The 72,089-nt window shown below is 38.9% G+C and overlaps 1 protein-coding gene and 1 long non-coding RNA gene across 2 annotated transcripts; both read right to left on the minus strand.

Moving 5' to 3' along the window:
* Positions 1 to 40,903: 40,903 nt before the first annotated feature.
* On the minus strand, positions 40,904 to 43,612 carry LOC107814499 (uncharacterized). Its single transcript, XR_001654563.2, has 2 exons — positions 41,228 to 43,612; positions 40,904 to 41,091 (listed from the first exon to the last, which is right to left on the minus strand). It is a non-coding gene; the product is annotated as an uncharacterized LOC107814499 (long non-coding RNA).
* An 11,424-nt stretch (positions 43,613 to 55,036) lies between these two features.
* Positions 55,037 to 58,421, minus strand: LOC107814492 (WAT1-related protein At1g09380-like). The gene is made up of 7 exons (XM_016639925.2): positions 58,075 to 58,421; positions 56,676 to 56,738; positions 56,436 to 56,552; positions 56,110 to 56,359; positions 55,862 to 56,017; positions 55,546 to 55,697; positions 55,037 to 55,435 (listed from the first exon to the last, which is right to left on the minus strand). Exons 1-7 carry the CDS (start codon positions 58,248 to 58,250, stop codon positions 55,225 to 55,227), a joined length of 1,125 nt encoding a protein of 374 aa, XP_016495411.1. The 5' UTR covers positions 58,251 to 58,421; the 3' UTR covers positions 55,037 to 55,224.
* Between the last annotated feature and the right edge of the window lie 13,668 nt (positions 58,422 to 72,089).

The following is a 72,089-nucleotide window of genomic DNA, read 5'->3' on the forward strand; positions in this document are numbered from 1 at the left end:
CTCTTAATGTGACTGCATGAGAGTTGGTTTGGGATACATTTATCCCGGACCTAGTACCATAGATTTGTCAATTCAGTGGTCTGGACAAAATACATACAGGTGCTTGCCATGACTCTATGTTATACTGCCATAACTAAATTAAACAGAATGTTATACTGAACTGAACGTATACTAAATCAAACATACTGTCTATGTCATACTGTCATTACTATTAAACAATGCTATCTAATAGTTCATCTCAAACAGAATGTATGTTAGTTTATACAGAATGTTTGCAGTTTGCAGTTAAACAAATACAGGCTAAACTAGCATTTAGCCTATTTTGACCACCAGTATTATAACATAAACAGATGTTCATTTCCTTATTTCTGCTTCAACTTCAAACTTTCAACAGTACATGGTTTCAGAGGTTGTGTACCTGGAAATATTTGACAATTGAAGAAGAGGGCAGTCAGCAAAGTAACAATGACAACAAGTGCAGCAACAGTAACAACAGGTAACAAAATCCCAATGCAAGATGCAGTTATAGCCAACGGGAAGAGGTAACAAAATGACAGCAACAAGCAGGGGAGTGGGCTCAGAACTCAAACAGTCTAACTCCAAAAGAAAACAACCAATAAGAACCAAATAGCAGAATCCTAGCTGATACTTGAGAGGAAATCAGCACTTATTTGAAACAGGGTAAACAAACTTGGAATCGAACAAACAACAGGAAGAAAACAGCTTCTGATTTTTGTGATATCCCTCTCCCTGTCTCCTTTCTTTTCAAAATCCAATGTCAATCTTCAGCTTTGAAAATATGCTTGAGTTATCAGGAAGAAATCTTTTCCAGTTTTTCTGGTTTTTTCAGAATTTTCAGTTCTCAAATATTCAATCTGAGTTCTCTTTCTTTTGTGTGTCGTGTGTGTGTATATATCCCTCAATGTGTATCACCCTCTCTTTCTTTCAAAAAATATTCCTCACAGTGTGCCTCCCTCTATTATGTGTGTGTGTTTTTTCCTCTAATCTTAGGGTCCGTGTGTATATCCTGCCCTATCAGATGTCCTCCCCCCATTTATAAGCCTTAACACTACCCCTTTTAACAGCCTGTTTAGAATATCACCATACCCCTCCCATGTGCCTTCCATTTTCAGTTCCACTTTAGCTAATTAAGTATTAAACCCCATCAACATTCCCTGGCAGACTTATCTTTCCCATTTTATTAACTAAAAGCAAGCATGGGCAGCAGGATGTAGTCTGACAGCACATGCTGTCAAACTATTTAATTCAAAAGGGCCTTTATGCCCATGTTGTGCACATGCCCTCCAGTTCAGATTACCATTACAGACTAAACATTAGGTTTCTGAAATCACATTAACAACTATAAGTAAATGAACTTAGTTCTTAATTGATTCAGGCAATGTTCAACAGAAGCAAATCGATTTATTTTGTTCAGACAGTTGAAACTAATTGACGACACATGTCGACTCGACTATATTAGCATTAACATACACAATCGTAGCCAAAAATCAGACATTTAAACAGTATCGATACATGGTTCAAATTATACTGACTAAGCAGAAATGCACTCGAGGAGTCAACTAGTCAGTCCAAACTTGAAAATCAGCTACTTGCACAACACTTACATACACATTATCAGGACAAATGGAAGGGCTTAATCAAACAACAGAGGTTCAGGCAAAGTGGTTAAGGCAAGGACACAAACAGAACATGAACAGACCCTTACAACAATCAAATGAACCAAAACAACTAAGAAAATAAAGAAACTCACCTTAAACCGCAAAAGATCAAAGCCTTAACTCGGACTCGGACAGACCTTTCTTAAAGCTGAATGGACTTTAATCGAAGTGTTTCTCAGATGAGAAACACTTCGATTAAGGTCCATTAGACCTTAATCTCTTCGGCTCGGACGGACACGGACCAGTGATGAGGAATCAACCAGTTCCAAAACTCAGATCTGGGATTCATGCTTCCCTGATCAGATTCGGACCAAACCAAGTATGGTTTGGTCACGGGGGGGGGGGGGGGGGTCTGGGGAGTGTCTGGTGTGAAGCTGGGGTTAAACGGTGTAGATCGAGTTTTGACTCGAATCTTCAAATGAAGATTCGAGGACCTAGAGGATGATTCGAACTAAACGGTCAACAGGTCTATGTTCAGGGTGGTGAGGGGGTTCTATGGTGTTCAGGTGGAGGTCACCGGCGTCCGTGTCGTCGGTTTTCATGGTGAAGAGTACAGGGGCGGCTCTAGGGTTTGGGGGTTCTGGTAAAGACGACGAGGCTGGGGTATTGGATAGGGGGTAGGGTACGATTAGAGACTTATATAGTTAGTGAGTGGGCGGATCTCAACCGTTGGATCTACCGAAATCGATGGCTTGGATCTAAGGGTTTAGGGGAAACGGTGTCGTTTCAACTAATGGGGGTTTGGGTTGGTCCGGGTGGAAACGGGTCGGGGCCATTAGTGGGTTATGGGGAGGTGATCTTGGTCGTTGATCAATCTGAGATCAACGGCCCAGATCAACCTGTATCAATACGACGTCGTTTGGACTCTCTGGGCATCAGCTGGACTGGACCGGGCAGGCCTGGTTTGGGTATTGCTTGTTTGGGCCAATTTTAATAAATTGGCCCAATCCGGAAGAAGAAGGGACCTTTTCTTATTTTTTTTCCTTATTTATTTTAAAAACAAAACTAAGCAAAAAAAATCAAATTAAAATTAAATACACACTCAATACAATTATTTGCAAACACACTAAAAATATTTCAAAACAGGTAAAATCAAACAAAACAAAATCACGGACAAAGATGCCCGTTTTATGCCTTTCTATTTAACAACCACGTTACGGTTCAGATTATGCATGACACACACATTTTGTATTTTGTTTTAAATAAATAAATAAATAAGAAAAAATAAAAATGGGCAAAAGTCACAAATAAATCAACAAAGTGCCGCACAGAAATCCGAAAATTGTACAGCAGGGCCAATTATTATTACTTTTTATTTCTTTTGGAGCGATTGTCGTGCGAAACAAAAATCACGTGCTCACAACTTCGACTAAGGTCTGTTCGATCTCAAAGTGTCCGAATCAGAGTTTCGAAGACTGGGTCCGTATAATTTTGTTATTATGAGGTATTTCCTTTTCTTTCCTTCGTATTTGCTTCTCTACATATCTGTTTATCTGCTGTATTGATTTTAAAATTTATTTTGGTCAATTGACCTTGTTCATATTCAATATGATCAATTCTGTCTTTTGTTTAGGTTCGATATGATTGTTATGTGTTATAATTTGTATAATCGATTAATGAGTTGCGTCGATTAATTAGTTTCCAGTTAATCTATGTTTCTGTCAATACCACTGAAATTGCCTGTGAATTGCCTAATTGTCTGGGGTCTGATTGTTTAGTATCAGTTGTTGTAAGCAGTCTATTAATTAGTTTCGTCAATTAATTCACTCTCGTTTGTTAAAACAGAAAGTTTGTCAAATGTTGTTGTGTATATTTGATCCGTGGCCATTTGGTTTCAGGGTATTGTCACCCTAATGACAATGAACTTGCATTCCTGATGTTTGTATTCATGTGCATATTGATTAAATATTTCAGTTTCAGTTTTAGGGATTGTGTTAAGTTCTATGTTGTGTTAAGTCTAGATTGATTTAATTCCAAGTTCATTTGTTCCAATTGATTTCTAACTTTAGTCCTTCAGTAATTAGAAATAAGTTTGGGTACATTTGAAAGTCAGGTTTAAATTTTAAATCTTTGTTAAGGTTGAAAACAGATTTCAGATTTTAAAAGTTGTAATGCAATAGTGTTTGTGTTAGGAGGGCAGTAATATTAAGGGTTTTCAGGGGCAATTTGGAATTGAAACAGTTAAGTTTATATTTTAGTATTAGTGCTTTGTTAATGGGGGTATTAACTAATACATTAATGGGGAACAAGAGGTAATGGGGGCTGAAAATCAGGGAAAGGCTTCCTTAGTAGGATTTAAAGTAAAAAGAGCAGATTTTTAGGGGGGAATTCTGATTTTTTTTAAAGGAAACAAAGGCCGGACGGATTGTATAAAAAGGGGAGCAGACTGAAAGAGAAAGGGATCGGAAATACTGGAAAAGGATAGGAAACAAATTCAGAAAAAAAAATCAGAACTTTTACACTAAGAGTTAAAAGTGTTAAGGCTGAACTTTTACATTAAGAGTTCAGGCTGCTTTTCTTGAGTGTTTAACAAATCAGAAGACTGTGTCCTTGCATCTATCTGTGTTTCATTTTGGTACTTCTGGTTTTCAGTTTTAGTATTTCCTGGATTTACTGGTTGTTGATGTATTGCTGTGTATGCTACTGCCGCTTTCTGCACTGATCCTCCTCTTCTTCTCTTTGCTTTTCAAATAACAGGTACACAAATTGATACACTGGTTTTTGTAGGTTAAAACTTGAAGCATGAATACAAAGAAGTGAAGAGTTGAAGTTTTAAATTCATTATAGTTGTTTATTTATTTGTATACGTATTAGAATACTTTTTTCATTAGAATCATGTAAGTGTTTATTTATGTATAACTGGACATACTTTTTTGCAATAGTTTAGTAAGAAAACTGCCCATGTATGTTTAGTTAAAAGGATTGATGATATAGTAACTCTTGTTCTGTTACTTCAGTATTATTTGTCAAATAGCATATATCAAAAGCATGTTAGGCCATTTAGATTATTATCAAACATTCAATAGTTATCTCATTGAACAAATGGCCTGTTTCGGAAACTAATAGGAATATTGTTTAATTAAAGTAGTTAATTTAATGCATGTAAATGGTTTTAAAAAAAAATTAATTAGATTTCCAAGTCCTTACATTCCAGTAGAACGCCACTTTAAATTTGAAGAAACTTGTTAATAAAATGATACCATTTTTTACAAGCTATGAATGTGTAGAAACCATTAACTAGCCCTATTGGATTAAGGATGGCCCGGGTCCAGTTTTACCTCACATACGTGACTTGGGCCCAATAAATGGCAAACGGATCGCCCTTATTGCATCACTTTCAGAATTAACAAATCGTATATGGATCTTAACTAATAACCTGCAAGCATGTAAATAAATTAGGTACTTTTTTTTTCTTATTTTATTTTAGAGACGGACGGAAATAGAAAAACATAGTTACTATAGGACGATCCTTTTAAAATAAAATGGAGGTGTGCCTCGCCATAGTGAATCACAAATTGCGGGGCCCTCAGTAAATATTTACTATAAAAATTGCTTAGACTTCGGAATGGACCATTTAGAAAACTTTCACGGCCCTACCCAAAGTAAGTGATACGCCAGTCGCTTTAGGCGCGCCTTTAATAATAATTTAATTTTCTTAAAACTCGGGTGCACATTTATGTGATCCAAATCAAAATCCCAACAGAGTCGAAATATGTCGATAACCACGGGTACATTGATGTGACGTGGTTCGAGATATATTTTCACGATGTTGCAATTCTCTATAAAATAATAATAACAAATAAGCGGTTAAAAGTTGAAATTGCACTATAATTTTTGAACATGTATTAAAATCAGATATTTTCGCTATTACAACAGTTTAAGCGACCGTGCTAGAACCACGAGATTCGGGGGTGCCTAACACTTTCCCTCGGGTCAACAGAATGCCTTACTTAGAATTTCTGGTTCGCAGACTTCATTTGGAAAGTCGAATATTTTCCTCGATTCGGGATTAAATTGGTGACTTGGGACACCCTAAATCTTCCAAGTGGCGACTCTGAATAAATAAATAAATCTCGTTTCGATTGTCCTTTAAGTGGAAAAAACTCCCTTCCGCGCCCTTTTAAGGTGGCACGGGTGAAAAGGAGGTGTGACAGTTCTGGCGACTCTACTGGGGAATTAACCCAGAACCACCGGTTCAGGGTTAGAAATTCGAGCTTAATAAATTGTTGTGTTTTGGCTTTATTATGTGATATTCTCATATGATCTGTGCTCAATATGCAAAATGATGTTTTTTACTGCTTTGATATTATTTGAACTGTACATATAAACTGTGCCGAAACCTTCTCTTCTTACCTCCGGGGATGTGCTTACTGGTTAAGACTCCCTATTCTGTTAGTGTCCTACCCTAAATAAAAGAGGCTCGGAAAGTTTCTAAGCCGGCTGGCCTTTTGGTTCCCGGAAAGGAGCTCCTTCCTCAACTCGAGTTGTCCGCTCGGGTGCACTGTCTAGAACAAAGACCCAGGTTTTGAACATAGAATAACGTGACTTCATGCAGGATCCCTAGTAGGAACGCTTATTTGCATCATATTGCATTTAACTTAGGGGACTCAACACAGGGGTTGGGTCCGTCTAGGACTAGCAACCTGAAATGGAAAAAGACCATCCTGCTGCATCCTGTGTGTTGTGCGCATTTATTTGCTTCAGATCTGCGTGCTGACCGGCTTCTGAAATCAAGAATTTTTGAAAAAAAAAATTAAAAAAAAAAGAAAGAAGAGAAAAATAGCGGTGTAGGGAGATAACTACTTTTTAGAAAAATAAAACCAATGTCCAAGTAGTATCAAAACCCTGCCGAAATTTTGAAAATAAAAATAAAAATGTTGGGCGAAAGGAATCTTGTTTACAAGTTTAGTTTATGTTGGGCGAACTACGCCGGTTTGATTCTCACAGGACGTGAGATACGTAGGCAACCCTCGTCGGGTCCAACCTCCCATTTTTGTAAAAAATTAATAAATAATAAAAATGTCAAAATTTTCATTTTTCTGTCATAGAGTCGGGTGATGCTGTTTACCTCAAAAATAGCTGAATGTTCCCAAAAGGAACTCCGGAAGGCTGCCTTTGTATAAGCGGCCACTTCTTATTTTTTATTTTGGTTAAATCACACAACCTTAAAATCTTCGTCCCTGAAGTACTGAAAGGTCGTGTTCAGAAATTCTTTTTTAGGAAAAATGATCATATTTTTTTAGTCGAATAAATTTTCGCTTGTTTAAATCTTATTAATAAATGTGCAGAATGAGCACGACTCAAAATGAACCTTTTTCAATCATGAATAAAATTCCCTTCCAATTGCGGCTATGGTGGAATGATTTAGGCAAAGAAGGGCATGACGAAATCAAGAAACATATGAAAGGTCTCACGAGTTTGTTGGATATCAGGCCTCGAGGAGATATTATAAGGGCACTGGTCCCTCACTGGGACCCTGCGCACAATGTCTTCCACTTCCCGGACTTTGAACTTACCCCAACTTTAGAGGAAATAGCAGGGTACATCGGCAGTGCTGAGGTTCCATTGAGGCATAAATACCTGGTTGCTCCAAGAGCCGTAGCGGTACACCGGTTTTTGGACTCATTAAAGATAGTCAGAACAATCCATAACCCTGACTTGGCAAAAGGTTTTTGCACTATGAGTTTCATATACCAAAGATATGGTCACATAGGAGGATTCGTCAAGCCAGAAAACAAGTTGTGCAGCAAAAGTAACCGTCAAAAGTGGGATGAACATAGACGGGTTGCTTTTATGATAACCTTCTTAGGGCTCTTAGTGTTCCCAAGAAAAGATGGGAATATCGACATAAAGATAGCTGGGGTCGTCAGTACTTTGCTTACTCAAAAAGATAGCACGCTGGCGCCCATGATTGTATCTGATATGTTCTGAGCTCTCACAGCCTGCAAAGCCGGAGGAAACTTTTTCGAAGGTTGTAACTTGTTGTTGCAAATGTGGATGACTGAACACCTATGTCACCGAGCCCAGTTCCTGAGCCATGGATCTTCTGAAAAGACCTGCATAGAGGAGTTCTACACCAGAATTAATGAGGCCCACCTACCTGAAGGAGTTTCGGCATGGACCTCATATTTCCGGACCCTCAACGCCAGTCAAATACAGTGGACACTGGGATGGTTACCGGTCGACGAAGTCATATACATGCCAGCAGCTAGGCCCCATTTTCTATTGATGAGACTTAAGAGCATTCAACCTTATGCGCCGTATCGGGTGTTGAGGCAACTAGGGAGGTGTCAGATAGTGCCCAAAGATGAGGATCTAAGTACCCAGGTAATTGAGATTAGTTCCGATGGTCAGTTTCCTGAAGCAAGATCCGCCAGATTTGGAGCTAATGTCAATACTTAGAGGCAAATACTTGTGTGCTGAATCAGGCAAGAGGGGAAGTTTCACCTGGATATCAGGCTTGGTACAAAGGGGAAATGTCGTCGGGAAAGCCGATTAAAAGATCTCACCTTCAAGAATTTGCCAAGTCCTCACAAGAGCATTGGGACTGGTTGGCCAAAGAGAGGGAATATCTTGCCGAAATAGGCAAACTGAAACAACAGATTCAGGATCTGAAATTTGAAATCAAAGTGTAGTTTGCTGCCAACAAGGGAGAAAAGAATAGATTATCTAGAGAAAGCGAGATCCTCAAAGCTCAGATCCGGAAGATGAAAATGGATGCCGACAACCAACTGAGAAGCCGGGCTGATAAAAGGTTGATAGAAGGGTTAAGGAATCAGGTCGCTGAAGGCCAGAAAGACTTTGAAAGATCCAAGGCTAGCATAGAAAGATTACAGACCAGGTGGGCAAAAGTTACAGCAGCATGGAGAAAGCACCTATGGCAAGTGAAAAGGGATTACGAAATTGAGTGTTACAACATTGAGAGAAATAAATTCCACTCTCAGTAATCGGGTCCTTAAACAAGCCCGGGATGTTAGAACAGATAGGGAATGTTGCTATGAGTCAATGGCCCGAATGGAAGAACAAATGGAGAGGTTCCAAGATCAGCTCATTGACAATACTCGAATATTGGGACTAAAGAATCAATGAATAGAACAGCTGTGCATAGAGAGGGATAGAATCAGGGGTAGGATCAATGAGATTGGGCGCTACATCACCACGAAATGCCTAACATGTGAAGAAATACCCCGTGATATCCTTTTTGCCTCAGTCATGGGTTATGTCCACTAGATCATGGAGGAGTTAAAAAGCTTGCAAAGAGGCCTAACACCAAAGCCCGCGGAAAGGCCGAATGATGCCTCGCGGGCACAAAAAATTCAAGGCTTTAATGTATCCTTAGTTAAATCCTGCACTTGTTTGTTCTTCAGAGTCTATTGTCTACCCTTATGTTCTCTTCAAACATTCTTAAAAAGTATGGAGTCTGTATTTTCGTTTGTTTTTCTTTCAAATGATGGCTTGTAATAGCATATTTGGGTAATAAAAAGTAAAATTGGGACTTTGTTTTACTTATGGCACGAACTACGCTTGGTCTGATTCGTGCGGGGTCACGATACGTAGGCCATCTCTATAGGATTCGACAGTAATAAAAAAAGAGAGAAGAAGAAAAGAAAGGTCCCTGAAACACTCGAAAAGGCACAAATAAAACAAGTCAGGATGATGCACGCGGTCGGAGCAAAAGCATGTTAGAAATGATTAACTGCCTAAGAACATTGCATTCCCCCCCAACGTGCAAATACAATATCTGTTAAGACTCTAACACTAACAAGTTTGTTGTTTTTCCAATCTACTATCAGTTAGTTTATTAAAGCGTACTGGCACCGTACCATTATCAAACAAGATCAAAAGGGCCCATACCAGAAAGCATGACTGGTTCAGACAACAGTGTTGAGTCAGAAAAGACGGCAAATCAGATGCTGAAGGAAGCCATGGAAAAGATGAGGCTGGAAATGAATGAAATGCAGATAGCCTTAGCTAGAGCCCAAAAGGGGCAGGAACTACCTGTTACTCCTACTCTCCAACCAGGACACACGTCAGAATACCCCTCTCCCGGTCCTTCAACGAGTTTCCCAAGCCATCACTACTATCAGGGAAGAGAGGCCTATGATCCCCAAGCTCCACCAACCAGTCAAAACCCTCCTCCACCAAATGTTCCCGTCTTTGTGGCACCTCCCCCAGCCCCATTGCACAGATCATCCAGTGAGCCGCTGTTTCAGGCTCACGACACACAATATTAACCCCCTAAACTCACATTCAAAGCACCCGAGCCACATACCTATAATCCCCACTTTGAGGTCCCGACGGAGATTGAAAAGCCGGCTAAGAGCCCAGAGCAGGACGAGGTGATGCGGAAATTTAAAAGCCTGGAGCAGTCCTTCAGGAATATACACGGGTTAGGCAACCAAGTCAGCGTGGCCTATAAGGATCTATGCCTTTTCCCTGACGTTCAATTACTAACAGGGTTCAAGATGCCCAAGTTCGATTTGTACGAAGGGCATGGCGATCCTATGGCACATCTACGGGGCTTTTGTAGCAAAATGAGGGGAGCAGGGGGAAAAGATGAGCTACTGATAGCTTACTTTGGCCAGAGTTTAAGCGGGTCGGCACTGGAGTAGTATACAAGACAAAATCTGAGCAGGTGGTACACCTGGGATGACTTAGCACAGGCTTTCGCAGGACATTTCCAATACAACCTTGAGATAGTCCCAGGCCGTCTCACATTGCTAAAGCTTGAGAAGAAACCCGGAGAGAGCTTCAGGGAATTTGGTTTCCGATGGAGAGAACAGGCAGCCATAGTTGATCCGCCAATGAGAAAGGGAGAAATGGTAGATTACTTTCTATAAACTCTAGAGCCGACTTACTTCGGTCACTTGGTGACATCAGTTGGAAAATCCTTCAATGAAGTGGTGAAGATGGGAGATATGATAGAAGAGGTACTTAAGTCCAATAAGATCCTGAGTTACTCGGCAATTAAGGCAACAACTCAGGCCATTCAGAGCCGCACGGGAGGTGCGCTCGGAAAGAAAAGGAGAGAGGAGGTCACAACAATAGAGGCATGAAATTGGTCCAGATCTAAAGGTCCTTCCCCTCATTACCAACCCAGACCCCATCATCTAAACTACCCACCCAATCCATACAACCCTCCACAACCCTACTACCCACCACAAGAACAACATTTTTCCGTCCATCACGCCCAAACTTACACCCAGCCTCCGGCTCATCCGTAATGGCATGTACCGGCTACCCAACATACATATCTACCTCCACAAAACACATATCCACCTCCACAAAACACATATCCACCACCGAGGGCCTACAGGAATCCTTCAGGGCCATACTTTCGCAGAAATCAGGGTTTCAGGAACGAAAGAATACAGAAGCCAAGAACATTCACTCCGTTGGGAGAAACCTATACTACTCTGTTTCACAAGTTGAAGCAAATAGGCCTACTAAGTCCTGTTGAAACCAAATTGCCAAATCCCCTTCCCAGAAATCTGGACCATTCAGTAAGCTGCGAATATTGTTCAGGTGCTCCCGGGCACGATACTGAAAAATATTAGAAGTTGAAGACTGTCATACAAGATCTTATTGACACAGATAGGATCAAGGTTCAAGCACCAGAGACACCTAACATCAATGAAAATCCATTATCGGTGCACCATGAAGCCCATATGAACGAACTAGTGCACGAAGGAGGGAAACCAAAAACACCCTCACAAACGGTAATGATGATTCGCGCCAGTGCTAATAAAGAGTCGACCAGTGGAAAGGCAGTGGTACAGTCAGGAAAGGTATATGACAAGCCCTTTGTGATAGCAGGGAAAGGATCGTCTATTACTACGAAGAAGCCAGAGTTAGTCAGAGCAGTGTTGCAGGGAGTAGCAAACAAACCAATATTGGTAGTAAAAGGGGTCCACATGGAACCAGTTGTTATCAAGCCGGTCATACAGTTGCTGATAACAAGTGAGAAAGCCATCCCCTGGAGTTACAGTCAAGTGACAGTGACGCATAAGGGGAAGGAGGTTATGGAAGACGTATGCGAGGCAAATGGGTTAACTCGATCGGGAAGGTGTTTTGCTCCCGCAGAATTGAGAAGGGTCGATCCTGAAACAATAAAGAAACCAGTAACAGAGGAAGAAGCAGAGGAATATTTGAAGAAGATGAAGGCGCAGGATTACTCAATTATAGAGCAATTGAGAAAGACCCCATCCCAAATTTCGTTGTTATCCTTGTTAATCCATTTAAACGATCACTGTCGGGCCTTAATGAAGCTTCTGAACGAGGCCTATGTCCCGGACAAGCTCTCAGTGAACCATTTGGAGAAAGTAGTGCACAAGATCTTTGAAGTAAACCGAGTGACATTCTCTGACGATGAGTTACCAGTAGAGGGTACTGAACACAACAGAGCACTCTATCTGACGGTAAAATGCGAAGAATCAGTGGTCACTCGAGCACTAATTGATAATGGGTCAAGTGCCAATATCTTCCCTTTGGCCACTTTGAACAAACTAAAGGTTGCGGATGATAGGATCCACAAGAACAGTGTGTGTGTCCGAGGTTTTGATGGGGGCGGCACTGACACAGTGGGTGATATCATACTGGAATTAACCATTGGTCCAGTCGAGTTCACCATGGAATTTCAAGTAATAGATGTGGCGATGTCGTACAATCTTTTGTTGGGACGACCCTGGATCCATGCAGCCAAGGCAGTGCCTTCTACACTACATCAAATGGTCAAGTTTGAATGGGATAGACAAGAGATTGTGGTACACGGGGATGACGGCACACATGCCGTCAGCGATGCTATTGTGCCCTTCATAGAAACCGACGATGATAAGGGCCCATGGGTTTATCAGGTTTTCGACGCAGTCTCAATAGATAAAATTCCTGAGGGCGGGGGCCTTACACTTCCCAGAATCACAGCTGCAACCTTCATGATAGCATCAGAAATGTTGAATAATGGGTTTGTACCAGGAAAAGGTTTGGGGGTTGATCTGCAGGGAATGATCCAGCCAGTTTCTTTGCCCAAGAACCTAGAAACGTTTGGGTTGGGATCCAAGCCTACCGCAGCGGATGTGAAGCGAGCCCGCAAATTGAAGAAAAGAGGTTGGGTCCTTCCTAAACCAGTCACACGCCTGTCCAGATCATTTGTCAAAGTAGGGTGCAGAAAGTTGCTAGTCCCGGAAGTTCTTGGACCTCTGATAGGGCCAAACGGAGATTTGAATGAAAGCTCTGAAAGAGTGTTTGCCGACGTCAACATGATAGAAGCTGGAGAGGGTTCCAGTAAGGCAGACATACAGTTTGTGGGTCCTAAGGTCAAGGTCAACAATTAGATGGCTACTCCTCTTCCTACTTGGAGGGAGTCCTGGTAGTTGGCTCTGATTTTCCTTTTCTGTTTTCTGGATTATTCCAGGGTTGTAATCTAGATTTCTTTTTATTGTGTTCAATACAGTGTGAAACCTTATTATCCCATAATTCAATAAAACGAAAAGTTTCTTCTTTATTTCTTATCTTATTTTTTATTATTTTAATTTTGTTTCTTTCATTTCTTTTTCTGAACAGTTCTTTTCATACTGGTTCTAATGACATGGCATGCACAACGGATCTTCAACCTAGTCTAAAAGATCAATCTGATTCCGAGCTAACCATACAAAAGGTCGATTATGATAATGAATCAGAATACGATGAGGATGAAGCATTCAAGGAGATAAACAGGGAGTTAAGCCAGTTTGAAGAAAAATACAAACCCAACTTAAATGACACAGAAGCCATCAATTTAGGGGATGCCGGCGATATCAGAGAAACTAAAATAAGCATCCACATTGCACCAAATATCAGGGAGGAATTGATCAAAACACTTATTGAGTTCAAATATGTTTTTGCATGGTCGTATGATGACATGCCGGGGTTAAGCACAAATTTAGTGGTTCATAAATTGCCCACTGACCCGGCATGCCCTCCCGTCAAGCAAAAATTGAGGAAGTTCAAAACGGATATGAGTGTGAAGATTAAAGAGGAAGTAACCAAGCAGCTGCAAGCAAAAGTTATTCTTGTCACTCGATATCCTGATTGGTTGGCTAATGTGGTGTCGGTACCAAAGAAAGATGGAAAGATCAGGGTGTGTGTCGATTACCGCAACTTGAATAGGGCAAGCCCTAAAGACAACTTTCCTTTACATAACATCCATATCTTGATCGACAATTGTGCCGGACGTGATATCGAATCTTTTGTGGATTGCTATGCTGGATATCATCAGATTCTGATGGATGAGGAAGATGCGGAAAAGACAACTTTCATTACGCCGTGGGGAACTTATTGCTACCGGGTAATGCCATTTGGTTTGAAGAATGCTGGGGCGACGTACATAAGAGCAATGACCACTATGTTTCATGACATGATCCACAAAGAAATTGAGGTGTACGTAGACGATGTGATCATAAAGTCCAAGCATCAGGAAGACCACGTAGCAGACCTAAGGAAGTGCTTTCAAAGACTTCGAAGGCATGATATTAAGCTCAACCCGGCCAAATGTGCATTTGGTGTTCTATTTGGGAAGCTTTTAGGATTCATCGTCAGTCGGCGAGGTATTGAACTGGATCCGTCAAAGATCAAATCTATCCAAGATTTTCCACCACAGAAGAACAAGACAGAAGTAATGAGTCTGTTGGGAAGGTTGAATTACATCAGCAGATTTATTGCTCAACTCACAGCAACCTGTGAACCCATTTTTCGGCTGTTAAAGAAGGATGCTGCGGTAGGATGGACAGCGGAATGCCAGGAAGCATTCGACCAGATCAAAGGATATTTATCAAATCCACCTGTATTGGTTCCACCTGAGCCGGGGAGACCGTTAATTCTTTATCTAACGATCTTGGAGAATTTGTTTCGCTGCGTGTTGGGGAAACACGACAGTACAGGAAGAAAAGAGCAAGCCATCTATTATATCAGCAAGAAGTTTACAGTATATGAGGTTAAGTACACTCAACTCGAGAAGACATGTTGCACCCTAACTTGGGTGGCCCAGAAATTGAAGCATTATTTATCCTCATATACTACTTATCTCATTTCCCATTTGGATCCGTTAAAGTATATTTTCCAGAAGCCTATGCCCACAGGAAGGTTAGCAAAATGGCAAATATTACTCACGGAGTTTGACATCGTCTATATAACGAGGACAGCCATGAAGGCCCAAGCGTTGGCAGATCACTTGGCTGAGAATCCTGTTGATGAAGAATACGAGCCGTTGAGGACGTATTTTCCTGATGAGGAAGTAATGAATATAGATGAGTTGGAATTACCTGAGGAACCGGGTTGGAAGCTTTTCTTTGATGGAGCCGCAAATGCGAAAGGAGTTGGAATAGGAGCAATGCTTATTTCTGAAACAGGACATCATTATCCTGTTACAGCTCAACTGCGTTTCTATTGTACCAACAATATGGCTGAGTATGAGGCATGCATTTTGGGTTTGCGATTAGCTGCAGACATGGATGTCCAGGACGTCTTGGTCTTGGGGGACTCGGACCTCCTGGTGCATCAGATTCAGGGTGAATGGGAAACACGAGATTTGAAGCTCATACCATATCGAAAATGTTTGCACGATCTGAGCAAGCGATTTCGATCAGTGGAGTTCAGACACATCCCAAGAGTTCACAATGAGGTTGCCGATGCATTGGCCACTTTAGCATCAATGTTGCACCACCCAGACAAAATTCATGTTGACCCGTTGCACATCCAGGTTCGTGATCAGCATGCCTATTGCAACATGATAGAGGAAGAAGTGGATGGCGAGCCATGGTTTTATGACGTCAAAGAGTACCTCAGGATGGGGATATACCCGGAGCAGGCCACCGGAGATAAAAAAGAGCCATTCGGTGATTGTCAAATGGTTTCTTCCTCATTGGGGGAGTGTTGTACAAAAGAACCCCAGATTTGGGATTGCTGAGATGTATAGATGCCAGTCAAGCCACGACAGTTATGACAGAGGTACATGCTGGAGTTTGTGGGCCACATATGAGCGGATATGTATTGGTGAAGAAGATTCTTCGAGCAGGGTATTATTGGCTCACTATGGAGCATGATTGTATCAATTTCGTGCGGAAATGCCATCAATGTCAAATACACGTCGATCTGATTCATTCTCCACCAACGAAATTACACACAATGTCAGTACCATGGCCATTTGTGGCATGGGGCATGGATGTCATTGGACCTATTGAGCCGGCAACTTCGAACGGTCACAGGTTCATTCTGGTAACCATTGATTATTTCACCAAGTGGGTTGAAGCCAAAACTTTCAAGTCAGTAACCAAGAAGGCAGTGATGGATTTTGTCCATTCCCATATCATCTGTAGATTTGGGATCCCGAAAGTGATAATCAAGGACAATGGTGCTAATCTTAACAGCAATTTGATGAAATAAGTATGTGAACAGTTTAAGATTACACACCGTAATTCCACACCATATCGTCCCAAGGCAAATGGAGCTGTTGAAGCAGCCAACAAGAACATCAAGAAGATACTAAGGAAGATGGTAAAAGGATCCAGGCAATGGCATGAAAAATTACCATTTGCATTGTTGGGTTATCGCACTACCGTCCAGACTTCAGTAGGTGCAACCCCTTATTTGTTGGTATATGGAACTGAAGCAGTAATACCGGTGGAAGTTGAAATTCCATCCCTTCGGATTGTCGCCGAGGCTGAGATTAATGATGATGAGTGGGTCAAAACCCGTTTGGAGCAGTTGAACTTGATTGATGAAAAGAGATTGGCAGTTGTGTGTCATGGCCAGTTATATCAAAGGAGAATGGCAAGAGCCTACAACAAGAGGGTGCGCCCAAGAAAATTTGAAGTGGGGCAACAAGTATTGAAACGAATCCTGCCACACCAAGCAGAAGCAAAGGGCAAATTCGCCTCAAATTGGCAAGGACCATTCATTATAACCAGAGTATTGTCCAATGGCGCTTTATGTTTAACAGATATCGAAGGGAAATGCGTCGACATGGCTATCAATTCTGACGCAGTTAAGAGATATTATGTATGATCTCTTTTGATTGTAATTGTCACTTGTTTGTGGTTGGCATTTATCGGGGAATGAAATGACGGAGGCAATTCTTTCTTCTATCAAAACACTTTAACCTTTGCTTACCCTTTTGAGCCTTATTTATTCTTTCATATCCCTCTTTTGGAGTCAGTAATTAAACTAAAAGATAAAAAGAAAGAAAAACAATAATAAAGACAAAAGAAAAGTCACAAGAAAAACAAAGAAAGTAGGAACTACGTTTGACCTGATTCCTCAAAGAAGGATACGTAGGTGCCTCACGACTCGGTCATAGTGTAACCAAAAAATAAAAATCCCCAAGCAAGAAGAACTGGGGCAGAAGTGGTGAAAAGAAAGTTTGATTCCAAGAGTTGTACTGTTTCACCCCTCCAAATTATTTTAAACTTTTGATACCCCTTTTTCTTTTAGCTATACACAAAAAACCATATTGATGTCCAAAAAAGGACCTCCCGATCAGTATCCGAGAAGTGCCAAGTTCATGCACGTGGAAGTCGGGAACAACACTCTTATCCCCAGCAGAGAAGAGGATCATAAACTGGAAATGAATTGATAGCCGAAAGAATCCCCAACAAAGAGCGTCATATCGACAATGCTCCAATCCCCAGCTGAAAAATAAAATAAAATGAGAAAGTCATATCGGTGAAAACCTTCACAGGCACCATGAGGCGACGGGAGTTGAGATAAATGAGAGAGTCTTATTAGTGAAAACCCATCGAAGGGCACTATGAGGCGACAAGGCGAGATTGGCGGAAAAGGTCCACATTTGGCAAAAGTTGAGTATTTATTTATCCCCAGCGAGATGAAGCCATCCGAAAGATTGATTGATACAAATAGACTGGGTTGATAAACCGAAATGCACGACATGATCGTTGGGATTGGTTATATCATTCAAATAAGTTCTTTTGTTTTCTTTTTCCCCAGCGTTTGTTCAGAAAGACTTCTTTTTCTATCTTTAAAATTATCACTCTTTCATTTCTTGGTTTAAAAGATTTTATTTCCCCAACATTTTATTTTTGAAAAGGATTTTTAGAGCTTACTACCAGTTGCCAAAATGGTGCAAGGCAAAATGCGAAAAGGACAAGCCAAAGATAAGGCGACAAAGCGAAAAGAAGTTTGTCGCAAGACCAAATAATGCATGGGTCTAGATCCTAAGAGTCCCAAATTTCCAAGGAAAGTTATGGATCAAATTCCAAGATGATCCCCAGCAGATTTGCGAGATACTAGAACAACTCCGACAGATTCTCGACCAAGCTCCACCATGGTCGGACAACACGGAGCGGGGAAGGAAGAGAAACGAAAATCATCCCCAGCAGGAATATCAGCCCCAACAATCAATATTCTCCCCAGCAAGTTTTATAGCAAAGCAGGGAAAAGAAAAGGGAAAAATCATCCCCAGCAGAAGTGGCACGACCACTCACCCCGTTTTAAACTAACAAATTTTTCTTTGATTTGGAACAGGGAAAGGAAATATTATTGACCGCAGGAAGACAGAGCCACAAAGAAGATTATCAAACCGGGGCAAAAAATTTTCTTAAAATCAGATAGCCATTTGGGAAAGAGAGAAGATAACACAAGTGTTGAAGGAAGAAAAATCTCCAGTAGTATACGAGAAGGGAGATACAAGTTTTAAGAGAAAAGCAATCTTGGAAGAAGCAAGATAATCAGTATCATCCCTACCATTGTTAAATGGAGAAAGATAATTCTCCAACAGTGTTATTCCCGGTAGGTTTCAAGGATGTGAAAGCACCAGCTTTAAAGGAAATAGTCTTTGAAGAAGGAAAATGGCACATTGATGAAATAAAATATCGGTGTTATCCCCAGCAATTTTCAGAGGAATAAAACACCAATTTTGAAGGAAGAAGTTATTGAAGTCAGGAGCCCGCCTGGAGAATGGAGGCTGAATTATTTTGAGCAGTTGTTGAAGTCAGGAGCCCGCCTGTAGAACGGAGGTTGTTATATTTTAAGTTGGAGTCAGGAGCCCGCCTGGAGAATGGAGGTGTTATTTTTCAGAGTTGTTGTTGAAATCAGGAGCCCGCCTGGAGAATGGAGGCTGAATTATTTTGAGAAAGTTGTTGAAGTCAGGAGCCCGCTTGGAGAATGGAGGATGAATTATTTTAAAAAGTTGTCGAAGTCAGGAGCCCGCCTATAGAACGGAGGTTGTTATATTTTAAGTTGGAGTCAGGAGCCCGCCTGGAGAATGGAGGTGGTAAAATTTGTAAGTTGAAGAAGTCAGGAGCCCGCCTGGAGAATGGAGGTGTTAAAATTTGTAAGCTGTAGTCAGGAGCCCGCCTGGAGAATGGAGGTGTTAAAATTTGTAAGTTGTAGTCAGGAGCCCGCCTGGAGAATGGAGGTGTTAAAATTTAAGAAGTTATTGAAGTCAGGAGCCCGCCTGGAGAATGGAGGTGTTAAAATTTGAGAAGTTGAAGAAGTCAGGAGCCCGCCTGGAGAATGGAGGTGTTAAAATTTAAGAAGTTGCTGAAGTCAGGAGCCTGAAGGTGTTAAAATTTAAGAAGTTGAAGAAGTCAGGAGCCCGCCTGGAGAATGGAGGTGTTAAAATTTAAGAAGTTGTCGAAGTCAGGAGCCCGCCTAGAGAATGGAAGTGTTAAAATTTAAGAAGTTGAAGAAGTCAGGAGCCCGCCTGGAGAATGGAGGTGTTAAAATTTAAGAAGTTGTTGAAGTCAGGAGCCCGCCTGAAAAACAGAGGAGTACATTTCAAGATCAAACAGAAGTCAGTAATGAGGAGGAGTCCAACATAAATCCCCAGCATAACAAGTTTTAATTTAGGAAGCAGTGTCCCCAACAAATAGAGCGGAATAATAAAACTTGTGTTAAGAAAAGCAAGAGGTCAGTGTCATCCCCAACAGTTTTTGAAAGAAAAGCACCAGAGGAAACACAAGCCGACGAGAAAGCAAGGCAACTAGAGCAAGTGGAAGATAGATAAAGATTTTATAATTCCTGGTTTAGTCTAACTTCTTGTTTTTTTTTGGCACAGTGTAATAAGGAGATCAAAAAGCAGTAGCAACAGCATGCAGCAACAGTAACGGCAAAATCACAGTTCCATGGTAGTCCCAGCTACCAAAACTTCCCGAACTACATTAACCTGATTCCCTTCTAGCCAGGGATATGTAGGAAACCTTTGAAGCAAAGGTTCAGTTAAATCCTTTTCAAAAAAAATGCTTCACACGGAGTATTCCAACAGGCAAAAAATCGCTCGTATCCGCTCACTTTATCTTTGTACGAAAACTCTTCATGTTTTCGGTCAAAGAGGGGCAGCTGTGAGCACGTGATTTTTGCTTCACGATAATTACTCCAAAAGAAATCGAAAAATAAAGCACGTTACCTTCGGGTACAATCTTGAGAGTTTGCGTGACATTTTAGTAATTATTTTGTCCGTAAATGTTTACCTTGTTGCAGTTTAATTAAAAATACAAAAATACTTGTTGCATGCATATTTAGGATTACTTGAGCCTTTAAGAATTAATTAAACTATAATTTGGTTTTAAAAAGCGAAAATCACAAAAATATGCATTTTTATTCTATTTGTTGTCATCGTGTGATTTTATTAAATGTTTTAATTTGTGTGTTAATTGTCATTAAGTGTTAATTAATATCTGTGTAGTTTAATTTTGGTTGTTATTTAATTAGGAATTTTTCTCTAAAGAAAAGAGTGCAAAAAAGTGAAGAAAATAACGGATTTGGGCTTCACAATTAAACCAAAAGAGCATGCCCAATGTGTGTAATAACTCAGTCTAGGACCAGGCCTCTCAGCCATCTCCCAAACGACGTCGTTTGGATGCTTTCAATCTGGACCATTGATCAGTCAGATCTAACGGTCCAGTTCAGTCCTTTCATTAATCCAAACGACGTTGTATGCTTACAATCAATCAGGGCCGTCTTTTCCCTTTAAAACGGTCCCGATCAATCCTCTATACCTGACCCACTTCATCCTAGAGACCGACCCAGTCTCATTTAATCAAACGGCACCGTTTCCCCCTTAACAAAAGATCCTGGCCATCGATCCCACCTCATCCAATGGCCAGGACCAATTACCTCACCCCGTATATAAGTCCTAAACCATACCCCACACCCCCCAAAGCCATACCCCCCTTCACCTCTTCGTCTTTGAACCTTCAAAGATCAGATATGTCCGCCTCCTTCAACCACCGTCTTCCGCCCACCGGAAATCGCCTCACGGCGGTTCCGGTGGTCCAAATGACCCCAGCTTAACACCCTCGACGCCTCTTAACCTCCCCATTCCAAATCCATAACCCATATCTCTCGAATCAGGCCCCAACGTCTCGAATCTTCGATTGAAGGTTGGCCTGAAAACCCAACCCTTTCCGGTGGCTACCAAATTAACACCATAGCTTCTCCTGACTATCGTCGTCATAGATCCGGTAGTAGTTTAGGTCGAATCTTCATGGAACTGCTCGAATCTTCATTTGAAGATTTGAGCAAAACCTAAAACTACCCTAATGTACCCCAAAATCACACCAGTCACTCTCCTGACCTCACTTGTAACCAAACCAAACTTGGTTTGGTTCAAATCTGACCAGAAATGATCAAGCCCCAAATTAGACCTTCAAGAACCCTAATATTCCAAATCATGGAATCTGTCCAAATTTAATAAAAGGTTGGGGTCTAATCGACCTTAATCGAAGTATTTTCAGTTGAGAATACTTCGACTAAGGTCTGTTCAATCTCAAAGTGTCCGAATCAGAGTTTCGAAGACTGGGTCCGTATAATTCTGTTATTATGAGGTATTTCCTTTTCTTTCCTTCGTATTTGCATCTCTACATATCTGTTTCTCTGCTGTATTGATTTTAAAATTTCTTTTGGTCAATTGACCTTGTTCATATTCAATAGGATCAATTCTGTCATTTGTTTAGGTTCGATATGATAGTTATGTGTTATAATTTGTATAATCGATTAATGAGTTGCGTCGATTAATTAGTTTCCAGTTAATCTATGTTTCTGTCAATACCACTGAAATTGCCTGTGAATTGCTTAATTGTCTGGGGTCTGATTGTTTAGTATCAGTCGTTGTAAGTAGTCTATTAATTCGTTTCGTCAATTAATTCACTCTCGTTTGTTAAAATAGAAAGTTTGTCAAACGTTGTTGTGTATATTTGATCGGTGGCCATTTGGTTTCAGGGCATTGTCACCCTAATGACAATGAACTTGTATTCCTGATGTTTGCATTCATGTGCATATTGATTAAATATTTCAGTTTCAGTTTTACGGATTATGTTAAGTTCTATGTTGTGTTAAGTCTAGATTGATTTAATTCCAAGTTCATTTGTTCCAATTGATTTCTAACTTTAGTCCTTCAGTAATCAGAAATAAGTTTGGGTACATTTGAAAGTCAGGTTTAAATTTTAAATCTTTGTTAAGGTTGAAAACAGATTTCAGCTTTTAAAAGTTGTAATGCAATAGTGTTTGTGTTAGGAGGGCAGTAATATTAAGGGTTTTCAGGGGCAATTTGGGATTGAAACAGTTAAGTTTATATTTTAGTATTAGTGCTTTGTTAATGGGGGTATTAACTAATACATTAATGGGGAACAAGAGGTAATGGGGGCTGAAAATCAGGGAAAAGGCTTCCTTAGTGGGATTTAAAATAAAAAGAGCAGATTTTTAGTGGGGAATTTTGATTTTTTTGAAAGGAAAAAAAGGCCGGACAGATTGTATAAAAAGGGGAGCAGACTGAAAGAGAAAGGGATCGGAAATACTGGAAAAGGAGAGGAAACAAATTCAGAAAAAATAATCAGAACTTTTACACTAAGAGTTAAGAGTGTTAAGGCTGAACTTTTACATTAAGAGTTCAGGCTGCTTTTCTTGAGTGTATAACAAATCAGAAGACTGTGTCCTTGCATCTGTCTGTGTTTCATTTTGGTACTGCTGGTTTTCAGTTTTAGTATTTCCTGGATTTACTGGTTGTTGATGTATTGCTGTGTATGCTACTGCCGCTTTCTACACTGATCCTCCTCTTCTTCTCTTTGCTTTTCAAATACCAGGTACACAAATTGATACACTGGTTTTTGTAGGTTAAAACTTGAAGCATGAATACAAAGAAGTAAAGAGTTGAAGTTTTAAATTCATTATAGTTGTTTATTTATTTGTATACGTATTAGAATACTTTTTATCATTAGAATCATGTAAGTGTTTATTTATGTATAACTGGACATACCTTTTTGCAATAGTTTAGTAAGAAAACTGCCCATGTATGTTTAGTTAAAAGGATTGATGATATAGTAACTCTTGTTCTGTTACTTCAGTATTATTTGTCAAATAGCATATATCAAAAGCATGTTAGGCCATTTAGATTATTATCAAACATTCAATAGTTATCTCATTGAACAAATGACCTGTTTCGGAAACTAATAGGAATATTGTTTAAGTAAAGTAGTTAATTTAATGCATGTAAATGGTTTTAAAAAAATTTAATTAGATTTCCAAGTCCTTACATTCCAGTAGAACACCACTTTAAATTTGAAGAAACTTGTTAATAAAATGATACCATTTTTTACAAGCTATGAATGTGTAGAAACCATTAACTAGCCCTATTGGATTAAGGATGGCCCGAGTCCAGTTTTACCTCACATACGTGACTTGGGCCCAATAAATGGCAAACGGATCGCCCTTATTGCATCACTTTCAGAATTAACAAATCGTATACGGATCTTAACTAATAACCCGCAAGCATGTAAATAAATTAGGTACTTTTTTTTTCTTATTTTATTTTAGAGACGGACGGAAATAGAAAAACATAGTTACTATAGGACGATCCTTTTAAAATAAAATGGAGGTGTGCCTCGCCATAGTGAATCACAAATTGCGGGGCCCTCAGTAAATATTTACTATAAAAATTGCTTAGACTTCGGAATGGACCATTTAGCAAACTTTCACGGCCCTACCCAAAGTAAGTGATACGCCAGTCGCTTTAGGCGCGCCTTTAATAATAATTTAATTTTCTTAAAACTCGGGTGCACATTTATGTGATCAAAATCAAAATCCCAACAGAGTCGAAATATGTCGATAACCACGGGTACATTGATGTGACGTGGTTCGAGATATATTTTCACGATGTTGCAATTCTCTATAAAATAATAATAACAAATAAGCGGTTAAAAGTTAAAATTGCACTATAATTTTTGAACATGTATTAAAATCAGATATTTTCGCCATTACAACAGTTTAAGAGACCGTGCTAGAACCACGGGATTCAGGGGTGCCTAACACCTTCCCTCGGGTCAATAGAATGCCTTACTTAGAATTTCTGGTTCGCAGACTTCATTTGGAAAGTCGAATATTTTCCTTGACTCGAGATTAAATTGGTGACTTGGGACACCCTAAATCTTCCAAGTGGCGACTCTGAATAAATAAATAAATCCCATTTCGATTGTCCTTTAAGTGGAAAAAACTCCCTTCCGCGCCCTTTTAAGGTGGCACGGGTGAAAAGGAGGTGTGACAAAGGTAACATCCATGCTGACAAGAAAACTTTGATTGTCTAAGTCATACAGCTTGTACCCTTTTTGAGTATCAGAATAACCAAGAAAAACTGTTTTATTCGCTCCAGGAGCAAATTTGTTCCTTCTTGGTAGATTGCTTGCATAACTCAAACATCCAAAAATCCTAAGATGATCAACATTAGGTTACTTCTGATATAATAGCTCATATGGAGTTTTTCCTTGCAAAACTGGTGTAGGCAGTCTATTTATTAAATAGACTGATGTTTTCACACATCCTCCCCAGAACCTAATGGGGACTCTACTCTAAAATTTTAGTGCTCTTGCCATTTCCAAAATGTGCCTGTGCTTTCTTTTCACAATGCCATTTTATTGTGGAGTGTAAGCACAACTACTTTGGTGTACAATACCATGTGAAGCCAACAGTTCATTGCACTTAGAATTGAAAAACTCTGAACCATTATCAGATCTTAAAAACTTCACAGTAGCAACAAACTGATTCTTTATTATGGAAAGGAAAATTTTCAACACAACTATCACTTCACATTTAGAATGTATTAGACAAACCCAAGTGTACCTACTAAGATCATCCACAATAGTGACAAAATATTGCTTCCTATCATATGTAGGCACCTTATAGGGCCTCAAACATCTAGATGAATTAACTGGAAGATAGATGTTGAACTAGTAGTACTTATGGGGAGTTGTAATCTACATTGTTTTGCCAAGGGGCATATATCACAGTCACCAGCTTCACTACTACTAATTTTATTCTTTATGCTTGGGATTTGCTGAACAGTCCTCATGGTTGCATGTCCCAACCTCAGATGCCAAAGACCAGATTCTGTTTCCTTTCTCTGAATCATACCAGTTAACATCGACATTGCTGATTGCTTATTCAACAAGTACAAGCCTGCTGACTCTTTATCAATCCCCAGAACCTTCCCACTAAAGAGTTCCTGAAACAGACAGAAATCAAGGTAGAAGCTGACCCAACATCTGAGATCCCTAGTAAGCTTTGACACCAACAGTAGATTGAACTTAAAATCAGGTACATGTAACACATTCTTTACCAACTGATCTGCTAAAATTTCTGCATTTCCAGTATGTTCTATCTTTGCTCTTATTCCAATTCGTAATTGCACTCCAGTGTTACTCTGGCCCTCCATACTCTTAACATTACTTAGGACCTCTTTATTGTGAGTAATGTGAAGCGTAGCTCCAGAATCTATTATCCAATCTACCATTGAAGCACTAGATAATAGAGAAATTATACCTTCCATGTTGGATGAGCATTGTCCGCTGGTGGTTTGTTTAGTAGTCCCAATAGCTGATTATATTGATCTTCAGTTAACACATGTCCTTGAAATTGATTCATAGTTGTCCCCAGCTCTTCAGTGCTTGCTGAATTAGCATAGGTCTTTTGTCCTCCACTCTGAAACTTCTTTTTTCTTTTGAAATCTGCTAGATAACCAATGATTTTGTAGCAATTTTATTTCAAGTGCCCTTTGTAGCCACAGTGTTCACATATCAACCCAAACTTCTTAGGTGGCTTGAATCCCTGAGTCTTTCCTGCCATCATAGTGAGGGGATCTCTGTTTGTGTCACCAACTCCTAGTGATCTCTGACTTTCCTCCTGAATTACTATCGCATAAACCTCGTTTACTGACACAGCTGGTCTCCTCATGAGAACATTGCTCCTAACATTGCTATAGCTCTCATTCAGACCCATAAGAAACTGCAGTAACCTAATTTGCTCTAGAAGTTCAAGTGAAGGTCTAGACTCCTCACAATCACAGGAAGATTTAGGGGCCATCACATCTAATTCATTCCACAAATCGCTCATTCTAGAATAATAGGTTGTTACTGAATCTGTACCTTGTTTTAGAGTAGCTATTTCTGTCCATAAGTGATAGATTCTCGTTAAACTGCATCTATCAAACTTCTCTTTGAAATCACTCCATACTTTCTTTGCATTTGACACAAACACAATTCCTGACATCAATTCATTCACAACTGTGCTACCAATCCCCGAGAGCACAATTGTATTACATTTTTCCCACTGTTTTGCGAGTTCTCCTTTGTACATATTTTTGACACACGTTCCATCCACAAATCCCAGCTTACATTTTTCCCTCAGAGCTAATTTCATCGCCTTGCTCCACATGGCATAATTTTCTGGCCCTGTGAGCTTTATTGGGACTAATACTAACCTAGGAGCATCTGAAGCTTGAAGAAAGAGTGGATGATTGTGTTCAAGTTGAGTTACCTCATTTCCCGTCATGTCTATCAAGTGTGAACTTCGTCTAAATTTGATTATCCAGAATTCTCCTCCGATCGCCGGAATCTTCGTCGGAACCCTAGTTGTCAGATCGCTGCTCTGATACCATGTCAAATTGAGCTAATTAAGAGAGCTAATACACACTCCTATACATGCAAACATGTGTTGTCTTCATTGATTCAACTTATCAGCTCAAATGCTGTAGATTTACAGAGAAGAGAAAGAGAAAGAAGAAGAAGACTCAAGAGAGAGAATAGAGATCTGAATATTCTAGAATCCTTTTTTTTCTACTAACTAATATAGAGATTCTAACATATATTCTTATACACGTCTTTCTCCTCTGTTTTGTCTATTTATAAATTGCCCCCGCTCACTTACTTCTATCTCCTATTTAATCCCTATTACAATAATAATAAGCACTTTGGATATTTATCAAACATATAGATAAGCCAAAAAGTACTTAAAAGCCAATTTGACCAGCTTATAAGCTTAGCCAAACACCCTCTTACCCTCCTTGTTTACTCCAAACCATCCTATTGGTTTATATAGTTGGAATGTGTATAAATTAACTATTGTTAAGTGATAACCGTTTATGTAAAGGACACGTATAATCTATTGATTTGGTTGTTGTAAATTCCGGTTATGGATAAATTTTTCTTAACCTTTTCTTCCAAACTCTCTGCTTAAAAAAGATAGAAAGAGGTCATTCATATTGATCTCTGTTAGGTGGGTTTGGACTTCGGCGAGATTATGGTTAAGTTTTTGATATATTTGTATTGAAGAAAAAGCTAGCCTTTGCGTGTTTGGATGATAATATATTATCATTGCATTAATTCATGTCTTATTATGGACCTTTTCATATTATTTTTCCCGTACGATTCCTATCATGTCACTGTTAACTGATGCAATTTGTATAGGTATATCCTTTGTGCTATAATGGTGTAGTATTTTTAAGAAAAAGACGCAATAGTTTTTAGAAAAAGGCACAATAATAAAACGTACTGCTTTACATATCAAACTTGTAGGGTTTGTTCATTTTTTATTTCTAGACGTGCTTTCCCAACAAGAATCAATTTTCGCATTATTCCTATATGTGACTTTGAAAATAATGTTAGGATATACATAGTTCCTTTATCAATTTTATATAATGTTGAGTACATAAAAGCTAAACCGCTAATCCGCATAAGGTCATTGAATAACTAGATTCATATATCAGCAGTCAAGAGTATCATTGGAAGTGAAATTAAGGGATTACAACACTGTTTTTATCTCTTGTTGGTATCTGCGTTCGAAACCAGAAAATCAGAGAAGTAAGAAATGTTAGTTCAATAAAATATAATGTAAAATAATTTTCGAGCCCACAAGTTTCTTGTGTGTTATTAAGGAATTCAATAACCTCATTGTTGTCCAAGGTTATGGACTAATTCCTTCCAGGATAGAACGGAATAACTATTCTGTGATAGCGGCACTACAAACCATAGAACTTCAGCGGACTCAACAAACGGAGTAAATCACACTGACACTTATATTTATTTGAAAAATAATGCAGCAATGTAGAAAAGTGGGGAGAAGTTTTCTGATTATTCATGTGTGAAAAATGAGGCCAAGCCTTTAAATTTATAGACAATGAAAGGTGAGATGAAGAGGGTGCAATCCAAGAGGTACCTCTTCCATTTCCCATTCACACCCTTTAAAGAAAAAATCCAATAATCCCCCACATTAATGGGGAATGGCAATATGATGAAAACATGCATAAAAAGTTGTGTGATTTGCAAGTAAGGATTAATCGCATCTGGATAAGTAGGTTTCCTTTTGAACTTTTCATAGTGAACTTATGTTGGATATACTCGGTCAATCGGTAGATTTGATATCTTTGAACCGTCGAACTTTAGTGTATACCTAGACAACCATAAGTCACACAATCAACTCTTAACCGTCTTTGGTTCTCATTGTTGTATTTGTTTCAGCCATGAACACCGCCTGGTTTATAAGTGCATAGAGAACTGGCCTTACTAAAATCTCTTTGAAGCGGCTTACACTTTGCACTTACATAGGTGATTCCTAAACGTGTAATCCCGTAGATACACTATTTGATATACCTTGTATCAAACTTAAAAACCATTAAAAAGCCTTAACATTTTATCCTTGGTACTGAACATTGTCTCATCGCGAGAATGGAACAAAAAAACAATTTATTTGTCAATGTTAAAGCTTCATTAATGACTTTGTTTGAGCTTCTGAACCTAGATCTTGGGATCTCCAGTCTTATAGGTAGAGTTACCGTCACAATGACTTGTCCTTGGACATAGTCCCATTCCCTTCGATGACCTTTCAACTACCTTTCTGGTTAGGCCTTTTGTAAGTGGATCCGACACATTATCGCTTGACTTCACGTAGTCAATTATGATAATCCCCTAGAGAATAGTTACCTAACGATTTTATGGCTTCATCATATATAACGAAATTTTTCGTGATACATAATGCTCTTAGCCCTTTCTATTGCCTCTTGACTATCGCAATATATGCATATATGTGCCAAAATGAAATATCTTCAAGAAAATTTAGGAGCCATTCAACTTCTTCACCGGCCTTGTCTGAGGCTATAAACTCAGCCTCCACTATAGAACGGTCAATGCATATTTGTTTGGACGATTTTCAAGGCATCACTCCTCCACCGGCTGTTTAGAATCGGTTGAGCCTATTGTCACTATCCCAAATACCGGTCATGATGGCGCCTATCACATTACTAGGCAAGACAGACCAACTATCAAACCACAACCCATTTTCATTCTTAATAAATCATTTGCTAACATGGTTTAATTACCAATTATCATAATAAGTATGTAAATCAGCAAGTTAGATATGCGAAAGTCAACAAGACATAAAAACTACACAGCCCACACTGATCTGGTGTCACAAGTCTAGAGCCTCTAATACAAGTCTGAACAACCTACTACATAGATAGTCTAGTAATGCGGAAAAGTAATAAGTTAGAAGGGAGAAATCAGGGCTGCGGACGCCATGCAGCTACCTCAAAATCCCCGGCAAATGCTGAACGACTGAAAAGCTCTCACTCGGCCTCTAGGGCACCTGGATCTGCATGCAAGGTGCATGGAGTAATGTGAGTACTCCATCCTAGTGAGTAATAAATATAAATAATGATCGAAAGTAAAAAAACTCGTATACACAAGGTATTCTATAATGAAGCAGTTAAATAAGTAATTTGTAAGTAGTAAACCAATGAAAAGTAAAAGAAAATACTTCTACAACAAATAAACAGGTAATTGACAAACAATCAAGGCAAAGTAAACACATAGAAGTTCTCCCCTCGGGCACAATATCAACAATTTCCACCCCTCGGGCTCAATCTCACATCACAATGGGTACTCGCGCTCACTGGGGGTGTGTAGACTCCGGAGGGGCCCCTTACGGCCCAAGCGCAATATCAAGCCATCTCGTGGCATCAAATCTAGGACCTCGGCCTCATATCAATCAAGCCACCTCATGGCGTATATACGTATCTCAGGCCCTCGGCCTCATATTAGTATCAGTGTATCCTCACAACTAGGCCCTCGGCCTTATTCAGTCCGAAAATCATCACAAGCCCCTCGGGCATTAGTAAAACAGTATTTCTCAGCCCAAAACATCATTTAAAATATCATTTAAGTCCCAAAATTGAGTAAAAATGACTAAGTAGTAAAACAGTGGAAAATAACATGACTGAGTTCAAGTAATAAGTCAAAATAATGAGGAAATAGTAATAAAAATCCCCGCAGGGTTCACATAGTTGGCACGAAGCTCAAATATGGCGATCTGCCCAAATCATGATGACAACAAATAAGTTTTAGTCAAATATCCAGTAAAATCATTAATCGGGACGGACCGAGTCACAATCCTCAATAGTGCACGACCCCACGCTCGTCATCAAGCGTGTGTCTCACCTTAATATAGCACTACGATGTGCAATCTGGGGTTTCAAACCCTCAGGACATCATTTAAAATCATTACTCACCTCGAACCAGCCAAATCTCTAGCTCGCGACGCCTTTGACCCTCGAATCGGCCTCCACGCGCGTCGAATCTATCCAAAATCAGAACGATATGTCACAATATGCTAAGGGAACAAAGCCCAAGCGAAAACAATCGAAAATACCAAAAATCCCGAAATTAGCAAAACCTGAGCCCCGGACCCACCTCTCGAAACTCAGAAATTTTCACATCATTAGCTTCCTTGTCTCCCCATGAGTTCATATATACACAAGAATCGGACCCCTCAAATCCTCAATTTAATCCCTCTTAAACTCAAGCCCTAAACCTCCATTTTTAGTCCTTTAATTCTTTATATTTCAGTCCCAATCCATGAAATATTACCATAGAAGTGTGTTTTGGGTCCAAAATCCTTACCTCAACGAAGTCTCTTTGATTTCTCTCTTCAAAATCGCTCAAAGCTTCCAATTCCGAGTTCAAAAATGGTTAAACCCTTCAAAAATTGCGAAGGATGAAATATATACCTTCTGCCCAGGATTTTCCGCATCTGCGGTCCAAAACCCGCTTCTGCGATACCGCTTCTACGGTCTAACTATCCGCTTCTGCGGAATTTCATTTAACCAGCCAAACCGCATCTGCGGTTCACTCGCCGCATCTGCGACTCCGCAGGTGCGGTTCCCCTACCGCATCTGCGGTTACTGACGAAACCTCTCGAATCCGCTTTTGCAGCTCCCTTTCCGCACGTGCGACACCGCACCTGCGGTCCCCAAACCGCAGGTGCGAAAACACCAGAAGCAGCAATATCAGCTGCTGCAACCAAGTTCCAAATTCTCCTATAACCACCCGAAATGATCCCAAAGCCCCCGGGACCTCAACCAAAAGTACAAACATGACCCAATACTTTATTCAAACTTGTTCCAATCATCAAATCACTTCAAACAACATCAAATTACTCAAAACAAATCGGATTCAAGTTTAAGTTTCTAAAATCTTCTAAAATACGCTTTTGATAAAAAACCAAAACCAAACCACGTCCGAATGACCTGAAATTTCGCACACACATCCCAATGACATAACGAAGCTAATGCAACTCTTGGAATTCCATTCCGACCCCTATATCAAAATCTCACCTATCAACCGGAAATCTCCAAAATATCAACTTCACCAATTCAAGCTTAAATTCTACTCCGAACCTCCAAAACCAATTCTGATTACGCTCCTAAGCCATAAATCACCTCTCGAAGCTAACCGAACCATCGGAACTCACATCCGAGCTCTCTAACACATAAGTCAACATCCAGTTGACTTTTCCAACTTAAACCTTCTTAAAAGAGACTAAGTGTCTCATTTCTTACCAAATCCTCTCCGAACTCAAACTAATCAACCCGATCACATAAAACACAGATAACGAAGCATAAAGAAGCAGAAATGGGGAAACTCATGAGACGACTGGCCAGGTCATCATACCTATGATCTAATTTGCATCACTATACCCCTCTATTATCACAGGATACTTATTATAGTGCAAAGCATAATTTTGAGTATATTTCAAATATTTCAATACTCGTTTCATTGTCATGAAAGTTCAATGCAAACTTTCTTATGTCATAGACTAATACGTCTTGACTTTCTATTGCATATCTGATTATTGACTATATTTAGTTTAGCAAAATTATATTATAACAATAGCTGGAATGGTTGATCTTAGTTGTGGCCACAACCTTTTAATATATAACACATTATCACGACCCAAATTTTCCTCTGTTGAGTGTCGTGATGGTACCTAGTCTTAGGTATTAGGTAAGTTTAACAACTTCTGAAAATAATAACAAAATAAATAAAGATTTGCAATTCCAAATTAGAAATCTCTATACAAGTCTTACAATTCCAAAATTGGTAGTACAAGTCATAAGCTCTACAGAGTATTTGCTAGATAACTTCTAAATACAACTGTTCAGAAATAAGGATAAACAGTGCAATACAAAAACTAGAAGGTGACTCTGAAGCCTGCGAACGCAGCAACAGGTTTACCTTGAGTCTCCACAGCAATAATCCGCACAGCTACTAATGATCAAATACCTGAATTTGCACAAAAATTATGCAGAAGCATAATATGAGTACACCACAGCGGTACCCAGTAAGTATCAAGACTAACCTTAATGGAGTAATAACGAGGGACAGTCAAGACACCTACTGGACTAGATAACTTGGACAAGTATAAGTGTAAAAACAACAGAGTATGATATCTATATAAAGACTACGCATAATGACAAAATAATACGGAAATTTCAGTAAGAAAAGGAAAACAACAACTAACAACAGAACACCAAAATAATGACACAGCGGAATGAGCGGAACACAGTTCAAGTTTGGTGATCACAGATAAATAAAAGGCAAGTAGCAACTCAACAAAAATGACCGCTTTCACACCAGGTTTTAGACAATAACCTTCACGAGGCACTGAACCTCAGAGTATTCACAATTTACAGGTCCCACTTTCGGAACCCTAAACACTTGGCATCATGTGCCCTCGTTACAAATTTATAACGACACTGGCGACTCATATGACAATAGAGCCATTCTCACATAGAAGGCAAATAACAAGTGTGTGCATCAATACTCAACAATATCAAGATCCGTCCTCTTAATCGATAGGAATGATTAACTACGTGTATGGTTATGCAAGTGTTCTAACATAGTTCATGCCAGCTAGTATGTATAGAGAACATGGACTGCACGTAAAATGTCTTTCCATATTTTTCACGAGATAAAACTCACACAGGTAAGTGTGTCACTACACAAATATCAATAGCAGGAATGCCCCCAGGACATCACAAATCATCATAATCAATCCTTGACATAGCACACCTTGTTTCTCCATGTGTGCAATAATAAAGTAAATACCCGCCTTGTCTCACCACACGTGCATAATAATATTCCTACCTTGTCTCTCCACATGCGCAAACACATAGATATAACCCGTCTTATCATGCCGCATGTGCACAATCAACAGTAATAATAGCACGACAGAAACCTCGTGCAACATAACCCTAACCGCACGGCGGAAACCACGTGCATCACAATAACAACCGCACGGTAGAAACCTTGTGCACCGCAACACTGAGTACCACAACCACAATGATAATAACACAAGAGTATGACAAGGAAATCAACTCAAGGCTTTTGATCACAAAGAAATGGTATAACTAGTTCACAAAGAATAAACACAATAGAGAATACTAGTCATAATAAGAATAGTTTAACAAGGGAGAAAATAATATGTAACAACGATCCCACAAGGTACAGTTCAACAAGAGAGATAACACGAGTCAATAAGAGTGTAGAGGTGAAAACTAGTAGATAAGAACTCAATGATAGCAAAACAACTTCATATCTAGTGAATATAAAGACCTAAGAGACCTAAAAGGTTAAATTTCCACAAATAAGCCCGAGCACGTACTCATCACCTAGCGTACATAGACTTTACACATTACAATCAACATAGAAAACTCAAATCCTAAGGGGTAGTTCTCCCACACGAAGTTATGCAAGACATTTACCTCAAAAGAAGACGGACCGATACTCAAAAATGACCGTCTCGGGTGAAATAACTTCCGGATGGCTCAAATCTAGCCAAAATAACTTCAAAGCATAAATAAAACTCAAAAGAAACAATTCTGGATCATAAAGCCTCAATCTTTATCAAAAAACAAAAAAATCAACCCAAACGTCGACCCCTGGACCCGCACCTAGGAACGCGATAAATTTTACAAAATCCGAATACCCATTCCGGTAGGATTTCAACCACACAAAAACTATCAAATTCTAATACTGTTTCACCTAAGGGTGTCAAACGGTCTGGGTTTAACCGTAACCAGCCCGGCCAGACCGGTTAAAACCGGAACCGGCCCGGACCGGTACAAGGGGGTCGGGTGGAGCTAGGTTAAAGGGGTAGGAGGTTTGGTCCATTCACATATTTTCAACCGGTTACTCGGACCGATCAAACCCGGTCAACAGAAATACTGTAGAACCGGTTAAACCGGCCCAGATAGGTTAACGGCTAGTTTATTTTTTATTTTATTTTATTTTAAATTGTTGATTGGATTATTTGGTTATCGTTGGCAACGGTCACCTGCCAAGGAGTCGTTGCCCAATGGCTGATTTGCACAATTACCCCTTTTTGGGCCTTTTTTTTAAAAAAAATTAACACTTTTTGTAATTATAAACTTAACCCTTTGTAAAACTATAAATACAACCCCTCTCTTCTTCATTTCTTCACTCATCTCTCATTTCTCAATCTCAATCTCTCAATTCAAGTTAAATCATGCCCCGTACTTCTAGAGTGCGCTCATATGTTTGGGAACACTTTGAGGTGGTAGAAGAAAATGAAGAAGTTCAAAAAGTAAATTGCAAGAACTGTGGTCGAGTCTTAAATCTTCGTTCAAAATGTGGCACAAGCTGTTTAAAAAGGCATATGAAGAGTTGTCTTGAGCGTTCTCCAGAAATTCGTATTTAAGTTGATTTGAGACAATTTATGTTATTTTAAAATTATTAGACGTATTTATGTTTAATGTTTTAGTTTGTTAGATTAATTTGAAGTATTATTATGCATGAAAATTTAGTTTTACTCTTTTTTCGTTAATTTATTTGTTAAATACAAACTTCAATTTGTAATTTTAAAATAAATGTAGCACTTGCAATTTATAAGTGCAAATTTTTTCCATCTTCATTGTATTCTATATATTTTTACTTTATATTAATATAACTTACAATAGTTATACAAAAGACAAAAAATATAATTAAAAATTACACTAATCCGACCCGGCCCCTTATACTCGTAACCCCTTACGGTTCATTTTTTACCCGGATGAACCCGAACCCCTTAAACCTGGTAAGCCCCACCCCGTAACCGTACCGGATCCCAACCCGTACGGTTACTAATTTTTCATACCCAGCCCGGCCCGGCCCACTCGTTAGACACCCTTAGTTTCACCCCTCAAATCATTATTTTATATTTTGAAACTTTTTTTAAAATCCCCATTTTTTCTCAACCCAAAACACTAATTAAATGATAAAAATAAAGATAAAATCATGGAATATAATAAATTCTAGGTGAAGAACACTTACCCAATCGATTTGCTTGAAAATCCCATAAAGAATTGCTCAAAACCGAGCTCTAGAACTCCAAAAATGGTGAAAACGACTAACCCTTGGAATTGAGTACTATTTATTCTGCCCAGGTGCTAAAGCATCGCGAACGTGGAAGATTGATCGTGTTCGCGAATAAGAAAAATTGGAGGCTACCAAGATGTGCTTCACGAACACGACAGATCGCTCGTGAACGGGAAGAGGAAATAGCTATTGCCAGGAATTAGTGCTACGCGATCGCGAACAAACATATGTGATCGCGAATAAGGAATATTGATGGCCCAGAAACTGAGCTACGTGAACGCGAAGAGATGGATGCGACCTCGAAGAAGGGAAAGGCAGGCCTTCCAATCGCGAATGGAAATCACGCGAACTCGAAGAACAATAATTCATCCTCCAAATATTGCACTACGCGAACACGGAGGAAGTGACGCATTTTTTAGGATGGTGGTTGAACCATTAGAAGAGAGATAATAACTTTAGGATACCATATGTCAAATCTTAAAACATTGGCTTTTTTATGCGAACTGTTGGACCTAGTTGCCATGCTATGCCAAATCCCCTTAGGGATTTTTTACCTTTCTATATACAATTTGAAACTTTATTACCCTCCCTACTCAAGTTTCAATTTCTTACATAGGCATATATATTTACCAATTATATACACATTAGAAATTAAATGAGTATCCCTTTATATTAGGAATTGAATAAGGAATCAATAATTTTCCATCCTTATTCTCTCTCGCTCCTGCTCTCTCTCTCTCTCTATCTCTCTCTCTCTCTCTCTCTCTCTCTCTCTCTCTTTCTATCTATCTCTCTATCTCTCAATCTCTCATTCTCTGTTCGTCTCCCAATTTTTTTTCCTCTGATGCCCTCTATTTTTTATCCTTTCATGTTGTTTATATTTTTAATGCTATTCATCAATGGATTTCAATCGTTTTACTATAGAGTTTTAACTTAGCAATTTCCTTTCATGTTGCACAATTGGTGTTTAAATTGAAATTGTCAATCAATAAATTTTGAAGGTGTTTGGCTCTCCTCCATTGATAGCCATTAAAAATCTTTGAAGCTTTGAATTCGAATTTGGGTTTTCAAAAACCATTATTTGTTTGGATTGGGTGTTGTTGTAAGTAATTGAGAATATTGTTTGGAGTTTATATCTTGATTTTGAGGGGTGTTTTGGTGAAGATTAGACTTGATTTTGGTTGAATTTCAGATTGAAAGAAGAAGAAGAAGACACGACATACATTACACTTACGAAATTGTAGTAAAGTTGTAGTAAAATTTTGACTTTCTACTTGAAATATTATGTGCATGAGGAAGCCCTTATGCAGCATGCACCCCCAAACTGTATAAAGCTGTTAGGGAAAAGAAAGGTAGATGCTAGAGTTTTCTGCAAACTATGATGACCCAAAAGGTCATCACTTGTTTTAAAATAAAATTCTAAGTTTTGAGGCCTTAAAAACCTCTTTTAGCATTACCTCGATTTGCATGCACAGTCCGGGCCCGTAGCCGGAAAGCCTATATGTGAAAATCTGTGAAAAATGATAAATTTTGACTATAAAATGAATTAATTTGGCTTTGGTCAAAGTTTTAGGTAAACGGATCCGGACCCATGATTTGACGGTCCCGAAGGGTCCGTAGGAAAATATGGGCTTGGGCGTATACCCGGAATTGAATTCCGAGGTCCCAAGCCCGAGAAATAAATTTTTGAAGAAAATTATTTTCTGAAATTATTTATGAGGTATGGAAATGAATTTTGATTAAAACGTGAGAGTATCCGGCCTGTATTTTGGTTCCAGCGCCCGGTACAAGTCTTATATGTGATTTAAGATATTTCTGTGAAGTTTGGTAAGGAACAGACTTGAAACGACGTGAATCGGATTATTTTTGAGAAAATTAGAAATTTGAAGTTCTTGAGAAAATTTCATGATTTCAATGCTAAATTCATAGTTGTTGATGTTATTTTAGTGATTTGAATGCACGAGCGAGTCCGTATGATATTTTTAGGTTGGTATGCATGTTTGGTTTGGAGCCCCGAGGGCTCGGGTGAGTTTTGGATAGGCCACAGGGTGCATTTTGGACTTAGAAAAGTTGCAGATTTTCAGATGTGCATAGCAGGCCTGCAGGCTTGGCAAATGCGATATCACAAATGCGAGTGGCATCTCGCAATTGCGAAGGAAGCCCAAGCTAGCTCCACCTCGCAAATGCGAGTGTCCCTTTGCAAATGCGATGTCTTCTGGTAATGCTTGAGATGCAACATATGTGTCGCAAATGCGACATTCTGTTGCAAATGCGAAAGTCCAACATTTCTGAAGTGTTCGCAATACGAGCCCTATTTCGCATTTCCCAACATAGCAGAGGTCGGGGTTCGAAATTGCGAACCCCTGTTCGCAATTCTCACATCGGCGACCTGTAACTTTTATACTTAGACGAATTTTTGACCCATTTTCACATCTTTTCAAAACACAAACTCCCTAGGGCAATTTTTCAAGAACAACTCTTCTTCCAAATTGATTATAAGTTAATTTTTACTCATTTCCTTCAATCATTAACATCTTTTAACATGATTTCAACTTAAAATCAATGATTTTCATGGGGGAAATTGGGTGTTTTGGGTAGAACCTAGGTTTATCAAAAATTGGGGATTTGGACCTCGATTTGAGGTTTGATTTCAAAACAAATTATATATTTGGGTTCTTGGGGGAATGAGTAATCGCGTTTTGGTTCGAACCTCGGGTTTTGACCATGTGCCCGGGGGCAATTTTTGACTTTTTAGGTAAAACTTTAGAAAACTCATTTTCATGCATTGGGGTTGATTCATTTAGCGTTTATTAATGTAATTAAGTAACTTATGACTAGATACGAGGAAATTGGCGGCGGAATCAAGGGGTAAAGCTATAATTGAAACGTGAATTGTGTTCGTGGCATCGAGGTAAGTGTTTGGTCTAACCTTAGCTTGAGGGATTAGGAGTCGAGTCCTATTTGCTATGTGGTAATTGTTGAGTACGGCATATAGGCATGGTGACGAGTATCTATACATTGGTGTTTAGCATGCCCATGAGTCTTTATATTGTGATTATCATGACTTCGTTGTATCTTTCATGCCTTGGTGATGGTTTCTATTGATTGTTTAAAGTTTGTGGAAGGAGTTGTGACCTATGAACATTGAGGAGCGTTGGCTCGAGTTGTGAAGTGAATTGTGAAAGTATAAGTGATAATTGAACCTTTGGAGCATTGGCTCGAGTGGTAAAGTGAATTGTGAAGTAAAAGTGAGAAAGAGAAGAGATCATTATGTTGCCCCCCTTGCCGGGCTATTGTTGCTTTATTTTTTATCTCCCTTGCCGGGACTTGTCATTGAATTATTGCTCCCTTGCTGGGATTATTATTGCAAATTTCATTTATTTTCCTTGCTCTATTGTTTGTGATTGTTGATTGGGTAAGGAAGAGAGTTAAAGCACGAAGGGTGATGCCGTGTCTTTTTTTGTGTGGAAAGAGTGTAAAGCACAAAGGGTGATGCCGTGTATGATTTGTGAATAAAGAGTGTAAAGCACGAAGGGTGATGCCATGTCGTACGATGTACCATTCCTTGCCGATTATATTGATTATTTGGTGAGGAAAGAGAGTAAAAGCACGAAGGGTGATGCCATGCATATTTTTTATTATATGATTGCTTTGGTGAGGAAGAGAGTAAAAGCACGAAGGGTGATGCCGTGCATTTATTGATTTCTGGTTCTTTCGTTGATATCCGAGATATATTGCTCCTTTCATTTACATGTTGTATTTCTATTCGGAATTGATATCTCCCCTGCAACATGCTCCCCCTCCCATACTTGACTATTATTTATGTATTTCCTTTCTGTTGTATATATTTGAATTGCACAGGTTTATTTGGTAGTCTGGTCCTAGCCTCGTCACTACTTCGCCAAGGTTAGGCTAGACGCTTACTAGCACATGGGGTCAGTTGTGCTGATACTACACTCTGCACTATGTGCAGATCCCGGAGCAGCTCTTAGACTGTAGTTTGAAGGCTTCCTTCAGTCCATGCGGAGATTCAACGTAGACCTGCAAGCGTCCGCAGGCCCTGGCGTCTCCCTCTATCCCTTATTCCCTTTTAATTTTTATTAATTCAGAAATAGTGTATTTTTATTTTCTTCAGACTTTGTATGTAGTAAATCTTAGACCGTCTGTGATACTGTGACACCAGGTTTGGGTGATTAAGGCCTAAGTTGTTGTAAAAAATATAGATTTCAGATATTTCATTGTTTTCTTCTGCTTAATTTAAATTTTCGTTGTTTATACGTTATCGTTTTATGTTTTTTAAAAAGAACGAAATGGATAATGAAGTAATTTGTTAAAGGTTTGGCTTGTCTAGCTCACATTAGTAGGTGCCATCACAACTCCCGGGGGGAGGGTGGAAAATCCGGGTCGTGACAAGTTGGTATCAGAGCTCTAGGTTACATGGGTCTCACAGTTCACAGACAAGCTTAGTAGAGTCTGAGGGATCGGAACGGAGACATCTGTATATATCCCCCAGAGGCTATAGAGTTAGGAAAAACTTCACATTTATTCCTTCATGTCGTGCGGTTTAGTTTCTCAATGCTAATTGAATTTCTACTCTATTCTTTTGCAGATGGCGAGAATACGTGCTTTCTCATCCACTAACCAGCAGCCCGAGCCCCCAGCAATAGCTTCCACAAGGGGCAGAGGGCGAGGCTGAGGCCGTGCTAGAGGCCGAGGTAAGGGCAGAGCTCAGCCCCGAGCAGCAGTACCAGCAGCGGAGCCTCAGTTTGATTTTGATGATAAGGTTCCGGTCCCAGCAGTTCTGGTGGGCCCAGCTCTGGTCCCAGAGGAGTTTATTGCACTACTAGAAAATATGTCTATGGCAACGGTTACAAAAGCGTTGCAATAGGTAGGAAAACCGTCGCAATACCAATTGCAACGGTTTAGACGTCGTTACATCAGATCCCGTGCCAATAGGTCTACGACAACGGTTGTTGCAATGGTTTGCATAACCGTTACAATAGAAGACCGGTGGCAACGGTTCGACAACAGTTGCAATAGGTTTATCTACGCAACGGTTGCTCATTCAAATGGAACGATTATAACCCATTGCAATATCAGTTCATGCAACGGTTTATTAGGCTATTGCAACGGTTTATTATGCTATTGCAACGGTTTGTTAGGCTATTGCAACTATTTTAATTACAGATTGAAATCGTTATTAGGAACTACTGCATTGATTTATATGGATATTGCAACTATTTTTTATACTATTGAAACAATCTATGGAGGCTATTGCAACGGTTTTTTATTTCTTTGTATAAAAATAAATTTATAACATTGTACAATTTCAAAAGCATAATACAACATAAAAGGTTCCTAAAGATTCTAATACACGAATAATTTCAAGAACAATCTCATAACTCTAAGTAGTGCCTTCGCCGCTTCATTCATTCTTTGCTCATTCAATCCACCTGTAAAGATAAAAATAAATGATTTAGTAAAACTTTAAAAGTGCAATTTGAGTACTAAAGAACACTCAAAGCAGTCAGTAAAGTTTCCTAAATTCAAATTCAAAGCAAACCCAAAGATAAAGTAAAGACTACATACATATGGCATTTTGTAAGAGAGATCATTCATTGCAAATCTGTCCTGAAGAAGCAGTGACAATCATAAAGATCAATAATGTTGTCTTCCATTATAACCATCAGTTATAAAATTCTTCATAGTTACAAAATTGAATCAACACAACAAAGGGAGCACTCAAAACTCCACATGCTTCAAGTGTACCACTTTATATTACCTATCTTGTGACAACATATTTAAGAAGTTACTTTCAGCAAAAATTCTTAACTAAATATGTAAACAATATGCCAGTTTAGATCTAAGATACAACATCATACAAAAAAGTACTAGAATAGTTGAAAGGAGATGCAATACCAGAATAACTAAAAGGAGATGGAACTCTACTGTTATAGAGTTTCAAGATCCGATAACTTATTCTTAAAAACTACCATCAATTGACTAGTTGAGTGTATGTCCTGTGACACTATCTTTCATAAGGTGGTAGTGTTAGACATTTGGAGCACATGCTGATATTGTGAAGCTCCTTTATCCTGGTAGCTGGATTGCATAGCCCTAAGTATCCAAAACATCCAATCCATACAAATAAGATATATGACTAAGAAAGTTCTCGTTTTCTATGCTTCATGAGTCACCTTATAAAAGTTTATGGAGTAGTACTTTTGTATAATGGTTGAGTTAAAATACTGATACACACATATCAATTTTAAGAAACAATAGAATGGCAAATGGAAAAGAAAAAGTTACAGCATCATTTCTACGCAGATAGATTCATTTTTTCTTTAATACCACTGCTCAATATTGCTAAGGTGCCAGTTATTTTTCATCATGTTGTTAGGTTGATATCCATCGCATGGTTGAAGTTCCTATTTCTGGTCATACTTCAAACCTATATTCAAAGGAGTTAAGACTTAGTAGAATTTGAGTTGAAACTAACTATTCGCAGGAATATGAGACCGACACTATAAATATTAAATTTATCTGGAGCATTCAGCTGTAAAAAAAGTTATAATAAGCCATGCTAACTAATGAGTAGAGTCAATAAAAATCAATTAAAAGTTCTTGTAAAAATCGCAAATATAGAAGCTAAAACCAAAGAACTCATCCAATTATGTAATCAAAGATCCTCCTTATCAATGTTTGATCAAGGTAAATTTTTGAAACCACCAGGAGGAAACATTTTTACAAATTTCTGCATAATGGCATGGCAATTTTATCCAAGGCTATTAGCTTTGTCTAATTTCATATGATCATTATATGCTAAATGCCTCTTTCATCTGATCATTACTCCCCAAAGAGACATAAAAGAGAAGTATTCAAATATCTATACAACTGATTACAATTAATTTTGAAGAAATACTGCTCCCAAAGATATGTCAAGAACAACAGTAAAATATGAAGATGGCATATCCCCTCCTTTGAAAAATCATAATATTCTCTCTATCTAAATGTGAACACTTAGAAGACCACGTACCTGCTCTAGATTCTCTGAATTTGCTTTATAAAAATTAGAGAACCACCAACTTGTTCAATCCACAATTCAATATCTACTCCAGTTTAATCACATAGCACATACTAAGGTAGATAATATCATGCCAAAACTATAACTCATAATTTTCTGGAAAGTGGCATGGATTCAACCAAAAAAAATGTACATAGGAACTTTATAACTAATCGGCAATAGGAAAAAGAATTGTCCTCATTCGAGAAAGCAATTGTTTCTCATAAATAAAGAAAGCCATAATTCGTTTTCAATTCCCAATTAACAACAAAATATACACATATATCTATTTAGCGGAATTGACTTAGGTAGGAACAAAACTACTCCTATAGCATACATAAGGACTACTAAGTCTTTTCCTCTATCTATTCACTTATACACATAAATAAATAATCTAAAAAAATTCCTACAATTAGGGATTTTAAAGGCTGGTTATCCTTAAGAAAAATTGTAAGAGACGAATGAGATATTAGATTCTAACCGATATCAGGATAATCAAACTCTTAATATACGAAATTATGAATCTTCCGCAAATGACGACGATGTCAGTGATGTTGCCAAGACTATTTGCCGGAATCATTATTTAGGGCTCTATCTCCATAGATCTATGTGTCTGCGACGTTTTTCTTGGTTTATTTTTAGAGAAAAATGGCATTTTAGATTTGGAATCATCCCTTTTGTTTGGAGTAGGAAAAACTAATACTTATTTATATAAACACAAAAATCAGAGAACAAGGATACTCCCTGGTATCTGGATTCTTTGCAATTAAACAAAAAAGGAGCCATGGAATGAACTACAACAGTGTTACCGCCGGCAAACAGTGATGTCGATAAGTAGTGGTGGAATTTTTTTGAGGTTTTCTATCAATTAGGGTAAGAGAATAGAAATGTAAAGAAAATTAAAAGAGAATAAAAATAAGAGAGGGGATATAAAAAAGTAAAAAAGAAAATAGGGAAAGCCAATTGGAATTTGTTTTTATTGAAAACCGTTGCAATAGATATATTTCATCATCAAACCGTTGCCATAAGAGAACCTATTGGTATGGTTATAATAATCGTTCCAATATATAGATCTACAGGAACAGTTATTCCTCTATTGCCACGGTTTAGTATTGAAAGTGTTCAGATTGAGTCAATATTCTTTTGCAACGGTTCTAACCGTTGCAACTGACATGTTATGGCAACGGTTATAAATCCGTTGCAAGACAAGCATTGCGATAGGTCTAATTTCTAGTAGTGTTGCCACCCCAGTTCTTCAGGATGCTCTGGTTCGCCTAGTGGGCCTTATGGAGAGCGTCACCTGGGCAGGCTTGCTTCTTGTAGCACCGGTCGTCTCTCAGGCTAGAGGAGGAGCCCAGACTCCTGCTACTCGCACTCTAGAGCAGGAAACTCCCTAGTTCCAGACTCCAGCTGTTCAGCCAGTTGGAGTAGTTCAGCTGGGTGTGGTATATCAGACCGGTAATGGAGCAGCTATGTCTGTCGATGCTTTGTGGAGTTTGGATAGGTTCACCAAGCTCTTCACTACTACTTTCAGCAGTGGATCTTCTAAGGATCCCCGGGATTATCTAGATAGCTGTCACAAGGTTCTCAGGAACATGGGGATAGTTGAGACCAATGGGGTCGATTTTGCTACTTTTCACTTGTCTGGATCCGCCAAGACTTGGTGGAGGGATTATTGTTTGGCTAGACCAGCCGGATTGCCAGCTTTGACTTGGGAGCAGTTTACTCAGCTATTTCTGGAGAAGCTTCTCCCCATCACTCAGAAAGAGGCCTATCGAATGTAGTTTGAACGTCTCCAGCAGGGTTCTATGACTGTTAACCAGTATGAGACCAGATTCATCGACTTGGCTCATCATGCTCTTATCATACTTCCCACCGATAGAGAGGGTGAGGAGGTTCATTGATGGACTTATTTAGCCGATTCGTCTTTAGATGGCTATGGAGACAGGAGTGAGATTTCCTTCCAGGAGGCAGCCAATGTGGCCAAGAGAGTGGAGATGGTTCTGTCATAGGAAGGTGGTCATGGGTCGGACAATAGGCCCCGTCATTCAGGCAGATTTAGTGGTACCTCGTCTAGAGGTAGGGATTCGTATGGTAGGGGCCATCCTCCTAGGCCTTTTCAGTCAACACTCTAGGTTTCTCACGGTGCTTCAGGTGGCCGTGGTCCTCGGATGCAATATTTTGATTAGTAGTCTTACAGTGCACCACCTACTCCTATAAGTGCACCGCCGCTTCAGATTATTCGGGGTGGTCATTCAGGTCGTCAGGGTCAGCAGTCTCAGTAGCTGAGGGCTTGTTACACTTGTGGTGATATGGGTCATATTGCTAGGTTTTTCCTCGAGCACCGAGTAGCTCTCAACATCAGGGTTCCCGTGCCATGGTTCAGGCACCAGGTATTCCATAGCCCGCCCAGCCAGCTAGAGGTGGAGGTAGAGGTTCTGAGGTGGAGGTAGAGTTATTAGAGGTGGAGCTCAGGCCGCTAGAGGTGGAGGCCAACCAACAGCAGGTCGTCCCAGAGATTAGTTAAGGGTGGTGGGCCCCAGCCCTGATGTTATGCTCTTCTAGCTAGGCCCGAGGCTGAGGCTTCCAATGCAATTATCACAGGTATAGTTCTGGTTTGTGATAGAGATGCTTCAGTGTTATTTGATCTAGGGTCTACATACTCGTATGTGTCATCTTATTTTGCACTATATCTGGTCATGCCTAGTGATTCTTTGAGTGCCCCTGTTTATGTGTCTACACCGGTGGGTGATTCTATTGTGGTAGATTGAGTCCATCGTTCATGTATAGTTGTGATTGGATGTCTTGAGACTCATGTATATTTTCTTCTTCTAGATATGGTTGATTTTGATGTCATATTGGGGATGGACTGGTTATCACCTTACCATGCTATCTTGGACTGTCATGCCAATATTGTGACCTTAGCCTTGCCGAGTTTACCTCGTTTAGAGTAGAGAGGTACTGGAGGTCATTCTACCTGCAATGTTATCTCGTATGTGAAGGCTCGGCGTATGGTCGAGAAGGGCTGTTTGGCCTATTTGGCCTATGTTCGTGATTCTAGTGCTGAGGTTCCATCTATTGATTCTGTGCCCGTTGTTCGTGAGTTTCCTAAGGTATTCCCTTCAGACCTGTTGGGTATGCCACTCGACAGAGATATTGACTTTTGCATTGATTTGGCTCCGGGCACTCAGCCCATTTCTATCCCGCCGTATCGTATGGCCCCGCCTGAGTTGAAAGGGTTGAAGGAGTAGTTGCAAGACTTGCTTGAGAAGGGTTTCATTAGGCCGAGTGTTTCGCCTTGGGGTGCACCGGTGTTGTTTGTTAAGAAGAAGGACGGATCGATGAGAATGTGTATTGATTACCGGCAATTGAACAAGGTTACAATCAAGAATAAGTATCCATTACCGAGGATTGATCATTTGTTTGATCAGCTTCAGGGTGCCAAGGTATTTTCAAAGATTGACTTGAGATCTGGCTACCATCAGTTGAGGATTAGGGCATTTGATGCCCCTAAGACAGCTTTCCGCACTCGGTAAAGGCATTATGAGTTCTTGTTGATGTCATTCGGGTTGACAAATGCCCTAGCAGCTTTTATGGATTTGATGAACCGAGTTTTCAGGCCTTATTTGGATTCAATCGTGATAGTCTTCATTGATGATATTTTGATCTATTACCGCAGCTAGGAGGAGCACGAGCAACATCTTAGAGTGGTTCTTCAAACCTTGAAGGATAGTCAGTTATATGCTAAGTTCTCAAAGTGTGAGTTCTGGTTGAGTTCAGTTGCATTCCTAGGTTATGTTGTATCAGCAGAGGGTATTCAGGTTGATACGAAGAAGATTGAGGTATTCAAGAACTAGCCTAGACCAGCATCAGCTACAGAGATTCGGAATTTCTTAGGGTTGGTAGGCTACTATCGTCGGTCCGTGGAGGGGTTTTTATCTATTGCAAATGGTCGGATGAGTGTGAGTCGAGCTTTCAGAAGCTCAAGACAACTTTGACTACGACACCGGTGTTGGTTTTGCCTACAGGTTCAGGGCCTTATACAGTTTATTATGATGTGTCTCGTATTGGGCTTGGTGCAGTATTGGTGCAGGATGGCAAGGTCATTGGCTATGCTTCGCGGCAATTGAAGATTCATCAGAAGAACTATATGGTTCATGACTTGGAGTTGGCAGCCATTGTTCACGCGTTGAAGATTTGGAGGCATTATCTTTATAGCGTGGCATGTGAGATGTTCATGGATCACAAGAGTCTTTAGTATTTGTTCAAGCAAAAGGAGTTGAATTTGAGGCAGAGGAGGTGGTTGGAGTTGTTGAAAGATTATGATATCACTATCTTATATCATCCGGGAAAGGCCAATGTGGTGGCCGATGCTTTGAGTAGGAAGTCAGCCAGTATGGGCAGTCTTGCTTGTATTCCGGTCGGTAAGAGGCCGCTTTCTTTGGATGTTCAAGCTTTGGCCAACCAGTTTATGAGGTTGGATTTTTCTGAGCCCAGTCGTGTGTTAGCTTGCACGGTCGCTCGTTTTTGTTTATTGGAGCATATTCATGATCAGCAGTATAATGATCCTCATTTGTGTCTCCTTAAAGACTCGGTGCAGCACGAAAGTGCCAAGCAGGTTACCTTAGGTGATGATGGAGTTTTGAGATTGCAGGGTCGGTTTGTGTGCCTAATGTAGATGGACTCCGAGAGTTGATTTTAGAGGAGGCCCATAGCTCCTGGTACTCTATTAATTCGGGCACCGCGAAAATGTATCAAGATTTGCGGAAGAATTATTGGTGGCGGAGAATGAAGAAGGATATCATTGCATATGTGGCTCGGTGTTTGAATTGTCAGCAAGTTAAGTACGACCATCAGAGGCCCGATAGTTTATTTCAGCAGATTGAAATTCCTGAGTGGAAGTGGGAACGTATCACTATGGACTTCTTTGTTGGACTCCCACGGACTCAGAGGAAGTTCGATGCAGTATGGGTTATTATTGATAGGCTGACCAAGTCAGCGCATTTCATTCCTGTGGCAGTCCTCCTATTCTTCCGAGAGGCTAGCTGAGATCTATATCCGGAAGATTGTTTGCCTTCATGGTGTGCCCGTGTCTATCATTTCAGACCGAGGTATGCAGTTTACGTCATATTTGTGGAGAGCAATTTAGCGAGAGTTGGGAACACGGGTTGAGTTAAGCACAACGTTTTATCCCTAGATGGACGGGCAGTCTGAGCGGACTATTCAGATTTTTGGAGGATATGCTCCGAGCTTGTGTCATTGACTTTGGAGGCTCGTGGGATCAGTTTTTGCCTTTAGCAGAGTTTTCCTACAACAACAGCTACCAGTCGAGTATTCAGATGGCTCCGTATGAGGCTTTGTATGGTAGGTGATGTCGGCCTCCGGTTGGATGGTTTGCGCCGGGAGAGGCTCGGTTGTTTGGTACAGATCTGGTTCAGGATGCCTTGGACAAAGTCATGATAATTCTGGATAGGCTTCATACAGCTCAGTCCAGGAAGAAGAGTTATGTCGACCGCAAGGTTTATGATCTGTCATTCATGGTCGGTGAACGAGTATTGCTTCGAGTGTCACCTATGAAGGGCGTGATGAGGTTTGGGAAGAAAGGCAAGCTTAGCCCTAGGTTCATTGGTCCGTTTGAAATTCTTGATTGAGTGGGAGATGTGGCTTATAGACTTGCATTGCCGCCGAGCTTGTTAGCCGTGCATCTAGTGATTTATGTGTCCATGCTTCGGAAATATCATGGCGATCCATCCCACGTGTTAGATTTCAGCACTGTCTAGTTGGAAAAGGACTTGTCTTATGAGGAGGAGCCGATAGCTATTCTAGACCGACAGGTTTGTTAGTTGAGATCGAAGAGTTTTCCTTCTGTTCGTGTTCAGTAGATAGGTCAGCCTCCTAAGGCATCGACCTGGGAGTCCGAGTCCGATATACGGAGCCATTATCCCCATCTTTTCCCCGACTCAGGTACTTCTTTCTTCTGTTCGTTCGATGACGAATGGTTGTTTTAGAGGTGGAGAATGTGATGAACTTAAAATTCTACATTTTTAGGCCTTAAAACCTCTTTTAGCATCACCTTGATTTGTGTGCGCAGTCCGGGCGCATAGCTGGAAAGCCTATATGTGAAAATCTGTGAAAAATGATAAATTAATTTGACTTCGGTTAACGTTTTGGGTAAACGGACCCGAACCCGTAATTTGACTGTCCCAGAGGGTCCGTAGGAAAACATGGTACTTGGGCGTATGCCCGGAATCGAATTTCGAGGTCCCAAGCCCGAGAAATAAATTTTTGAAGAAAATTGTTTTATGAAATTATTTATGAGGTTTGGAAATGAATTTTGATTAAAACTTGATAGTATCGGGCCCGTATTTGGGTTCTGGCGCCCGATACAGGTCTTATATGTGATTTAAGATAATTTTGTGAAGTTTGATAAGGAACGGACTTGAAACGACGTGAATCAGATCATTTTTGAGAAAATTGGAAATTTGAAGTTCTTGAGAAAATTTCATGATTTCGATGCTAAATTCATAGTTGTTGATGTTAGTTTAGTGATTTGAATGCATGAGCGAGTCCGTATGATATTTTTAGGTTGGTGTGCATGTTTGGTTTGGAGCCCCGAGAGCTCGGGTGAGTTTTGGATAGGCCACAGGGTGCATTTTGGACTTAGAAAAGCTGCAGATTTTCAGATGTGCATAGCAAGCCTGCAGATGCGAAGCCTGGCTCGCAAATGCGATATCACAAATGTGAGTGTCTTGTCGCAATTGCGAAGGAAGCCCAGTCCAGCTCCACCTCGCAAATGCGAGTGTCCCTTCGCACATGCGATGTCTTCTGGTAATGCCCGAGGCCGCAAATGCGACATATGTGTCGCAAATGCGACATTCGGTTCGCAAATGCGAAAGTCCAACATTTCTGAAGGGTTCGCAAATGCGAGCCCTATTTCACATTTTCCAACATAGCAGAGGTCGGGGTTCGTAATTGCGAACCCCTGTTCGCAATTCCCACATCTGCGATCTGCAACTTTTATACTTAGATGAATTTTTTGACCCATTTTCACATCTTTTCAAAACACAAACTCCCTATGGCGATTTTTCAAGAACAACTCTTTTTGCAAATCGATTGTAAGTTAATTTTTACTCATTTCCTTCAATCGTTAACATCTTTTAACATGATTTCAACTCAAAATCAATGATTTTCATGGGGGAAATTGGGTGTTTTGGGTAGAACCAAGGTTTTTCAAAAATTGGGGATTTGGACCTCGATATGAGGTCCGATTTCAAAATAAATTATATATTTGGGTTTGTGAGGGAATGGGTAATCGGGTTTTGGTTCGGACCTCGGGTTTTGACCATGTGGACTCTGGGGCAATTTTTGACTTTTTGGGTAAAACTTTGGAAAACTCATTTGCATGCATTGGGGTTGATTCATTTAGCGTTTATTGATGTAATTAAGTAACTTGTGACTAGATATGAGCGATTTGGCGGTGGAATCAAGGGGTAAAGCTTTAATTGAAACGTGAATTGTGTTCATGACATCGAGGTAAGTGTTTGGTCTAACCTTACCTTGAGGGATTAGGAGTCGAGTCCTATTTGATATGTGGTAATTCTTGAGTACGACGTATAGGCATGGTGATGAGTATCTATACGTTGGTGTCTAGCATGCCCGTGAGTCTTTATATTGTGATTATCATGACTTCGTTGTATCTTTCATGCCTTGGTGATGGTTTCTATTGGTTGTGTAAAGTTTGTGGAAGGAATTGTGACCTATGAACATTGAGGAGCATTGGCTCGAGTTGTAAAGTGAATTGTGAAAGCATAAGTGATAATTGAACCTTTGGAGCATTGGCTCGAGTGGTGATGTGAATTGTGAAGTAAAAGTGAGAAAGAGAAGAGATCATTATGTTGCCCCCTTGCAAGGTATTGTTGCTTTATTTGTCATCTCCCTTGCCGGGACTTGTCGTTGAATTATTGCTCTCTTGCCAGGATTATTATTCCAAATTTCATTTATTTTCTTTGCCCTATAGTTTGTGATTGTTGTCTGGGTGAGGAAGAGAGTTAAAGCACGAAGGGTGATGCTGTGTATTTTTTTTGTGAGGAAAGAGTGTAAAGCACGAAGGGTAATGTCGTGTATGATTTGTGAGGAAAGAGTGTAAAGCACGAAGGGTGATGCCGTGCCGCACGACATACCATTACATGCCGACTATATTGATTATTTGGTGAGGAAAGAGAGTAAAAGCATGAAGGGTGATGTCGTGCACATTTTTTATTTTATGATTGCTTTGGTGAGGACGAGAGTAAAAGCACGAAGGGTGATGTCGTGCATTTATTGATTTCTGGTTCTTTCGTTGATATCCGAGATATATTGCTCCTTTCATTTACCTGTTGTCTTTCTATTTGGAATTGATATCTCCCCCGCAGCATGTTCCCCCTCCCATACTTGACTGTTATTTCCGTATTTCCTTTCCATTGTATATATTTGAATTGCATAGGTTTATTTGGTAGTCTGGTCCTAGCCTCGTCACTACTTCGCCGAGGTTAGGCTAGACACTTACCAGCACATGGGGTCAGTTGTGTTGATACTACACTCTTACACTATGTGCAAATCCCGGAGCAGCTCTTGGACCGTAGTTTGGAGGCTACCTTCAGTCCACGTGGAGATCCAAGGTAGACCTGCAGGCGTCCGCAGGCCCTGGCGTCTCCCTCTATCCCTTATTCCGTGTTTCATTTTCATTAATTCAGAAATAGTGTATTGATATTTTCTTCAGACTTTGTATGTAGTAAATCTTAGACTGCCTATGACATTGTGACACCAGGTTTTTAGTGATTAAGGGCTAAGTTGTTGTAATAGATATAGATTTCAGATGTTTCATTGTTTTCTTCTGCTTAATTTAAATTTCCGCTGTTTATACGTTATCACTTTATGTTTGTTAAATAGAAAGAAATGGATAATGAAGTAATTAGTTAAAAGTTTGGCTTGCCTAGCTCACATTAGTAGGTGCCATCATGACTCCCGAGGGTAGAAAATCCGGGTCGTGAGACAAACTAAAGTGCTCTCTTTTGCTCACGTCTTTTTGAAAGAAGAGTGAAGTTTCATAGCAAGAAGAAGGAGAGCCATAATGTGGTCGACCCAATAAATTTTTCACGTAATTTCATATGGAAGTGTAAATACTTCCTCTATCTCAATTTCAATTTGGAGAGAAAAGGGGAGAGAGGAGAGAAAAAAGGAAATGGATATATCTAAACCCCTTGATTGAAGGCACTAATAATGGATTAGGAGCCTTTTAAGGTGGAATGTATATAATTTGTAAGTAATCCTTGTTTAAGTCGGGTAATATATACAAAATTAGAAAATTTTTGGTAAATAAGTTTCAAATATTGTATAGGAATAAAAAAATCTCATAAGAATATTGTATGTCATGTCTTCTTCTTCTTCTTCTTCTTCTTCTTCGAGTTTCAATATGAAATTCAGCTAAAATCAAGTCTAATCTTCATCAAACACCCTCAAAATTGAGATATAAACTCCAAACAATATTCTCAATTATTGCAACACCCAATCCAAATAAATAATATTTTTTGAAAACCCTCGAATTCAAAGATTCAAAGCTTTTTAATGGCTGTCAATGGCGGAGAGTCAAACACCTTCAAAATTTATTGATTGACAATTTCAATTTGAACACCAATTGTGCAACATGAAAAGAAATTGCTAAGTTGAAACTCTATAGTAAAACGTGCAACATGAAAGGAAATTGCTAAGTTAAAACTCTATAGTAAAACGATTGAAATCCATTGATGAATAGCATTAAAAATATAAACAACATGAAAGGATAAAAAATAGAGGGCATCAGAGGAAAAAAAATTGGGAGACGAACAGAGAATGAGAGATTGAGAGATAGAGAGATAGATAGAAAGAGAGAGAGAGAGAGAGAGAGAGAGAGAGAGAGATAGAGAGAGAGAGAGAGCAGGAGCGAGAGAGAATAAGGATGGAAAATTATTGATTCCTTATTCAATTCCTAATATAAAGGGATACTCATTTAATTCATAATGTGTATGTAATTGGTAAATTGTATATGCCTATGTAATTAAATTAAAACTTGAGTAGGGAGGGTAATAAAATTTCAAATAGTGTATAAGAAGGTAAAAATCCCTATGAGATTTGGCATGGCATGACAACTAGGTCCAACAATTGTCATAAAAAAGCTAACGTTTTAGGATTTGGCATATGGTAGCCTAAAGTTATTCTCTCTCTTCTAATAGTTCAACCACAATCCTAAAAATAAGCCCCATCAAAATTATTTTCCTTAAAAATAACAAAAATTATTTAAAACCCTCTCTCTCTCTTCTCTCATACAACCATCATCCTAGAAATTAGGTTCCACTTTCTTGAATATATATATATATATAACATAATAATGTATATATCAAAAAGTATATCAAAATATTAATTTCCTTCTTTGTATAGCATATTTTAGATTGAAAACTCAAGTTTCAGGACGACTCTATATGTGTATCCCCATTGTATCCCGTGTATAACATTATAATGTGTATATCAAAAAATATATTAAAATTTTATTTTCTTTCTTTGTATAACACATTTCAGATTGAAAACTCAATTTCAAGATGACTCTACATGTATATCCCCTATTATATCCTATGTGTATCTCTATGTACATCAGTGATATCTCATGTACATCATGTGTATCTATGTATATCCACGAAAATTTGTGTTATATATACGATATACAATTTGATATACACGAGCGTCCATAAAAATTATGTTATATACACGATATACAAAGTGATATACATAGACGTCCTTAAAAAGCTGTGTGTGATATACACTGATGTACACGATATACAACGTGATATACACATGTCGCAGTTGGATTTTTAGGTCTGATTTTTTACTTGAAACTAGTCTAAATCACTTCTAATCTTACTCAAATTTTGTATATTACCTCGTTTAGGTATTTTCAACTAATTTCAATCACACCCACTCATTCAATCCAACAAAAAAAAAGGGAGAAGAAAAATAAAGTTGAAATATATTTTTTTCTCTCTTAGTTTTTGCTTCTGATTTTTTCTGATGTGATATCAATCTTACCTTTTCATCCCACTGATTTTTTTGAATAATTTGCAATTTTTTTGTTAAACTATGAGAGTGAAAGAGAAGAGACAAGGAGAGAAAAGGGGAGGGAAGCATTGAACAAGAAGAGAAGTGAGCGGCGAAGAGGGGGTGGGGAGGGAAGCAAACGGTTTGGGGCCAATTGTCTGAAAGAGAATATATAAGAGAATAGTTTTTTTTAGGATTTGACTATATAATGCCAATTGTTTGGGACTGTCTTTGCCAAACCTAATATAAGGCTGAAAAATTGCAAATTCTTGTTATGTGTTGTCATCTGGTGCCATTTTATCAATAAATAAATATTAGAAAAACTACCGGCTATGTCCATTTATAAGTAGCTCATTACAAATATTGCACAATTTATAAAATATTACTAATATTAGCCAAATATTACTAATATTAATCAATTAGCTATTTGTAGCAAAAAAATTCAAATATTTTGCTTTCTTTTGAGTGAGTGTTATTAGAATAGATTGGGTACATCTTAAGGAGCTTGAATCTCAGTTTTGGGATGATTTGGTGAAGTTTTGATGTGGTTTGAATTGAAAATTCGAAGTAAAAACTGAACATGAAAAAAATGATATGTGTATCACACTGTGTATAATTTATGTATCATATATGTATTATATTTGTATCAATTGTGTATCACATGTATATCCATGTATACCGGTGTGTGAGATACATACATGATACATGTGTCGCAGATGAATTTTTTGAACTCGATTTAATTATGAATTTTTATACAAAATCAGTCTAAATCACCTCCAAATTCCTCAAAATTTGTATATTGACTTATCTATCTATTTTCAATGAATTTCAACTATACCCATTGAAAATGTTCCTTTTTTGCTTAGATTTTTGGAATATTGCATATTGTTTTTGTATTTCATTACCTTATTTGCTACCTCATCCATAAAATTTCCTTTCCGTCTTGCATCTAATGTTGCTAATCACGCTTAAAAATATAGAATGTGATTTTTGCATGTGATTCTTTGAGAGAAAGAACCTTATTTATTTGATTTTTCAATTCTATATATGCTTGGCTAGTTTTAGTAAGTCTATGACTAATGACTAGAGGTTGATAAGTTGAGATTTATTTGGGACATTTGCGTAAGTTTCCCTAAATATTACTAGTAGATCATATGGCCCAAAATTATAGGAGTTAATTATCCACAAATCAATACATAAATTGTGGCCCAAAGTATTCACACCGAAAGGAACAGCAAAAATACATTGCATTGATTTAATGTTCTATTCTCGAAGGGATTGGTAAACACATACATGCATTGATTTAATGTTCTATTCTGCAATGCACTCTGCTACATCAAATGACATGGTAATGGCCGTTGAGGTAATAGATAATGAAATTTGCCAAAATGATTAAAAACTTTTGATCATTAACAGTAAATCATATCTTGCTTTGGGCATTTGCGAAGCTCTGGTTTGGATTGACATTTGTCTTTTTTGAGAATTGCAATTCCAAGCCAATCTTGGTCAACTGGTTCTTCTCTTTTAATACCTTCTCCTCCTTAATATGTACTGTGTTACGCTCCATCTCTTTTTTCTTCCCCCACAAAAAGCCATAGAGTCCGATAACAGTCAATATTGACCCCACAACTCTGTTCAAAGTGGAAAAAAAATAAGAAGACTAATCCATTATAATATTTCATTAATCTAAGGAAAAACAGACAAAAAAAATTCCAATTTTTTTGTTTGAATTTTGACTTACGTTCCAACGTATAACTTCTCGCCAAGCAGTGTCCAACTGAGAAAAGCAGAAATGACTAATAGCAAGGGGAGGAATACAGAGACATATAGAGGTCCTTTTCTTTTAATGCACCACGTCATCAAATAGAATGCTAGTGCCGAGCTAATAATTCCCTAAGATAAACAGAAAATAAAAGATTTATATATAAGTAATAAAAGAAAAATATGTGACATCACAAATTAATATTATGCGACTCAATAAAATTTTCACTCATTAATTATCGACGCTAGACTTTCAAGAATACGAAAAGTAAAATTAACAAGAATTATGTACTTACATTATAAAGAACTGAAATAGCTCTAATGGGGTTCAAAGACCAAGCAGTTTTGTCACGATTAACACAAACTGCAACAATTACACACTCCAAGCTAGCCATGAAACACATCAAAGTTGTACTTGAGTATGGAGCTGCATACCTCTCATTCACTCTCGGCTTAAGTACACCAACAACAACAACAAAAATTAAGAAGAAAACAAAACTTTATTAGGAGAAAGATTGAAATGCCAAAAATATATATTACGTACTTGTATGATTAACCATAAAGAGTAAACGATAGTGCTGATTATGACTAGAAAAGGTCCCAAGAAGAAGTTGCCATGAGTATTAGCTTCAATATTTTTGCTTGTTTGTTCTGAATATTTCCAGTGAATCCTCAATTGACCAATCACCACTTTCCCATGATATAATGATAACAAAATAGCTCCACAAATGCACAGTATTGTTCCCAACACTTTGGCTTGTCCTGCTTTAGTTCTCAGTCCTACTTTTTCAAGCCTATTAATAAGATAAAACCTTCTAAATTAGACATTTTCTTTAAAAAAATATTCATTTTAAGTGAGTGTAGACTTACCCGGAAAGAACGGCAAGAAGGAATGTAATTGCTGGGACTAAGTTAGCAAGGGCCGTTGTAATAGTTGCTGTGGAATTCTTTAATCCGATAAGATATGTCATTTGCATTGCAGTTACCCTGCAAGTATATATTGCAAACGAAATTATACTAGCACTTATTGAAATATTTCCTTTATGTAATTTGAATCAAAGATTTAACCATGTAAAACAAGGAATAATAGGGCGGAAAGTGATTTCTTACCCGAAAATAGAACACAAGAAAATTAGGAAAACTGTAGACGGTGTCAATTTGGGTCTTGTTTTCCTGTGGTTGGACACAAAAATTTCAGTCTAGCAATGAATATTATTTTTTTTTTTTTGGGGGGGGGGGGGGGGGGAATAAAGTAATATTATTGGGCACAGGTTTGATAATATAATCCAGTGTAGACATGCTTTTATTGGTAAAATATTAAAAATTAAAACTGCTAGAGACGTGACTCGACGCCACCATAAAACAGTCTTTAATTTTAAAAAGAACAGAAAAAGGGAGCATTACTCGAAAAGCTTCTTAAATATACTGCACTAATTTCATGTTATTGGGAACCGTATGAAAAGAATAAAATCCCTTTAATAAAAGTTTCTTGTCACCAAATCCCTTTGCTTTGATACATATACTACTGTATATGAATAGAATACTCTATTGTTTGTGTGATTCAATTTTATGTTTCATCGTAAATATTATTTAAGATATATGATTTTCTAGGACACATCGTAATTAAATATAAAATATTTTTGTAGGATTATTTTGTTCTATTTAATTATAAGAGATCATTTTTTACTTTTATTTTGTGAACGTCGAATATATTTATATTTATTTGATGTCAAATTGAAAAGAAAAGTTGATACAAGCTATATTTTTGTACTTCTTGCATGTGGTTGCGTGTGCGCGGCTGTATGCATGTGCTGAAATCTGACTATTGTCTCAAAAAAGATTAGAAGTCTGAGAATTTTCTTATTTAAATTTGGTGTGAATTTAAATGTAGAAATTTCAGAATAAAATCTCCTTTATTACATTTAGAAACTACATAACAAGTGTTACAAACTGTAACTAGCTAATATATGTGCGCGGATATTACTTTCAACCCTTATAGCTTATCAATTCTTAGAGTAAAACATTGGATTCATCTTAATCTATATTTTGAGATTGTAAATAGCATGTTGCAATTTTTTCCCATTTCAAGACCCAAAAAAATACATTAAAAATAATTCAGCAAAGTAATTATTCTGTTGAACATTGGAAGCAGAATATAGCAGATAGGCAGATAATATGGAGAGAGATGAAAATGTTAACGAAACACCGATCGATAAACGTACAGTTTTAGACAGAAGACTAGATTTCAAATTACATAGCTAGAATGAAATAGCTATGTGTCGTCAAGAAGTCAACCTTGTGTATACTTATCTTATAATGCAGTAAGAAAAGGTAAAACTGTATTCTGAGTTCTTGAGTGCGTAACATAAATGGAAAGACCATAAATAACAGAGGAACTACTTACAATATATCGTGAAGAAATATTTTACGAGAACTAAAAGAAGGAACTGCAGAAATCAGGATATATAAATTAGAAACATATATTTGCATAGGGTTTGAGTAAGATTACCTCTCGAAGAAGTAAGCAAAGGGTGCAATAGAAATGGTGGCAAAAATCTGGCGATAAGACAAGTGAACAAAAGGGTCCATTCCTTCATCCATAACAAGCTTTGATATGATAGCTGTGCCAGCACCACCTAATTGCACCATCACCATCAGAAAGAATGGCAATGAATCTTTCCCCATTTTTTCCAATCAACAATATTTCCTCAAACAAGAAAAAGGAAATTTAATTTGTACGAAACTAAAGTTACATTACTATATATGTTGTATATATACTTCGTTTAAATAGAGAAGAAAGGGTTTAGGGGTGTGAAAGGTGACTGTGTATATAGTGATGACCAGCTATAAGGGTGAGTTTTTACAGACACAAATAATTAGGGAAGAACTATATAGAAAGACGTGCAACGAGAAGGATGGGAGCTTTGTTATTAGATGAATAAACAGTATTCGAACAAGAAAGGCATGTATGCACTCATTAATGAATATTCAATCAATAAATATAAAGACTTATTTGAATACTTTCTGAATAGTTTTGCTAATTACCTACTACATGATATTTATATTCGTAAGTTTTAGCTGGCTTTCATTAGTTGATTACATTTTTAGAAAGTTAAACTTAAACAGTTGTACTTGTGGGTATATGGGTCCGGCAATAATTCAGGCCATATTTGGACAAACGAGAGTAGTAAAAATGGCGTGTAGTAGCCACTAATTAAGGGTGTCTTTAATTTTTATCCACTAATTATAATCTCAGCAAAAATAGCCACTACTAATAGAAAAAAGACAATTTTATCCTTTCTTCCTCTCTTTCACATTGCATTTTCATCTGGAATACCCAAGGTGATTTCACGGTCGGCCTCCTCCATGCTTGGTCAATAACATCGGGTCTATTAGTAGCCCCAATTACTAGGACATAACCAGGTCCATCACGAGATCCTTCTGATTTTGCTTCACTATTTCTTTTACCAATACGTACAGTAGTTCCTTTTGCATCATCAAAATTTTCAAGTTCTGAATTTTTGAGCAGATGTCTCAATTACGTACAGTAATTTCTTTCTTCTTACCTTGTTTTTGTTTCTTTTGAGTTCAAAGATTAAAAGTTAAGGACATGAGTCTTTAAGTTTGACATGCAGGTTTAAAAGTTAAGGACATGCAGTCCTTAAATTTGGCATGCAGGTTCAAAAGATAAGGACACACAGTCCTTAACTTATAGTTTCAAGTTCAAAACTTAAGGACAATCAGTATTTAAGTTATTGTTTCAAGTTCAAAACTTAAGGACTTGATGTCCTTAACTTTGAGTTTCAGGTTCAAAAGTTAAGGACAGACAGTCCTTAACTTATAGTTTCAAGTTCAAAACTTAAGGACAGGCAGTCCTTAAGTTATTGTTTCAAGTTCAAAACTTAAGGACTGTTTGTCCTTAACTTTGAGTTTAAAGTTCAAAAGTTAAGGACAGACAGTCCTTAACTTACAGTTACACGTTCAAAAGTTAAGGACAAACAGTACTTAACTTACAGTTACAAGTTCAAAAGTTAAGAACAATAGGTCCTTAACTTTGACTTACAAGTTCTAAAGTTAAGGACGATTGGTCTTGAAGTTTGAGTTCCAAGTTTAAAAGTTAAGGACATGTAACCTTGAAGTCCTGAACTTAGAGTTCCAAGTTCAAAAGTTAAGGATATGTAGTCCTGAAGTCCTGAACTTAGAGTTTCAAGTTCAAAAGTTAAGGACATGTAGCCCTGAAGTCCTTAAGTTAAGGACATGAGCAGAAGGGTATTTTCTTTCGAGCAGTTAAAGTTTATTAAACCAGTGGCTAAAGACTAAAGACATTTAAAACGTTGGCTTTAAAATAAAGACATGAGCGGTTAGTGGCTATCTATGCAGATCGCCCACAAGAGTACAGAGGAAGTCATATGGATCATACTACCGAATGAAGAATTAACCCAAATATCCGTCTATCAATTGGCTTAAATTAAATAAAAAAGATTAGTTACCTCCTATAATAAATGTTGATATCTTATTTATTTTAAATAAATACCCTTTTAAAAAAATTATATTCCATAGTTACATTTTGATTTTTATAGCTAAATATCTATTTATGGTCACCTCCTACCCTTAAGCCATAAAATAAGCTTTGTATTATTTTTTTCTCTCATATCCCCTCAAATTTCTCCTATCCCCTACCCTATATATATTCTCCCTCTCTCACACTATTAAAAAATGGCCAATTTCCGACTGAAATTTTCGACGGAAAAAAGTAGTCGGAAATTTCCGACGGAATCAGTAAGAAAATACATAAAAATTTATTTTTCAATTTTTAATAATAGTTACGACTAATATTCTATCTATATCCGTCGTAAAATTTGGTGGCATATTCCGCGTCACTATAGCGATCAATTCGGTCGGAAATAACTTTTTTTTTAAAAAAACAAACTAGCGATCGATTCGGTCAGAAATTTTTAGTAAAACGAGGTTGACTGCTTTGAGCAAAATACCGACCGAATCAGTCGAAAAGGTTTTTTAAAACCCCTATCAACGAACATCTTTCTTTTCCTTTCCCTCTTTTTGTCCTTCTCTCTTCTCTCTCTCACTCAAACTTTCTCCCACCCAAACCCGCCGCTGCCACCAACCAGCGGCACTCGCCAGCGCCGCTGAAGCTCCGTCGAGACTCTCCACTGCCAGGTAAGTTTCTCTTACCAAATCCTTAACTTATAACTTTCGTTTTTGTTCTGTTTGATTGGGGAAATGCAAGTTGCTTAATGATATAATTTTTGAGCTTGTCATCTTCATCAGGCGACCATAATCCCTTCATGTGCTTTTGCTTTGTCTTGTCTACTAATTTGCACCCCATTTTTATATTACAAATATATAGTAAAAGCAAAAGATAAATAAAGTAAAGATTTTTGTTTGTTTTGGTTGTTGATGTATGTGTGCTCGTAATAGTGTTAGTCTTTTGATTCAGAACTATGCCTCATTTGAGTTAAAGATTTGATTTTTATTTCAGATTATGAGTACTTTTTGGTTTCTTAGATGCTATTGGTAGAGATTTCATTGAATCTTCCTAAGTGTATGTCCAAATTTTGATGCAAAGAATCATTCCTTGGTTGAGTAAGGGTTCTAATAGGTCAATTGTATGACTTTTTTAATCTTAATTTCTTAATTTCTAAAAACAACTTCATAGATCCTAATATAAGCAAGTGGGTAACTCCCAAATTTTCACCATTCTTCATCTTCAACTCTAATTTTAGTAACATAATAGCAAGTTAAAATACCAAATAAATAATAAAAGAGATTTAAAATAAAAGAAAAAATAACGCACCACAAAACCAATGGAAAAAATTGGATTGACAAGGGACATGGAAATTGCCATGGCATATTGAACAAACATCATTCGCGGGTGGTCCATCCATTTTCCTTTTTCATATAATCACTTACTTTTTTTCTGTCACGACCCGATTTACCCACCGACGGGACCGTGATGGCCTCTAACATTGAACCCGCTAGGCAAGCCAACATTATTGATTATTCTATCTTTTTACCTTTTCCTTTATCAATTTACCATGTTAATTCAAGTAAACAACGGAAATAAGAACAAAATTTTAATAGTTTAACAAATAGCAATACAAAATCCATAATAGTACTTCACCCAGAACTGGTGTCACAATCTCATGGACTGCCTATGAATACTACAAATAGGGTCTGAACAAAGAAAATAAATGTCTGTCTTTGAAATAGAAAAGAATAGAAAGAAACCAGATAGGAAGGGGACCCCAAGGCCTGCGGACGCTTGCAAGACTACCTCGGGTCTCCGATGGACTGAAGGCAGGAACCCCTAGCTAAGATCTGTATGCTCCAGTACCGGGATCCGCACAAAAGAGTACAAAGTGTAGTATCAGTAAAACCGACCTCATGTACTGAGTAAGCTTCGAGCCTAACCTCGGCGAAGTAGTGACGAGGCTAGGACACAACAAATAACATAACCTGCAGTTAAGCAAAATCTAACAGAATAACAGTAATAGAAGCAATTCAGAAAGTATCGGGGAGTGTAACATGTTGTGGGGGATACCAACATAAGGAAACACAGAAATGACGGAAGGAAACAATTAAGACACTTAAACCAATAGCAATAAGAAATCACAACAAGTAGGCAATGAATGCACGACATCACCTTTTGTGCTTTTACTCCCAATACTCACTATCCAATCAATAAAGAAAATGTGCACGTCATCACCCTTAGTGCTTTTACTCTCAATCCTCATCATACAATCAATAATGAAAATGTGCACGACATCACCCTTCGTGCTTTATCTCTCTTTCTCACCATATGAATATTAGAAATGTGTACGGCATCACCCTTCGTGCTTTATCTCTCTTCCTCACCATATACATCAATTTCAATGTAAATATGCACGGCATCACCCTTCGTGCTTTATCACTCTTTCCTCACCCAAACAATGGCAACATCAATATCCCGGCAAGAGAATCAACAATAAGAATAAATACATCCAGGCAAGGGAATCAATAATAAGAATTAAATACGTCCCGACAAGGGAATCAGCTATAACCAAACCTGTACCAACAATTAACTTCACAAATGAACCTCAACTGGAGCCAATGCTCAACAATAAAAAAAACAGAAAGATAATCATAAGTCTTACTCAACATGAATATTTAATGTCACGACCCGAATTTCCCACCCTCGAGAGTCGTGATGGTGCCTACTCGTGAAAGCTATGCAAGCCGCGTAATATAGAAACACTAACCCTTTTATTTATCCCTTTTAACAATTTAAGTTAACAATGAAATAACAGTGAAATATTAACGATAAATAGATACAAGCAGAAAACTTAATCTGATAAATTAACCATAAACAGAACGACAATGCCACATACATCTCTACCCAGAATCCGGTGTCACAATATCACGGACTGTGTATGAATACTACATACAAGTGTCTGAAAAGAAAGTAAAATCTGTCTCGGAAGCAAATGAAAACAGAATACACATAAAGATAGAAGAGAACGTCGGGCCTGGGCCTACGGACGACAGCAGGACTACCTCAGGATCTCTAACTGGACTGAAGGCAGCCACCCAATGCTACTGTCCAAAAGCTGCCGCTCCAGGATCTGCATATAGTGCAGAGTGTAATATCAGCACAACCAACCCCATGTGTTGGTAAGTGCCTGGCCTAACCCCGGCGAAGTAGTGACGAGTCTAGGACCAGACTACCAAATAAACCTGTGTAGTTATATAATATGCAGTGGAAAAATAAAATAGGAATAACAAGTAAAGATGGGAGGGGGTACATGCTGTGGGGGAATATCAGTACCAACAATAAATTAAGAGAAAAACATAAGAACAATTTAGAATTTACAGCTAAACAGTAAGGAACTCGTAACCAATCTATAAACACTTCGTATTATCAATTCTTGCGGCACACAACCCGATCCCAAAACATAATAACTCTGTTGTGGCGTGCAACCCGATCCAAATATAATATTGTTGCGGTGTGAAACCCGATCCAAATATAATATTATTGCAGCGTGCAACCCGATCCAAATATAATATTGTTGCGGCGTGCAACCCGATCCAAATATAATATTGTTGCGGCGTGCAACCCGATCCAAATATACAGTTCAACACCAATCACAACGAGAGTCCCGTCAAGGGATCAATAAAGAAACAACACGATCCCGGGAAGGGAATCGACAACATAAGTAAATACATCCTGGCAAGGGAAAATCAACTATAACCAAACTTGTTCCAACATCTAACAACCTCAACTAGAAACAATACTCAATCATAAGTAATTTCCACGAGGACAATCATAAATCCTTGCCCAACTCAGAGAAACAACAACTTAGGCATTCGTAGTATTTATTCAGAACACAACAATATCAATTTAAGACTCACGGTCATGCTTGACACCAACGTATAGATAATCGTCACCATGCCTATACGTCGTACTCAACAAGTAACATGTAGCAAATAGGACTCAACTCCTAATCCCTCAAGCTAAGGTTAGACCAAACACTTACCTTGATGCCACGAACACAATTCAAGCATGTACTATTGCTTTACTTCTTGATTCCACCGTCAATTCGCTCGTATCTAGCCACAAGTAATATAATTACATCAATAGATGCTAAACGAATCAATTCTAATGCATGAAAATGAGTTTTCTAAAGTTTTACCCAAAAAGTCAAAAATCGCCCCCGGGACCACATGGTCAAAACCAAAGGTTCGAACCAAAACTCGATCACCCATTCCCCCACAAACCCAAATATATAATTTGTTTTGAAATTGGACCTCAAATCGAGGTCCAAATCCCCAATTTTTGAAAAAACCTAGGTTCTACCCAAAACGCCCAATTTCTCCCATGAAAATCATTGATTTTGAGTTGAAATCATGTGAAAAGATGTTAATGATTGAAGAAAACGAGTTAAAATTGACTTACAATCGATTTGGAAGAAGAATTGTCTTTGAAAAATCATCCAAGAGTACTTTAATTTTGAAAGATAGTGAAAAATGAAAGATTTTCGGCTAAGTTATAAAATTGCAGGTTGCAGATGTCGCATTTGCGACCAGGGTTTGCAATTGCGAACCCAGACTTCTGCTAAGTTGGGAATTGCGAACAATTTCTCGCATTTGCTAGTTGGGAATTGTGAAGAATGCGTTGCATTTGCGACGTATGGCTAAAAGGGGAGGCATCGCATTTGCGATCAATTCCTCGCATTAACTGGGTAGCCGACCTGGGCCATTACTCGCATTTGCGACAAGGCCTTCACGTTTGCGAACTCACCTTTGCGAGCCAGGCTTCGCATTTGCACCCCGTGGCCTGTCTAAAACTCACCCGAGCCCTCGGGGCTCCAAACCAAATATGCACACCAACCTAAAAACATCATACGGACTCGCTCGTACATTCAAATCACTAAAATAACATCAACAACTATGAATTTAGCATCAAAATCATGAAATTTCTTAAGAACTTCAAATTTTTCCAATTTTTCTCAAAACTATCCGATTCACGTGATTTCAAATCCGTTTCTTACCAAATTTTACAAAGTTATCTTAAATCACATATAAGACCTATACCAGGCGCCAGAACAAAAATACAGGCCCGATACCATCGAGTTTTAAACTCATTTCATTTCCAAAACTCAAAAATAATTTTCTTTAAAAATTCATTTCTCGGGCTTGGGACCTCGGAATTCGATTTAGGGCATACACCCAAGTCCCATATTTTCCTACGGACCCTCCAGGACCATCAAATCATGGGTCTAGATCCGTTTACCCAAAATGTTAACCGAAGTCAACTTAAATCCATTTTAAAGTCAAAATTCATCATTTTCATAGATTTTCACATAATGGCTTTCCGGTTACGCGCTCGAACTGTGCACGCAAATCGAGGTGATGCCGAAAGAGGTTTTTGAGGCCTCGAAACGCAGAAGAAGGAAGTACCTGAGTCGGGTAAAAGATGAGGATAATGACTCCGCATATTGGACTCGAAATCCCAGGTCGATGCCTTAGCAGGCTGACCTCTCCACCGAACACGAACAGAAGGAAAACTCTTTGATCTCAACTCATGAACCTACCGGTCTAGAATAGCTACCAGCTCATCCTCATAAGACAAGTCCTTGTCCAACTGGACAGTGCTGAAATCTAACACGTGGGATGGATCGCCGTGATATTTTCGAAGCATGGACACGTGAAACACTGGATGCACGGCTGATAAGCTCGGCGGCAACGCAAGTCTGTAATCCACCTCTCCCACTCGATCAAGAATCTCAAACGGGACAATGAACCTAGGGCTAAGCTTGCCTTTCTTCTCAAATCTCATCACATCCTTCATAGGCGACACCCGAAGCAATACCCGCTCACCGACCATGAATGTCAAATCTCGAACCTTACGGTCGACATAACTCTTTTGCTTGGAATGAGCTATACGAAGCCTATCGTGAATAATCCTGACCTTGTCCAATGCATACTGAACCAGATCCGTACCCAACAACCGAGCTTCTCCCAGCTCAAACCATCCAACTGGCGTGCGATACCGCCTACTATACAAAGCCTCATAAGGGGCCATCTGGATACTCGATTGGTAGCTTTTGGTGTAGGCAAACTCGGCTAAGGGAAAAAACTGATCCCACGTGCCTCCAAAGTCAATGACACAAGCTCGGAGCATATCCTCCAAAATCTGAATGGTCCGCGCGGACTGCCCGTCCGTCTGAGGATGAAACACTGTGCTCAACTCAACCTGTATGCCCAACTCTCGCTGAACTGCTCTCCAGAAATGGGAGGTAAAATGCGTACCTCGATCTGAAATGATAGACTCGGGCACACCATGAAGACGAATAATCTCCCTGATATAGATCTCAACTAACCTCTCAGAAGAGTAGGAGACTGCCACAAGAATGAAATGTGCTGACTTGGTCAGCCTATCAACAACCCACACTACATCGAACTTCCTCTGAGTCCGTGGGAGTCCAACAACGAAGTCCATAGTGATGCGCTCCCAATTCAACTCGAGAATCTCAATCTTCTGGAACAAACCACTAGGTCTCTAATGCTCGTACTTAACCTGCTGACAATTCAAACACCGAGCCACATATGCAACGATGTCCTTCTTCATAATGCTGCCACAAATCCCGATACATCTTCGCGGCGCCCGGATGAATAGAGTACCGTGAGCTATGGGCCTCTTCTAAAATAAACTGTCGAAGCCCATCCACATTAGGCACACAAATTCGACCCTGCAATCACAAAACTCCATCATCACCTAAAATAACCTGCTTGGCACCTCCGTGCTGCACCGTGTCTCTAAGGACACACAAATGGGGATCATCATACTATCGATCACGGATGCGATCTAATAAGGAAGAACGAGCGACTGTGCAAGCTAACACACGGCTGGGCTCAGAAATATCCAACCTCACGAACTGATTGGCCAAAGCCTGAACATCCAAAGCAAGCGGTCTCTCACCAACCGGAATATAAGCAAGACTGCCCATACTGGCTGACTTCCTACTCAAAGCATCGGCCACCGCATTGGCTTTCCTAGATGATATAAGATGGTGACATCATAGTCCTTTAATAGCTCCAACACCTCCTCTACCTCAAATTTAGCTCCTTATGCTTGAACAAATACTGCAGACTCTTGTGATCCGTGAACACCTCACATGCCACACCATATAGATAATTCCTCCAAATCTTCAACGTGTGAACAATGGCTACTAACTCCAAATCGTGAACCAGATAGTTCTTCTCATGAATCTTCAACTGCCGCGAAGCATAGGCACCTTGCCATCCTGCATCAACACCGCACCAAATCCAATACGAGATGTATCACAATAAACTGTATAAGACCCTAAACCTATGGGCAAAACCAACACCGGTGCCGTAGTTAGAGCTGTCTTGAGCTTCTGAAAGCTCGCCTCACACTCGTCCGACCATCTGAACTAGGCACCTTTCTGGGTCAACCTAGTCATCGGGGTTGCGATAGATGGAAACCCCTCCACAAACCAACGATAGTAGCCTGCCAATCCCAAGAAACTCCGGATCTCCGTAGTTGAGGCTGGTCTAAGCCAGTTCTTGACTGCCTCTATCTTCTTCGGATCAACCTAAATACCCTTTGTGTATACAACATGACCCAGGAATGCAACCGAACTTAACTAGAACTCACACTTCGAAAACTTGTCATACAACTGACTATCCTTTAGAGTCTGAAGAACCACTCTAAGGTGTTGCTCGTGCTCTTCCCGGCTACGGGAATAGATCAAAATATCATCAATGAAGACTATCACAAATGAATCCAAGTAAGGCCTGAACACTCGGTTCATCAAATCCACAAAAGCTGCTAGGGAATTTGTCAACTCGAATGACATCACCAAGAACTCATAATGCCTGTACCGAGTGCGGAAAGCTGTCTTAGGGACAGCAGATGCCCTAATCCTCAACTGATGGTAGCCAGATCTCAAGTCAGTCTTCAAAAATACCTTGGCACCCTGAAGCTGATCAAATAAATCATCAATCCTCGATAATGTATACTTATTATTGATTGTAACCTTGTTCAACTATCGGTAATCAATACACATTCTCATCGATCCGTCCTTCTTCTTAACAAACAACACCGGCGTACCCCAAGGCGAAACACTAGGTCTAATGAAACTATTTTCAAGTAAGTCTTGCAACTGCTCCTTCAACTCTTTCAACTCAGGCGGGGCCATACGATACGGAAGAATAGAAATGGGCTGAGTGCTCGGAGCCAAATCAATGAAAAAGTCAATATCCTTGTTGGGTGGCATACCCGGCAGGTCTGAAGGGAATAACTCAGGAAACTCACGAACAACGGGCATAGAATCAATAGAAGGAACCTCAGCACTAGAATCACGGACATAGGCCAAATAGGCCAAACACCCCTTCTCGACCATATGCCGAGCCTTCATATATGAGATAACACTATGGGTAGAATGACCAGGAGTCCCTCTCCACTCTAAACGAGGTAAATCCGGCAAGACTAAGGTCATAGCCTTGGCATGACAGTCCAAGATAGAGTGGTAAGGTGATAACCAGTCCATCCCCAATATGACATCAAAATCAACCATGTCCAGGAGTAATAAATCCACACGAGTCTCAAGACCCCCAATCACAACTATACATGAATGATGGACTCGATCTACCACAATAGAATCACCTTCCGGTGTAGACACATAAATGGGAACACTCAAAGAATCACTAGGCATGGCCAACTATGGTGCAAAATAAGATGACACATAGGAGTATATAGACCCTGGATAAAATAAAACTGAAGCATCTCTGCCACAAACATAAATAGTACCTATGATAACTACATCTGAAGCCTCAACCTCAGGCCTGGATGGTAGAGCATAACATTGGTGTTGAGCCCCACCACCTTGAACGACATCTCTGGGACGGCCTACAGCTGGATGGCCTCCACCTCTAGTGGTCTGGGCTTCACCTATAACACCTCTACCTCCACCTCTAGCACCTATACCCCCACCCCTAGCCGGCAGAGTGGGCGGTGGAACACTTGGTGCCTGAACCATAGCACAGGAACCCTGCTGCTGCGACTGAGTACCCACCAATCTCGGACAACCCCTCCGGATATGACCATACTCACTACACTCATAGCATCCACCTGAATGTTGTGGCTGAGGAAACTGAGACTGACCCTGGCGACTTGAATGACCACCCCGAAAACTCTAGAGTGGCGGTGCACTGATAAGAGCTGGTGGTGTATTGTAGGACTGCTGATCAGAATACTGCATATAGGAACCACGACCACCTGAAGCACCGTGAGAAACCTGAAGTGCTGACTGAAAATGCCTAGGAGGATGGCCTTTACCATATGAATCTCTGCCTCTAGAAGAGGTACCACTGAATCGGCCGGAATGATGAAGCCTCTTGTCAAACCCCTGACCACCTCCCTATGATAGAACCATCTCAACTCTCCTAGCCACCTTGGCCGCCTCCTAGAAAGAAATCTCACTCCCAGTCTCCTTAGCCATCTGAAGTCGAATAGGCTAGATAAGTCCCTCAATGAACCTCCTCACCCTCTCTCTCTCGGTGGGAAGTATGATAAGAGCATGACGGGCAAAGTCGATAAATCTGGTCTCATATTGAGTAATAGTCATAGAACCCTACTGGAGACACTCAAACTGACTCCGATAGACCTCTCTCCAAATAATGGGGAGAAACTTCTCCAAGAATAGCTAAGTAAACTGCTCTCAAGTCAAAGCTGGCGATCCGGCTGATCTAGCCAAACAGTAATCTCTCCACCAAGTCTTGGCGGATCCAGATAAGCGAAAAGTATTAAAATCAACCCCATTAGTCTCCACTATACCCATGTTCCTGAGAACCTCATGACAGCTATCTAGAAAATTCTGGGGATCCTCAGAAGGTGTGTAAGCACGTGATTTTTGCCCTATATGAGAATTACCCCCAAAAAATTCAAAAATAAAATAATTTTTCTTGGTGTGCAATTTTGGTGATATTTTGTGTAACTATTTGTATGTCTGTCTGTGCATGTTTATTTGTTAAATTATTAAAAATACAAAAATATGTCGCATTTCGCATGTAAGATTTAATTCTACAATTGTTAGTAATTAAGTTTGTTTTACAAAATATAAAAATCACAAAAAATAGGCATCGTTTGTATTTTTAGCATTTAATGTCCAAATATACAATTTTATGCTTAATTATTACTTAATTATGCGTTAATTATTATTGGGAGTTAATTTGCGCTTTTATAACTTAATTTAGTTCTTAATAATAAGTTAAGTATTTTTATAATTTAGTTTTAGAAAAATAAAAGAAGAAAAGAGAGCAAAAATATAAAGAAAGTCGGAATTGAGTCTCTTCTTCGATTTCAAGCCACAGGCCCAAAAAATGACCCAATCTTCCCAAACGACCCAGTCCATTTTGAACTGGGTCGACCCAGTCCAATACCAACAACCCAACTCCCCCTCTTCATTTTCATTTTTCATTTTTACAAAACAAAAACAAAACAAAAAAAAAGAAGAAGAAGAAAACCCTAGACTTAAGCCATCCGCCCCCCTCCTATATTCATCTTCTCCAACCTCCAAGCCCCACCTCCCATGGCTGCCCTTCCTCACGCCTCCACCACCTCAACACACACACACATGACATTCTCCATCGTCCCATCGACCCCAACACGAGCAGCCACCCCCCCCCCCCCCCCCCGTTTCCCGTTGTCGAAACCAAACGACCATTGGAGTAGCTTCACGTCCGCCATTGTTGCTGCGTTTTCTTCCAGTCGTTGCAGCTGCTACTGCTGTTCCTTCGTCATCCATGGAGGTCCTTCTACTTCCATCTTCTCAACCTCAAGTCCAAACGACCAAGCTGCTCCGTTCTCCAAAACGCAGCAATGAGAGCTGCTCGAAACCAGCCCAAAAACGAGCTCACATCGCTGCCTCATCGCTGCTGCCTTCCTCCTCGCGTCCAGCCATTACTGCTACTGTTCACGCAGCTGTGCCTGCATCGTCACTTCATCTTCTTCGCGAAAACCCTCCCAAACGCACCCCAGCTGTTCTGTCTCATCGTTCAACTGCGTCAACTGCGTATGCTTCAGCTTTCTGCTTCATACTCCTTCATCTTCTTCGTGCTTCGTCGTTGTTTTGAACCGGTTAGTTGGTTTTGAGTCTATTTTGTTTTTATATTTTTCGAAGTAAAAGTCGATAAATGTTCGATCCTTGCTTTGTTCATGTCTATCATTTGAATTAATTTTTAGTTTGTTCATGTGTTTTGTTGATTTTAATTTTTAGATTCAAATGGTAAATTAATTAATTTGTTTTTCATGTTTATTTCATGTTTGTTTTATTGTTTAGGTAAAAATTTGTTAGTTTAATGTTTGTTAGATTCAAATTGAAATTAAATTAGTTATTTCTTCAATTTGTTTCATGTGTTTATGTATTTTTAGAAATTGTTAATATTGTTAAGTTCAAGTTTAAGTTAATAATTTTTTTTTCATCGATCTTGTTATTTGTCTAAAAGAATTTAGTTGTGTTAAGGGAAATATGTTGATTTAATCGTTTGAATCCATCATGTTTGTTGTTTAAAATAGATTTCATTCATGTTCATACTTTGTTTGTTTGTTCTTAAATCCGAAATTTGTATAGCTTGATTTCTTGTTTACCATTTATGATTATTTCTTGAATTGGTCTCATAATCTTGTTTAAAGTTTAATATAAGAATTGTTTGTTGTAATGTTGTTAGAGTTGATTTTAAGTTCAATATTATTGAATTTATAAATCTAAATATACTTGTTTGATTGTTGTTGTTGAATCTGAAAATAGATTTGTTTGTTGCTAAAAATATTGCTCAATCAAATTTTAGTTGTTCAATTTGTGTTCATGTGATTTGTTGTTGAAATATTGTTGAAATCATGTTCATGTGATTTGTTGTTGAAATGTTGAAGAAATCATGTTCATGAGATTTGTTGTTTGAATTTATGTAGAAATTGGTCATATTGGCTATATTTTGGTTGAG

Source organism: Nicotiana tabacum, chromosome 7 (genome assembly GCF_000715075.1).
Source record: "Nicotiana tabacum cultivar K326 chromosome 7, ASM71507v2, whole genome shotgun sequence".
Lineage (NCBI taxonomy): Eukaryota > Viridiplantae > Streptophyta > Magnoliopsida > Solanales > Solanaceae > Nicotiana > Nicotiana tabacum.

Bases quoted from the DNA above. Each gene is read 5' to 3' on its own strand.
- LOC107814492 (XM_016639925.2), bottom strand. From the start codon at position 58,250: ATGGGGAAAGATTCATTGCCATTCTTTCTGATGGTGATGGTGCAATTA. The intron at 56,739-58,074 runs GTAATCTTACTC...GTCCAACCACAG, and splicing joins TTTGCTTACTTCTTCGAGAG to GAAAACAAGACCCAAATTGA. The intron at 56,360-56,435 runs GTAAGTCTACAC...TCTTATTAATAG, and splicing joins CTTCTTGCCGTTCTTTCCGG to GCTTGAAAAAGTAGGACTGA.